Source organism: Erythranthe guttata, chromosome 9, assembly GCF_056151865.1.
Source record: "Erythranthe guttata isolate IM_541 chromosome 9, IM_541, whole genome shotgun sequence".
Lineage (NCBI taxonomy): Eukaryota > Viridiplantae > Streptophyta > Magnoliopsida > Lamiales > Phrymaceae > Erythranthe > Erythranthe guttata.
The window spans coordinates 10,138,847-10,210,935 of NC_142541.1; the positions used below are offsets into that span (position 1 = coordinate 10,138,847).

Below are 72,089 nucleotides of genomic sequence, written 5' to 3' on the forward strand. Positions count from 1 at the left end.
TTATCATTATTAGTATTATTATTAGTATTCGAATTCATATTAGTCTTGGCGTATTAGCATTAACATTAGTCTTAGCATTAGCATTAGCATTAGCATTAGTATTAGTATTAGTATTATTATTATTATTAGTATTAGTATTAGTATTAGTATTAATATTAATATTAGTATTAGTATTAGTATTAGTATTAGTATTAGTTGTTCATATTAGTATTGGCGTATTAGTTTAAACATTAAATATTCGTATTAGAATTGGCGTATTATTATTAATATTAGTGTTGATATTAATATTAGTATTAGACTATTAGTATTAATATTAGAATTAGTATTAATAATAACATTATTAGTGATTGTTTTAGTATTAATATTAGTATTGGTATTAATATTATCAATTTTAGTTTTAGTATTAGTAGTAGTAGTTGTTGTTAGTGTAATATTAGTATTAATATTAGGGTGACATAGGCAATTGTACGCCGCAATGTCCAGAGTAAAAATAGATTTGAGATAAAGATAGTTATTACCTCAGAATCGGACAATATAAATAAAATTAGATCAATGTTGTGTGCACAAAAGATTTTCAGCGAATATGAAGGTAAATCACAAACAATATATTTTGAGTCAATAAAAGATTTTTTTGGTATTATTTACATGTATGTCAATTGGTCAATGTTTTTGTTCGTTTTCTTTCATCCAATTTTTTTTTTAAATGATCCGTGCATCGCACGGGTGAATTACTAGTTCTTATACAAAACACAATTTCCAAATACTTGAAACACAAAAGTAAAAAGATTCAAGAAAATTGGAAACTGATTGGAAAATACTAATCAGAAACAATATGATCCGAATTAATGCAGTTTGTCCACAAACTTTGTAGTCTCTAATGGAAAAGGTCGGTATCCTCATTGATGGTGTAACCCGTTGACTAGGAACTTTGTTTAACAGTTAGAAACGGATCTGCTCGTGAAAACTGTAAGTTGCTAGATTAGATTTATTTCGCTTTAAACGAATCTAATCAAAGCATGTTAATAAAATTAAAACCGGCAAATCTAGAACCTCTTGCGAATTTTCATTGAATCCTGGGCTTCACATCCCAACATTAATGGTGTACAACTATATCATAGAAACCTCTACTCGATTATTGGGAACCACTTAAAGATTTCTAGAATGAGGGAGTTCAGTGTGTTGGAATAAACTTGAATAAATTCCATGGAACCGTCATGCCGAATCATCAAGAATATTGTGCATAAACATAAATTGGAAGCCTACCTTACTCCGGTGGAATTGATATAAAACGATCATCGATCTTCCAGATCATCATGTACATCCGAAACCCGAGAACCCTTTAGACTTCTCTTCGTTTTCTGTATGTCGATGGTACATAGAGAATGGAATTCGTACATGTGACCCGGGGACCATGACCAATATATATAGATAACCTAATGGGCTATCTTGTGTAATTTTATTTTAGCCCATCACTATAATAAAATTACCCTAATATCTCTACACATTAAAGGCCCACACCCTATTAGACACATTAAAGCCCAATCTAGAAAAACTTTAGTCGATCACTTTAACGGGCTTAATCTTACGTGACAGTCTTGCAACACATAATATTTCACATATAAGTCCAACGTTGGATTAATGATCCAACAATCTCCCACTTGGACTATATGTGTAACTTTATAATTATAGGTTGCATAAATAAATTTTGAGCTCAACTTTGCTGTCATTACTGAAGTGTGTCTATAACCAATCTCGTCCATCAATCATGCTAACACTGAATCAAAGGGGCCTTCGTTCACATTAGTCGTAACGGGACCCAACAATGGTCACAATATCAACAGAATTGAATGACATAGATTATGATGTGGATGTGTAGCATGGAAATGCAATGTTTTGAAAACCGGACCGGACCGGGCGGTCCGACCGGTTCAACCGCGAACCGCCTCCGTGTCCGGTCCGGTTAGATGTAAAAACCCAAAAAGCTCAAAAACCCGGGTCAATTATCAAAAATCCGGTTCGACCGGTAAGAACCGGGAAACCCGGAAACCAATTCGAGAACCGGGTTTCGCTCGAAATGGCCGGATCTGCACAGTTGGTCGTCTGAAGTGACTGAATCTTGTCGGAGAAGGCTGGGATTGAACGGATCTGGGTCACATGTGACCCAATCCAAGTGTTGGTTGCCATATAAAGAAGAAAGAATAAACCGACGAAGAAGAAAGAAGGAAGAAGAAAATAAAAAAAAAGAAGAAAAGAAGTAAGGAAGAGGAGGAGATGGGATGCTCTGTGAGCTCTGTGAAAACCGACGAGGAAGTAGTAGCAGAAGGAAGAAGGAGAGAGGGGAGAGGAGAGAGAGAGGGGGATTGATTTTTTTTCTTCTTTTTTTCTAGAAAAACGTGAATTGAGTCAAGTAGATTGGGAAAGAAAATAAAAAAATATATATTATATTTTAGATATTAAATTAATAAAATAATTATATTAAAAAAAAAAGTAAAAACGCGGTTGGACCTCGGTTGAACCGGTCCAACCATGACCCAGTTACGTGTCCGGTTCGATGTCCGGTCCGGTTTTCAAAACATTGTGGAAATGTCATGCAATGTGACCTTAACATACCTATTTCCAATTGGTCCTCCTTAACGAGATCAAACCTTAACAAATCAGAGTGTGAATAAACCAAAACCTTATTTCTGCAGAAATTATCCTAAGAGTATCCTTAATCCGAATTAACCCAAAAAATTGTGTCTACGCCAAAATAACACATTTATTATAAACTCCCACTAAAACCGAATATCCTTAAATAATATGACACCCATACGAGCAATATGCTCATGAGACCTTTTGGGTGACATCCTTAGTGTGTACACATAATGGAGTTTATATCGACGTATTTTATAGACACCTATCCACTCTGTATATTACAAAATAAGATGCTTTTATAAACTGGTTACCGTAGTTAAAAGAGTTTTGGTGTTGGCTAAACACTCTTACTTAAATTCTCTTTTAAATAGGTATACATTAAATGGATCTATAATTTACAAGCATCATACAAACTCGAAATCAAAAAATCAAATGATCTCCCAAATGAACTGATTTCGATAAATGAGCATAAATGACCTTATATTCTCTATAATTATTGTATAACCCTTTTGTTCCTTTTCAAAGATCCACTTTAAAGAGTTATTAAATATCTGTCAAACTTTATGTACGATTTAGCCGAATGCGTACATACCGAAGTATGCATATAATTTCCCAAAGCTGACGCCATAGGGAACCTTTTGCATTCTTCTTTACCGTAAGATCTTTATTGGGCATTGAGTGAGATGTGCATCATTATCTCCCACATATCACATGGTATATACAAACATTAACTTTATTTACCTCACAAATATGAGATAATCATTATGAGTTGTAACACCTTTTAGGGAATCCTAAAACTCTAAAATAGAGTCCGTATTGAGTGAAACTCTAGGTGATTAGACTTTGTTTATAACTTTTTTCAACATTGTCTATTAAAATCAAACGGTCTCAAACATACATTTGTGACCAAATGATTTCACACTTTTGACAATTGATAAGATCTTAAATGTCATTACCATCTTAAGTTTAACTCAATTTAATACTGTATTCTCTTAAGGTTGTTGAGTTTATCTTTAAGGAGCAATTTCCTTTATGTGGGACAAGAAATTATTTTTATTATTGTCTATAGCAACAAAATGAGAAAAATAAAATCTCTCTTTCATAAACAATGAGTATAACCCTTTTCCCCCCTTAAACTCAATATCCTTAAGAGATCTTATACATCCCGTCTTTAAAACCATATGTTGCAGTCTTTAGTGCTTCTCTTAAGATTAGAAGCAAAACCTTACTTGTCATTTGACATACTTTGGAGACTCATATCTTTAAATAACAGATAAAGCGGACATGATTCTGTTACTTTTGGAAAATCTATTATGATGTCTCTACTGCAACAATGTGTCATTCTATGAGATAGTAGTTAACTGCGTACTTTTAGTCTTTTCTCGTCTATGTCATTTTATTCCTACACATAGTCAAACATGAGCTGACAAAGAATTCAGTTATCCTTTAGGTTTTGAAACAAACCTTATGTTGACTATAGATATAGAAAGAAAAATCAAACCATATGCACTTTAAAGTTAATAAATCGTAACTTTAGTGCTTAAGCCGAAAGTGAGATTAGACTAATACTGAATGTACTCCTTTATATTTCTTTTCTTTTATTAATAATGAAACAAGATTAGTCAAAACTATACTTGATTCAAACTTCTCATTTTAATAATAAAACGTATCAAAAAAGTGCCTTAAGAAATATTCTAGTGCTTGCCCTATCAATCTTGATGCCGCTAAAGATTTCTTAAATAGTGCACCAAATGATCTTAATACTTATAATTAGAACGATCATATTCTTTAAGTCCCTTTTATCTTAACCTTAAGGAAACTTTAATTCCGAAAAAACTAGTTGTTCGTTCTATTTAAAAGGTAAAATCAAGATCTGTGCACCCTAAATAATAAGTAAATTGTGCTATAACGCACAAGAACCAAAATTAACTTTGACAGATAATACAGAAGCGGAAGCATGAACTAAATAGAGAACATATTCAAGAAGACATGCTCACAACTACTATTATGTCATAAAAATATCAAATTGAATCTATGTATGTATGACATAATTAAACGGAATTGGGTTCATTTATCATAAAATACCTAGCCCAATGTTAACTTGACGTTGTGGACGACTCGTTAACTTTTAAGCGGGAACTTTTTATAAATAAATATTGACGGTAAACTATCGTGTCAAACAATAAATCTACCTTAGGGCCAATTTACAGTTCACATGAAATTCTAATAACCGTCACATATTTATTATATATCAACCACAAATTCAAATAAAGGTATATTCCATCTCAAGATATCGGGCACTCCATTAATAACTTATCTTTGGACAATGATATTAACTTGTAAGTGATATCTTGGTGTAGTAATCAAACACTGACAATAAGAGCACATCAAATAATAATTCTACCTTAGGGCCAAACTATTATTCACATGCAAAACACCAAATAATCGCCACGTGTTTACCACCACAATATGCACATGCAATTCAGCAAAGTATTGGCCTTCCTTAAGGCCGACACAATACCCACATTATTACATGCACAAAACCTTTTGTATTTTAAAATAAATTAAGTTTCACAGGAGAGCTCACTTAGGCGAGATGCTGCTTCTCTTAATTCAAATCAAAATACATAAACCAAACCAATATTTGAATTTTAACTGAATTTAAGCCTTTAGACTTTCTCAAAAAAAACAAATTTAGTCAGAGGCCTAATTAAATTACCTTATGAACCCAAATCCCACGTTATTTAGATTTAAAGTCAAAATAAAGTCAACTAGAAATCTTCACTTTATAACCCAAAGATGAACCTAAATCATAAATCGTAACATTCATATTTGTTTGAATTTGAGATTAAAATAAAATGAGCTCATAAATTCAACCTTATTAGATTTAAAGCCAACAACAAATTTCGGACAAATAAATCCATATACTTATGAATTTTCACAAAACAATAAAGACTCAAAGTTACAATAAAGTCACGAGTCTACGTGCCAAATATCGATTGGGTCAAAGCTTATTGAGTTATACATGATAACCCATACATATATTGACAAACAACCATTACTTTAATGAGTCAAAACCTATTGAATTATAATAATTCATATCCATAATTTGACTAATTAATCCAAATTTCAATCCAAGAAGACCCGAACTTTAGAAATCTGAAATTCCCCAAAATAAAATGCCTCAGGAAACTAAAATTGAAATTCAAACTGAATCTCACTTTATTGACCAAACAAGTTCTTAAAGAGAATTAAAAATAATTCACTTATTCGTTTGATTCTTCATAAAACATAAATTTCAAGTGGCCCCAAAAAACCTTAAATTAACTTTTTATTCCTTAAAAAATTGCCCTTGCCCAAAACCAGAAAATCTTTCAACTTAAAGGACTGAATTGAAATTTTGAAAGAAAGCCTTTGAGTGAAAAGGGATCTAATATTCAGAAATACTTAATTTGGGGGTTAAAAAATATATTTTCTGAATGTTTATCACAGTTTTGAGAGAAACTTTAAAGCTGGGGACTGAAATGCACTTTTCGAAAGCTTTGAGGGCTGTAATACAGATTTTACATTATTTAAAATCGACCCCGGCTCAAAATCAGGAATAACCAAAATATGGGCCAAATTGAAATAATGCTAAATATCTCAAACTTAAACTAGGGGACCAAATTTGAAATTACAGAAACCCTAAATCTGGGGTTAAATTGTAATTTCCCAAAATTCCATTCTACCCAATTTTCTTTCTTCAGACCCGCCGCCACCACCATGACTGTAACCTAAGCAACACCACCGCCGAAAACACACAACTCACAGTTTCTCTCCGTCGGCCACTAAAGATCCCTTATTAGCGAATCCCCGCCGCCAAGAATTGCGAAGGACAATGACTTGCGTTCGCTATATAAATCTTGCGACCGTGAATCACAGCCGAATGGCCGCCGGCTGAACTGTATTTTAGAGGACCTAAATTTTGCTGTGGTGGTGGTGGAACCATAGGGTGCCGAAGGATGGCTTGGCCGGAAAACCAAATCAGCCGCCATTGATTTACCATTGCGAATTGGAATTTCAGATTTTGCCGTAAAACTTAATTCTTCAATCTTAATTCAATTCATGAGAATTGACTGAACCATAAAAACTTATATCCAAAACGGAATCAATCAATTTCAAATAATTGAATTGTATATCAGATTCGATTCGCATAAAGAGACAGAGACTAAAATCAGATATGCAATCCAGAAATTAAAACGCATTTAAGATTCAATACTAGCCTAATTTCAGATTCAATGTCCGACCAAAATTCTTACATCTTAATTCAGGATTACATAACACAATTATGGATTCAGATATCGATAACAATTTACATAATCAAATCCATAAAATCATATCTCATATAACACCTAAATCCCCGATGATTCAAACATGGTCGGCTCTGATACCACTTGTTGGAATAAACTTGAATAAATTCCATGGAACCGTCATGCCGAATCATCAAGAATATTGTGCATAAACATAAATTGGAAGCCTACCTTACTCCGGTGGAATTGATATAAAACGATCATCGATCTTCCAGATCATAGATCATCATGTACATCCGAAACCCGAGAACCCTTTAGACTTCTCTTCGTTTTCTGTATGTCGATGGTACATAGAGAATGGAATTCGTACATGTGACCCGGGGACCATGACCAATATATATAGATAACCTAATGGGCTATCTTGTGTAATTTTATTTTAGCCCATCACTATAATAAAATTACCCTAATGTCTCTACACATTAAAGGCCCACACCCTATTAGACACATTAAAGCCCAATCTAGAAAAACTTTAGTCGATCACTTTAACGGGCTTAATCTTACGTGACAGTCTTGCAACACATAATATTTCACATATAAGTCCAACGTTGGATTAATGATCCAACACAGTGAACTCATCTCTATGAGCACCCACTGAAGTATGCCGATGTCACAACACCGATTACTGATGAGACGTAGTATACATACGTTGAGTGATAGTCTCTAATGGAAAAGGTCGGTATCCTCATTGATGGTGTAACCCGTTGACTAGGAACTTTGATTAACAGTTATATTACTTAACTAAATATATCATGATCAACGAGATCAATTATAAGTAATTTAGACATATCAACCTATCTCTCGACATTTTCTTCGGTTTTCGCCAGTTCTTCGCGGGAAGCTTCGACTCGGGTTTTGACTCGGGTTTTTCATAACATGAAAAAAATATAATATAAGCATCCATTAATTCATGTATGTCCGGACTAGTGAACTGCATAATTGAATCAAGGCACAAATAATAAACATGAAAAAAAGAACATATCTCCAGAAGTCTCCAGCGGAGGAGAAGGTGTACATAGGTCGAATTGAGCTTCCCCATGCCGCATGTTTCTACAGGAAGGATTGTGAAAGTAAATTTCCATGAATGCTCCAGCGGTAGCCTTGGTGGCGGCGTTGCCATCACTTTCGCGTCATTATTCAGATCACCACCAACGATCTCCCCTTCCTTCGCCTTTGGGGAAGGAAATAGACGATAGAATGGGATAATAGGGTTTGATGGTTTAAATTAAGGAAATCATACTGGAATTACATTATTTAAGTTTGATTAAAATGTTTTGACTTTATCTTAAAAAGAGAAAATAATATGGACCCATACTAACTGTACAATGCATACGAGGAGGTTTGTCAAATTATCCTTTTATAAAATTGTAATAAAAGAAATATATAAAACAAGTTCAAACATGTAGGAAGGAATGGGGCGAATATCACTATATTAAATGATTAGGATATTTAAGATCATAAATTTAAGGACAAAAAAAAAAAAACATGTATTAGAAAAGAAGACCTGTAATATTTCTCTCCTCCATTCTCAAAACTCTAGTTGCTAAACCCTAACCACACCGCCCATGGATTCGCCGCCACCTCCGGTGAATATTCCGCCAGAGGTAATTGTGGAACAGTCAGGCAGGGAGGCATGGACTGATTGACACCGGTGATCAATGACCATACTCCATACACCTCAACATGTTTGCAGAACTTTTGCTTCGGTTATTTCTCCTCCAACTCATAACTCTAGAAATTAAATACACCTACAAAACTATAACTGATATGGTTAACAAATATATTGTTGCAGTGTATTTGCATATCATGCGGGGATAGCTCAGTTGGGAGAGCGTCAGACTGAAGATCTGAAGGTCGCGTGTTCGATCCACGCTCACCGCAAATTTATTAGTTTTTCTAATTTAAATTCAGAATTCTTTTGCCATTTTATAATATTATATAGCTTATTTGATTTTTTTTTAATTCATTTTGCAGTAAATATGTGATCTTATAAATGATTTTTTTTTAAATCAAGGATTGAAACTTATTATTTTATAATTTATATTGTAATATTTATGTATTCATAATAGGCGGCGACTATATGCAATCACAAAAAATACTTAGTGGAAGACCAAATCTAATTTTTCACCAAATGAATTACTAAAAGATTATTAGAGCAACTCCAATGGGGAGATATTAAAATGGAACATTAAATATTCATTTGATACTTGATATAATACTTTGATACTTCTTGAAAAAAAATTCACTCCAACCACGAGTATCAAATAGATTATCAAATTTTAAATATATGAATAATTATTTTTTTAAATGCCACGTGTCAAATTGTGATAGGTTAATATCGAAGACACGAGCCCAATGGGCCTACAAATTATTTACCTACTGGGCCACGAGCCCAATATCGAAGACACTATCACCGAAGCCCAATCACCTTCAAGTAAGGTTTGGGCCCGACAATCTCAACTAAGCTATAAATAAACGTTTGAACTCATTCCTCAAGGTACGTCCTATTAACTGAGCAATACTATTAACTGTATTCTCTGGACTATTTCCTCTATCAGCACGTCTGACTTGAGCGTCGGAGGGGTTTCCGCCGGATCAACCCCCGGCCTAATTTACGTGTTCTATGATCGCAGGTACCTCAGGATCATCAAGTTGTCAAGCTACTGATCCGTTTTGCTCTCCCAGTTCATTTTCTACACTACCCCAGGTGATCTAAGTAATTAACATCATCAATAATAGATTTATATCGCCCGCGTTTGGAATTACATAAGTACTCTTATTTACTCGTTTTTGTCTTATTAAATTATTTCTAGGGATGATTTGTTAAACATCTGTGATCGTTAATTTTCTTTCAATTTAGGACAAACCAACTTTTGTAATTTGCTAAAAGTCATTTATTATTTATACCCACCTACACCGCTACACTCCGTCAAATCTGCTCCATCCCCGCTCTATTCCGCTACCATCATCGAAGCTTCGCCACACAACCACACACATGTACATACACATAATCACCACCACACACGCACGCACATACAAATTTGGTTACATTTATTCATCTCCTTTGTAACCTAAGAACCATGGAAACCAAAACGGAAAAATATGTAGAATTGTTTGGTGATGGTAATGGTAATGGTAATGTTGGTGGTAATGTACACACGGGAGCTTAAAGTTTTTTCTTCAGCTTATATTAACTAAGTTGTTGAACTAAGCTATCTAAATAAACTTTCTAAGCTGTCTAACTTCAAAGTAAACTTTACATGAAAAACACGTAATTTAACAATATTTGCATTAGTTAGTACTGTTGTTCCCGATACATAAAACGGGTAGTGATTTAGTAAAATGATCAAATAAATTAGTCGAAATACGAAAAGATTAGCCGAGACGAGAAAACTCTTTCCTTAAGACAATATTGCCTCGCTACGGTGCTTACGGTTATTTGGCAAGCGTCTTCCAAGATAAAACGGCTAACTCGGCATATGAGCACTCAAAATCCCGAGTACAACGAATGTTACTTTGTGTCTCAAACTCTCGAATCGAATACGGACGAAAATAATCTACGAAGAATATTTCCGGACTAAAGAAGGAAGAAGTCCATAGAACAAAGTTATGGGATTGAATTAATTTTTATGTTAAATCAAACATGTGGAGTTTCTATTTATAAGTTTCCAATGGTTGTGATTAATGAACACAACCTTTAGGAAATTAAATAAGTGAAGAGGTGTGGCCACGTACACCTCTTTATATTGTCACACTTATTTGATCAAATAGGTGCCTAAATTTTTTATTTTTTTTATTTTCATTCAAAAAATAATTTTATTTTATTAAATAAAATTCCCAACACGTACAAGTGTACATGCATTGGTTAGGGCTTTAGAAAGGATGGCGGTAAGAGAAGAAATATTGGGTGAAGTGCTTAAAGTGGTATTTGGTAATTCACAAGATTTGCTTTGGTACAAGGAAATGGATTTTGATCTTTAATTTATTTTTATTAAATATTTAAACATCTTGATAGAACTTAAAAGTGAATTTTAGATGGAAAAATATAAGATATTAAAATGGATGAACATATAAGATATGCCATAATTGAGGTAGTTAATAAAATTATTTTCTTTAAATCCAGGAATTTAGGTCTTGAGAACTCATGAAAATGAGTAGTCAAAAATACTTTAATAGAAGATGAATTAGCATAAATAAGCTTACATAAATTTGCATTAAAATCGTGTTAATTTGCAAACCTGAATATCCCGGGCAGTAGTAAGCTTGTGGTCAGAAGGGGTTTTACCCTCCATTTTTATTATTATTATTATTATTATTATTATTATTTCTTTTTTAATTAGGGTGCTAGGATTTTCATTTCAATTAATTTATACCGGCCGGATTCAACAGAAATGGCAAATTAATTTGGTTCTATATGTATGTGCGTGTGAGAGATAAAGAGAGAATGATAAAACATGGGGCCCATAATTTTTTAGAGTTGAAAAGACCAAAAAATTCTTACATTAAGAATGAGCATTGCGCGTACGCCGAAAAGTGAGAAGATTCGTTAGAATATTATCCTTAGGTGGCTATGTGCGTCAAGAAAACGGGTTTGGGTGTGCCCGTGCAACATTTTTTTAGTTAAGGTGGCAAAATGCAAAAACGGGTCACATGCTATTAACCCTAAGAATTAACTATAATTATATCATACCAATTTACTTAAACAACATGCGGGGATAGCTCAGTTGGGAGAGCGTCAGACTGAAGATCTGAAGGTCGCGTGTTCGATCCACGCTCACCGCATTTGTTTTGTAAAATAAATGTCCTTCATTTTTTTTGAGAACAAATAAATGTTCTTAATTAATTGAATAATAAAGGATAATTCATTTTTTCTTAATTTTTTTTGGGGTGCAAAAAAAAAAAAAATTTAATTGTTATTTTCTTGAACATCCAACCTAATTTCGAACGCACAAAGTAAAAAAAAAAATCACACTTGGTAATTGAATTTTTTTATATTTTCTTACAAAATCAAATCAAATAAACTTTTATCACTAAATTATTCGATTGATAGATCTTTGATTGTAATTGGTGGAAATATTAGATAGAAATATTTGGAAGAAAATATGATTTTCAGATAACTTGATAACGAAAGAGCTGAAATGTTTTCTTTTTCATAAAATATATTTTGTGATAAAAAATATAATTTTTAAATATTTGGAAGCAAATATGATTTTCAGATAACTTGATAACGAAAGAGCTGAAATGTTTTCTTTTTCATAAAATATATTTTGTGATAAAAAATATAATTTTTAAATACCACTAAAAATATTAAATTACCTTTATTAGCTTTAAAAACTTATATGAAAGTGCATTATGCATAATATGTTGTGTTTTGAGGGTGCAAAATGCTATTAATTTGGTTCAAGAATACAAAATGTCAAAATGATATATTTCAAGAGTGCAAAGTGAGATTAAGTGGTAGAAAATTTGTGTGTCCTAATTTTAAGACCATCAGTGGAGGTTTCCTTCTTTTATCCTTTTTTTCCTTTTTTTTTTTTAATAAAATTTAAGTATTGGATTACATTCAACTAAGAGGGCGTTTTGGCTAAGCTTATTTTAAACAGCTGATAAGCTCTTACGTCTGATAAGATGTTTTAAGAGCTGATAAGCTGTTACATCTTATTCTTATGATTAGTTTTTAGAGTGTTTGGATAATCAACTTATTTCCTATTTTTACTCAATATAAGATCTTAAATAAAAAGGTGGGGTAGAGGTATTTTTTTTAAAAGATCTTATTTGCTCTCCAACAGCTTATTTTAAAAAAATAAGATCTTTTTTAAAAAAATTACCAAACACTTTGGAAGAGCTTATAAGCTCTAAAACATCTTATAAGCTCCTTTTAACATCTTATAAGCTCCTTTTAACATCTTCTTTTATCAAAATATTGGGTGGATAATGTGACTTATTTTTAATAAATATTTATCGCCGGAGTTTGGAAATGTTTGAGTACTCTTGAATTACTCGTTAGAGCAACACTAATGAAATTATTAAATGAGTTATCAAATCTCTTAACTATCACTTAATTTTTAATTTTTTTAAAAGTTTTGTTCTCCAAAGGGATTATTCAAATGGGTTTGTATTTTGATATTTCAGCTTTTTTAATCTAAAAATACTTCATGCGGATTGAGTTACCAAATAAAATAACTACCTAACCAACCATTCACAAATTGACATGTGGCAATCAGGGCCGGTCCGGCGTATCTTGGGGCCCTGGGCAAAACAAAAAATTGTGCCCCTAAATAGGGGTTCGATACCTAAAAATATATAATAATAAAAGGTTCGGCACAACATCCCCAATTTTTTTGAAAAATATATATGTATATATAAACATATTTAATAATAAAAGTATAAAATTGGAACGATACAGAGAATATTAGCATGGCACCAGCGGAAGGATGACACCCATTAATCGAGATATGGTTCAAATTTTATAGTAATCAAGTATTTTAATGAAGCTCCATCATGAAATATTGTTTCTTGTAGCCAACAAAAATGAATAAAATTATATTAGAAAACGCGTGGCTCCAAGTCGCGGCTCATTTCTCATCCTCGAGTCGCGCGGCTTGGTCTACTGGCTCCTCAGCCAAATCTCCAGCTAACCCTAATCACGTGCCAACGGAACGCGCGATTTCTTCCTCCGGTGCAATTTTTGTACTGGAACTCGACCCAATCACCTTCCCTACGGTTCCAAACGTCATCTCGTTCCCTCCAATCAACTTTCGTAATATAATTTTCAACTGTTTCACCTTCCCTGCTTCGATCATATAAATTATTTTATCTGACGACCCTCTCAGCCAGATAATATATTCTTTTCTACAACCGAGTATATGAAGAAAAATAAATAAAGTACGGGGATAAAAAATTGATTACTCACCCATATTTATTCCACGCGAATCTTGAAGCTTCTCCCTATTGACTTCAAAATAAATAGGGGTCTTAAGAGATAGGTCTCTGGTGACAAAACTAAATAGAACTAAATGACAACCCCAACTAAACATTTACTTCACATCCTTTATTAAATTCATTCCAAAAATGCCCTTTCACTCATTTTTATTTTATTGTTTTTTACTTTATCATTTTTTACATTATTATAAACAAATTATTTTTTTCCGTTTTTTTGATTTGAAAATTATGATTTTTTTTCATTTTTATTAAAAAATAAAGCAGATTTTAATAACTACTATGGTGTACTATGATATACTATGGTACACTGTTGTATTATAGATTAAAGTATTATTAAAAAAAATCATTTCTTCTTCATAATATTGAAAAATACAAAAACAACGTGTTTTTCGTTTTTTTAAATTCAAATTACATTTTTTTTAATTTTTTTAATTTAATCTATCTTTTTCCAATATTGTAGTAGACTATAGTATACTGCGGTGTACTATGATCTACTACGGTGTACTACAAAACCCTAGCAGCCAACAACACAAATCTCACCAACCCTAGCCGTCAAACCCTTGCCGCCTACCTTCGCAGGCGTCGCAACCATAGTCAACTACAGACATTGAGAAAACTTAGATTTACCATTTTTAACCCAATCAAACAAAATCTCTTGAAGATCAAGAAAATCAGAGGCAATTAGTAAAGAATATACTTTCAATTAAATTTCCACCATAACCACATCCTCACTGCTTCATCGACCTCCACAGCCCCCACCACGGCCGCCACAACCACCATAGCGGGACAGCCCCCATCGCCATCGACCTCCTCCACAGCCCCAACCACGGCCGCTACAACCACCATAGCGGGACAGCCCCGTCCCCGCCTCAACCACTATGGCGGGACAGTCCCCGGCTCGCATCGACTATCAAAGCCCCCTGCCGCCACCTCCACCACCACGACCCCCCGCTGCCGCCTCGTGCACCACAGCCCTTTGCCTTGTGCTACAACTGGAGAAGAAAGCAAGAGAGATATAGAGATGGATAGGTGATAGAGAAAAAAACGAGAGAGAACGTCTGAGAGGGAGAGGGAACGTGTGAGAGAGAGAACGGAGAGAATACCGAAAGAATAAAATAAATCTGAATAAAAGAAACGTGAATATATATAGGTTAGAAGATTTAGGGTATAAGGGCAAGATTGGGATATAAAAGAAATTAGGGATGTGGCTCATATATTATTTCAAATTAATGATTTAATTAAAAGAATGAATTTGGACTTGTCATTTAGTTCAAATTAGGTTTAGTTTGAGGGACTCCTAGCATATTACCCCAAATAAATAACTTACTCCAAAAAAATTATATTTAAGCACCTTAAATGTAAATCCACCTACCAGTCCAGACTGCAAAATAATAATAAAATTTTATTATTATCTCTTCGTCCATGACACAAACATGAAAATCAGAATACAAGTCTACTCTCGACACGATCCGGCACCTCTCTCAACTTCGCTCCCACATCAATTCGAAAGTGGGGGCTTAATGATATGCCTATTGACCCAGCCCAATAGACCCATATTTACTGGGCCACAAGCCCAGTTCAAAGCTATTTCTACAGAGGCTCAATCACATTCAAATAAGGTCGGGTCTGATAAATTGATCTTGACCCAATCAATGAAGTATAAATAGAAATTAAATTCATTTAAGTAAGGTAAGTTTTGATTATTCAATTATAGTATTTAAACAAGTATTATAATTTTAAAATTGTCAAATTAGATATATTTCATTTTCATCCCTAAGGTTTTGAAGGGCAATGTGGGCATTAAGTAAAATATATTTGATTTTGGCATTGAAATTGAATTTGAAGGATGACATTGAAGCAAATTAGAGCCTGAGGGAAAAATTTAATTTTGACTGTAAACATCAAGGAGGAAACTAAATTTTACCCCAGTTACATAAAGGTTTCCTACTATGGGCTTTGAAGCAAGGCCTTCTTATCAAAATCTTGGGCCATATATTAGGGAATCAAGCGGAGTGAGAAATGCTCATGAACATTTTGATCTTCATAACGACACTCGTCATTATGATATTAATGATGACGAGGATCTTTTCGGAGATGCACATTGGCCAAATGTTCGGAGTAACTCCGAACCATCCGACCATGAAGACGATGATGAGAGTGATGAAGAGAACAATGATGAGAATATCGAAGTCGTTGATGGCGTTGTACATACATTATCGTATACTAGGGCAGAAATTCCGTCAACTCCCTAAGTTCATGTCAACATTCCATCATTCGCAGAACCTCTTATCAGTTTTATGGTCACATTCGTTCTACTATATGTGATTTCCTGAAATCAGGGCCGATTCCCTTGATGTTCCGTCGGGTATGTGGTCAGCAAAAGTATTCTTGAAAAAGGGATGTTTTTTTTTATAGTAAAGCACGTGTCATTTCAATCGTAAGAGGCCACTCCATTCGATTTGGCAAAAGAGAGTTTAGAGTTAATAAAAGTACGAAAAGAACTTGAAAAGTTATCTGCAAACATGACATTGAAGATAAACCTTGCATGTGGAAGCTAAGAGCATCGTGAATTGGGGATAAAGGACAATTAAAATTGGGATCTACGATGGCGACCATAGTTACGGTATGCAAGGAATGAGTCTTTTCCGTTGATGTTATTGAAACATTTAGAGGATCTTGATGTTGTTAGTACCTATTGTTGGGGTAGTTGTAATATATCAATCATCTACCACGAGTTATGCAAAACATCTAAGCCAGGTGCAAAAGAAATTAGTGGTCCTCTTCAATTATTACATATAACATATAAATTATTTATATAATGTATTTCATTAACCCATTTATTTGCAATTAATATTCTAAGAATTGTCTACTTTTGTATTTTTTAACAGATATGGGCATGGACGCAGATTCCTCCATCAAGGCACATACCATCTTTGGAAAATTGGTGCACGATACTTGAGTATGCTGGTTATGAGTTTCCCATATCGTCTTACGGTGCATGGTAATAGTTTCAAGTTTTATTACAAAATTTATGATAAAGTTCTTGTGCATTATCTTCATTGTTGTGTTTAGTCTGATATATAATAATACATCGCAGGTGGACCAACCATGTCAGCTTCACATGTTCTTCATATTTTTAGGATGATGTTGGATCAAAGTCTCCCAGATCAGTTCATATGGATGCCATATTCTATGGATGATCACGAGTATCAGTTTGCTGGTGAACTGACGAGCTGCTGTTATGGTATATGGAGATCGAGAGACCCCCTTGTTATGCTACACAGTTGTTGAGATGCATCGATGATATAGAGTAGTACGTCAGTTCGGGATGGTACAACCCATACCTAAACCTCCTAAAAATTCCGCCAGATTTCCAGAGGCATATTCATGTTAACCGTACATGTGCTACCAACCGAAGTTGGAGTCTTACAATATGTTATTGTTTGGGATAATAAAGTGAATTACATTATTGATTATCCATATTACAGTGGCCGTCCTGCTACCGAAGAGGGTTATTTTGAGTGGTATGAACTGCACACGCATCATTTCATATTACTGGTTACCCGAGCTGACTGTTCATGATTTCAAGTTGGAGGTCAGATTTCAATGGATACAGTGGTACGTATTCAAATTTATTTATTATATAATTTTTTTTATTGTATAATTTTTATTTATTATATCTTGTCAAAATAAAATATTTCCTATTACTTATTTTAGATTCAGCATCTTCGATCTTTGATTATTTATGTCGATGGGGGAGACATTCCACATGATGGTTATCGTTCACATCTACCGACGCTCAAAACCTGTCTTAACGGCTTGAAGTGTCGATACGGGCCTTCAGATATGCCTCAGACTCAGACTCAAATACCACTGTCTCAGATACCTTAGTCATAGACTCAAATACCTCCATGTTTACGGAAATGCACGACTGGGAGGCAGGAACTCCTTCTCATATCCGGCATTCGATGATTACACACATCCTAGATCTTACGAACATCCAGCTGGTATGTTTAGTCTCTTTGATTTTATTTTTAATACTATCTACAACTGTGAGTATAAGTGTTATACTTCCGATGCCGATCATACACCCCATACCCCTACTATAATCCGAATTATGAATCCGGAAGACCTAGTTTATTTGGGGTCTTCGCATTAGTTTACGTCTGCATCGCAAATAGTAAATCATTACATGACACCTACTTCTTATTTTCAGTCCATACATTCATTGAGTGATAACGAAAATGATGAGGATGAATAAGTTGATAAAGGGACATGATTAGAAGGCCTCCGAGATGTGGCACCGGAGGTCACCGTTATTGGTGATATTATTATTGTATATTATGTTGTTTAATTATTAAAAAAATTTAGTATTTTAGTTATTCAATCAAAACAATGTAAATAAACAAAAACGATTTAGAGAAAACAAATTCCTAAGAATTAGACATATATTATTTTTATTTATTAAATATCAATTTTACAAAAGTAATATAAATAAGAAAATAATTATTTATTTATACCCTTTCCAAGGAAATATTAATTATTTTTTATGTTAATTAATTAAATTTTGTATTATTTTATACTTATTTATTAAACAAATTACATAAATAAATGAGGGACAAAATATAAATTACAACACATATTTTACTAAAACTAGTACTTCACCCGTGCGTTGCACAAGATATTCATCATAAAAATAAATATTTGATTGAAAACAAGATCCTCGAAATAGTAAGATCAATGATATGCAATACAAATTAGTAGAAAAGTAAAAGAAAATAAAAAATATATTCTAATTTGTGTAAGTAACGAATATCAGTATCAGTACCAGTACCAGTACCAGTACCAGTACCAGTACCAGTACCAATATGAATACAAATACTAATATCATTACCGTTACCATTACCATCACCAATATTAATACCATTACCATGACCATTACCATTGTTGTTACCGTCACCAATACCATTACCATTGCCATTATCATTATCAATACCAATCATTACCATTACTATTACTAATGCTAATACTAATACTAATATGATAATAATAATTAATACTATTAATATCAGTGTTAGTAATCCCAATGTTATTGCTAATCATAATCATGGTATTAACTCTAATCTTAATTCTAATACTAATCTCAATCATTGTTCTAATCCAAATTGTAATTCTAATGGTAATGCTAATCTTAATCTCAATATTAATTCTAATCATAATCTTAATCCTAATAATAATATGAATCATAATTTCAATCCCTATAGAAATGCAAATATGCTAATGCTAATGGTAATCTTAATACCAGTCTTTATATACTAATGCTAATGGTAATGCAAATCCTAATTCTAATTATAATTCTAATCATAATGCTGATATTAATACTAATTCTAATTATAATGCTAATCTGAATACTAATATTTAATATCAATTCTAATATGCTAATACTAATTTTAATCTTAATCATAATCATAATACTAATACTAATACTAATACTAATACTAATACTAATACTAATACTAATACTAATACTAATACTAATACTAATACTAAGTAATACTAATACTAATACTAATACTAATATGCTAATGCTAATGCTAATACTAATCCTAATATACTAATACTATTACTAATATTAATTCTCTAATGTTAATATTAATATACACATGCTAATACCATTACTAATACTAAGATACTAATACTAATACTAATGTACTAATACTAATATACTAATAATACGAATCATAATTCTAATCATTATAGAAATGGAGATATGCTAATGCTAACACTAATTTTAATACTATTCCTAATATGCTAATGCTAAGGGCAATGCTAATGCTAATGTTAATGCTAATTTTCAATAATAATTCTAATCATAATGCTAATACTAATATGCATCATAATCATAATGCTAATATTCATACTAATATTAAATGTACTATGCTAACGGCAATACTAATGCTAATCATAACCTTAATCCTAATGCTAATACAAATATTAATATTAATAATAATACTAAACTAATACTTATATACTAATGCTAATGCAAATACTAATGGTAATCCTAATATACTAATGCTAACCCTAATATACTAATGATAATGTTAATCCTAATATACTAATTCTAATCTTAATATACCAATGCTAATTATAATTCTAATTCTACTGCTGCTGCAATGCTAATGCTACTACTAATACTGATGCAACTCAAATAATAATACTAATATAATTATGACCGAAAATGAAGGGTAAATAAAAAGTAATTATATGGAAATTATTAAACAAAAAATATTACAAACACAATAATAAACCATCTACCAATTATTACCAATAATAGAATTTTCTACCCCTTTAGATTTTGGAATAGTCTAAGAAACTATACAAAAATATAGTTGAAAACATTATTGATTTAGTTTGATGTGAGTAATTTGATTATGAGGAGTAATTAAAATTAGGGCATAAAGCTATCAAAAAATTTAGTAATTAATTTCATATATAAAAATGAATTGCATAAAATTAGGGGATATATATCCAACTAATAAAAATCTATAGCAATGAAACATACGTAGTGCCGAAAGTTGAAAAATGCGTACTAAAAAAAGTTTTACTTGATGTTTTAATATTGGGGCGTGCTAAATCCCACACTAAAATTTACTAAATCCTACACATAAATTAAAAATAAAATTCTCTCTCTTCTCATATTCTCTCTTATTTCTCTCTAAAATGATTTTATCCAACTCACTCAAAATTTATTAAATTTTTACGTAAATAATTATAAAAAATGAGTTCAATTTTATTTAATATTTATTCAATTTATTAAGCCTTTTTAATTATTCAAATTCATATCAATTCGATTTTTTCCTCAAATTCCAACTTTATTTTAGCTTGAACATGTGAAGATTTTTGTCAAATTCGAACTTGGAATGCTAGGGACGTTTTTAGTGTGTGAGTTTGTGAAAAAATAGGGGAAAAGAAGACGAGCGGAGACGGAGAAGAGAAGATTTTAGAGAGGGAATTATTTTTAGTTATGTGCATGATTTGGTAAAATTAGTGTGTGATTTAGCATTTCAGTTTAATATTTTATTTAAATTAAGCTTGAAAGGGGATCTAATTTGATAAAATATCGGATCCTACAACTATAAATCCCATTTCAATAAAAAACATTAAAATTTAAAATAAACGTGAGGAATATTAATGATATGTATTTGGATCGAGTGCGTGTTGAGGAAAATGTTTTGGAACAAAATAATGTGGATGATCGAGTGCTGAAAATTACGTATAATTATTAACACTGAAAGGCAATTACATATGATAATATGAAGTAGATCATCATATGAAGTAGTTTGATCAAGTGCTGCAAATTATATATAAATATTAAAACGGAAACATAATTGGATATGATAATATGAAATAGTTGGATCTAGTGTTGAAAATCAAATTGTTGTGGGAGATTATATAGCATTGAATATTACGTAATTATGGAAATATTTTAAAATTTTCAAAATTTGAATTTTAATATGAGCGCCAATCTAAAATTTTGAAATCACTGATTATATAATGAAATGATTTGATTTGATTTGAATTGATTTGAATTGATTTGGAAATAGTTAATCATGGCAGTTAATAAATATGTATTAAGTTAATTTGGAAATAATTAATTTTGTTTGAAAACTAATTGAGCCACCTAATCCGAGAAAAGTTAAGCCACAATAAAAGATATAATTTATCTTATTTTATGATGCATATAATATGAGAAAAAAATATAGGTAAGAAAAAATGTAAAAGTTATCATTATTTGATATATACATAATCCGGCACAAAAAGTAAAAAATAAAGTTGATTTGAATGAATCATATCTTAAAATAGAGATAATTGAATATATATATATATATATATATATATATATATATATATATATATATATATATATATATATATATATATATATATATATATATATATATATATATATATATATATATATATATATATATATATATATATATCATTGTTTTAGTTTTTTGAAAGAGAAAGAAATACTCATATGGAAATTTTTTCAATTGCAAAAAAATAATATTATATATTTTTCAGAAAAAAAAAAGAAAGAATAAATTTTATTGTACATTATTGTATTTTATTAATATATGATTATATATATTTTACGAAATGAAATAATGAAACAATAAAAATATTTATATGTTGTATTTTAAACAAATATAATTTATTGAATGCATATCCCGATATTCTATAATTATGAAAATTAAAAAAAAATTATTAAAATTAGTCGATTATTACAATGAAAAAAAATTCCTAAAATTTATTTGAATATTCATAAAAAATAGACGTTCAAACATATATATTTGAATATTCTTAATGTTAATGTAGTAATTTTTTTAAAAATATTAAGTTTGAAACATAAAATATAAAATTATAATGAATGTAAAATATGTAAACTATAAGAAAATAGAATAAAACTCCAAAACAACACCAATGAAGCAAAAGTACATAAATTGTTTGTCTTTATTATTTACAAAGAATATAAAAACATTCAAAAGATGATATATGTTAATTGTGGTGAAACTTGTACATACAACAATATTGTCCAATCCTCTTTTCAAAACCAAAGAAAAAAAAATCTTTGATTTCCAAGTTTCCACATGCAATACATGATTCAATGTCAAATTCTCTCATTTATGTTTGACAAAACAATAATCGATTTTTGGATAATGTTAAATATATAAGTCAGTTAAATTAAAAAACTAAATACAAACTTTTACAAAAAAAAAAAAAAAAATGAAATTACAAAAATTATATGCAAACCGTAACAATGTACCACATAGGACATAAGTTGGATTTGTAAACAACATCTGCAAGGATTACATAAAGAAAAAGTATTAGCATAGTTATTCAGTTAAATAAAAATATCTAATGAATTTGAACCATCTAAATTAAATTATAATACGATAAATGCATTAAATTAATCGAAAAAAAGTAACAAAAAAAACCAATAAGAGAAAACGAAAAACAAAACAACTCGAATGAAATGGGTGAAGAAGAATAGTGTAGGGTCAAATAAGTTGATGGGGGTTTATGTAGTTTTGATAAGTATATAGTAATTACGAAATATTTTGAATTCAAATTTCAAATGACATGATTATAGGTAATCATAGGTAGAAAAAAAAAGGGTAAGAAATCAAATCAATTCAATTCGAATGATTTGATTTCTAATGATTAGGAATTGATTTTAAAATATTAAACATAAATTTATTGAATATTTTCCTTAAACTAACTATATCAATTAAATATAATCATCTTAGATAGGTAAGAAATCAAATTTAATATCATAAAATATATATTCTGATTTTAGAAAATTTTAAAATAAATAAAACATACATGGTTTTTTTTTTTTGTCATTTTTTTTTGTATTTTAATAATAAAATTATAAATTCCATAATATATTATTAATATGTTAATTTGAAATCGAATTTTAATGCATTATTAAACAATACTAATATTTGTTTTTTAATAATTTTTTTATTGAATGGATATTCGGATATTCCAAAATATTGAAAATTAAAAAAAAAAAATTGTATTCTTTTATTTTAATATTTGAATATTAAAAAAATGGTTTTTTTCTTCTGAAAATTATTTGAATATTCGTAAAAAAATTGAGTATACTAAATTTTTTTAAAAAGACTCCCAATAAATATATTTTTAAATACTGGAAAAGTAAATAAGATTTTTTTATTTCGAATTTATAAAATATTAATTTTGGAAAGAATATATATATATATATATATATATATATATATATATATATATATATATATATATATATATATATATATATATATATATATATACACGTGGTAATTGTTTAAATGAGTGTACAAATGTTAAATAGGAAATAACTTAAATACATACCAAAATAAAATTGACAACTCACCAATTGAAAAATTCACCTCATTAATTGAACTCCAACTGAGCAATTTTGATAAATAATATCATCATTTGCCACATGCTCCTTTCAATTTATCAAACGGTCGAGCAATTGTTTAGCTCATAATCTTGCTAAGATTCAATGTAATGGGGTTAGGGAGAACTTTAATCTCCCATCTGCTTTAGCAGATATCGTTTAATAATATGCTTTTCTTTTCTTAAAAAAAAAAAACAAATCCTCTTTTTATATTATATATAGATTAAATTCCAGCCCAATAATAATGTTGCCACTAATAAACTTCACTTAATTATTACAATTTAACGAAAAAAATAATAATAATAATTCAGCACAATTAAACCTCACCTATCATAGTCGTTGAATTTAAAAGAAATTCCATCCTTAAATTGTGTGCCCTTGACTGACGCGTTGAATCGACATGTCAAAGATCGTCATTTGGAATGATGCCTTTTAAGAGCCATTGGATTTTGTAATTCGAACCTGGCCGTTCAATTGGATTGACAAAAATGAATAGAAGGACGTGTTAATAAGACGATATGTTATTTAATACAATATTTAATATATTATTTAAGTATTGTTTTAGTTAATAGTTTGTTATTAATTACTCCCTTCTTCCATTAATATTTGTCACTTTTACCATTTTTTTATATTTCAAATTATTTGTCATTTTACTATTCCAATGAATTATTAATTGCAATCTTTCAATTTTGCCCTTCCTCACTCATAATTAATTGAAATATAATTATTTAAAAATCAATTAATGGCATGGGCATTTTAGTGATTTACTATACTTTTTGCTACTATCTATGCATATTTATTGAGTTTCTTAATATGTGTGCAATTAACAAAATTGACAAATATTGAGGGAAGGAGGGAGTAATTAGATAGTATATTTAAGTTTATATATTACGTGTGTTTAGAGTTAGGATAGATATTAAGTATTTTATTAGTATAGACACCCGTGCAATTCTAGTTTAGTACGGAATAAAAATATGGTCGCGGCTATATGCAATACTAATTTCAATTGTGCAAGATCAAATTAATTTTTTTTCAATGTATAAATACTATAATACCCTTGCTTGTTAAAAAATTATAAAAATCCAAATGTGCAATACCAAAAACTCAAAATCACAAAAAACCCTATCACACTTTGAGCGGAGGTCGTTGTCATAACATTCTTATGTTTATTATAAAATAGTAATAATGATACATGCCTTATAAGATTGAGTAATAATGATATATGAACAACAGATTTAGAGACAAATGAATGCCTTGAAAACAATGGTGGGTGTTGGAAGGATTCAACATCATCATCAAATATTGTTGCATGCAAGGTATTATTTATTGCCAACCAAGATTTGCACATTTATATATATGCATATAGTTTGCAATATCGAGTCTGATGTGATGTATGTTTGCTTAATAATTAATTGAAGGACACGTTCAGAGGAAGAGTTTGTGAGTGCCCCATGGTCAGTGGTGTTCAGTATGAAGGAGATGGATATACGTCATGTGAAGGTGCTTGCAATACATAAATATATATTGTCTGTTATAACTTATATGGATTCCAAACATAGTAACCTGCATATTAGTTAGTAATGTAATGGGGGAATTCTCTATTTGGAATTGCAGCTGTTGGACCAGGAAGATGTTCGGTGGACAATGGAGGCTGTTGGATGGATACAAGAGATGGAAATAAGTTTTCAGCATGCTTAGTTCAATGAAACTATACTTGGGGGTTTTCATTATATACTTTTCTTTGAAAAAACAACAAACTAACTAACTAACATGTGTGGTTGTTCGTATGTCAGGAATCGAATTTAACGGGGTGCCATTGCCCGCTTGGTTTCCGTGGGGGTGGTCACCAATGTGAAGGTGCGTGCTTGATTGGTTTCACCTATTTCTATTTTTATTTGAAGAAAACATGGCTAGTAATGTTGATGAATGAATGCAGATGTGGATGAATGCAAGGAAGGTATTGGTTGCCAATGTGAAGGGTGCAGCTGTAAGAACAAATGGGGTGGGTTTGACTACTACTGTAATAGAGGTAAACTCTACATTAAGGAGCAGGACACCTGTATCGGTAAGTTTTCATATTCTTGATTCATGTGTTGGAATAAATTGAATTAATGTGAATTCAATATTGGAATTAGTGGCAATTCAATATTGGAAGAAGTGGGCATTCATGTTAGAAGAAGTGGGCATTCATGTTGGAAGAAATGGAGGATTGAATAAATGTGAATTTGAAGCACTATTGTCTAGATGTATAGACAATTGTCTTTTGATTTTCCTAAGTATTAAATTAGAATTAAAAGAGTTGTTAGTGTATGAGTTATTTTGTAATTTATTAGTAGATTAATGTACTCCTCACTATAAATATGGAGTGTTAGAGATCATTGTAAGCAAGACAAGAAAAACAAAAAGAGAAGTAATTTTTCCATCCACAAAACACTTGTATTTTACTTTCTCTACTCAAAAATATTATTTTTTCAAGTCTTCACAAAATCACTAAAATCCAAATTCGGGATTAATCATTTTTATCCTATCCTGGTGCCTACAAATTGGTATCAGAGCCATTTTAAAAATGTCCACCAACCTTGCTTCTCTAATACCTCGTTTCAATGGAGAAAAATTCGATTATTGGAGTAATCTTATGAAGCTTTGTCTTGAATCTCAAGACATTTGGAGCGTTGTTGAAGACGGTGTTCAAACTCCCGAAAATGAGGATCAATTGACGAATGCACAAAGGCAAACTTTGAGAACTGAAAGGCAAAAAGATTGAAAAGCTCTTTTCCAAATATATCAAGCCATCGAAATTCCCGTCTATGAAAGACTAACCAAGGCGAGTAGTTCCATGGAGGCATGGGAAATTCTACAAACAACCTATGCCGGGAAAAATGAAGTAAAGAAGGTTCGTTTGCAATCTTTGAGGGCTGAATTCGAAAAATTGGAGATGAAAGAAAACGAAAAAATTGTTGAATATTTTACAAGAATCACCTCTCTTGTAAATCAAATGGCGACAAATGGTGAAGTCATGGAAACCCAAAGGGTTGTCGAAAAAATTATGCGAAGCTTGCCGGTGAAATTTGATCATGTTGTTGTGGCTATCGAAGAGTCACAAGATCTCTCATCAATGGCGTTGGAGAGTCTACAAGGACGATTGGAGGCACACGAAGCAAGGATCCTTCAAAGAAATCCTCAAATTTCTTCTCCGGATCAAGCATTAAAATCCCGAGTTACATTCACGGGAGGCCGTGACTCGTTCCGTGGTCGTGGCCGAGGTCGTGGCCAAATAAGAGGAGGAAGAAACTCTTACAACAATTACCGTGGACAAGCCAAATCAAATGAAGAGGCGAAAGAGGAGGAGAAATATTTTCCGAACAATTTTCAAAGAGGAAGAGGCCGAGGACGAGGATCATATAAATGTACAAGGCCTTACGTTAGTGTCATTATTGTCATAAACCGGGACACAAAATCAATGATTGTTGGGAAAAATATCCAGAAAAAAGGCAAGAAGTTGGTTATTTGCATGAAAATAAAGTCGAAAATATGGAGACTTTATTGATTGCATCTAACGGTAGCTTTGAAAATACTTGGTATTTGGATAGTGGTGCGAGCAAGCACATGACGGGGAATAAAAAATTATTCTCAAATCTCGTCGAAGCTAGCCATGGGACAGTTATGCTTGGAGATGGATACACCTACGCATTAGAAGGTGTTGGAGAAATTGTCTTCAAAACAAAATCCGGAAAAGTCGAAACAATGTCCGAGGTTTACTATGTACCTAACTTGGCAAGTAATTTGCTAAGTGTTGGTCACTTGATGAGGAAAGGTTTCAATATGTTTTTCGACGACTTCACTTGCGTTTTGAAAAAGAAGGATCAACACATTGCAAATATCGGTATGACCGGAAATAATATTTTTCCGATCAAACTTGATAATTTTGAAGCCTCTTGCCATTTAACCGTGAAGGACGATGTTTCAAAGTTGTGGCATGACCGGTTCGGGCATCTTAATTTCCAAAGTTTGAAGGAGTTATCAAACAAGCAAATTGTTCAAGGATTGCCGAACATTAAAGCCATGGACAAAATTTGTGAAGAATGCCAATTGGGGAAGCAACACCGAGAGCCATTTCCTTCCAAATCAAATTGGAAATCACAATCACCATTGGAGCTCATTCATAGTGACCTTTGTGGACCATTTCAAGTTCCCTCTCTCGGTGGTAATCGGTATTTCTTGTTATTTATTGATGATTTTACAAGAAAAGTTTGGGCTTATTTTGTGAAAGAAAAATCCGAAACTCTTTCATGCTTCAAAGATTTTAAAATCCAAGTTGAGAAATTTTCCGGTTTCAAAATAAAAAATTTGAGGAGTGATCGTGGTGGAGAATATTTATCTTCTTTATTTGAAGAATTTTGTCGAATCCATGGGATTAGACATGAATTGACGGCCCGGTATACACCGCAACAAAATGGCGTGGCGGAGCGAAAGAATCGAACAATCATGGATATGGTTCGGTGTATGTTGAAAAAGAAGAATATTCCATCGGAGTTTTGGGCTGAAGCGGTCGCTTGTGCCGTTTATTTGATCAACCGATCACCGACGAAGAGCTTGGAGAATTCTACTCCAAATGAGGTGTGGTATGGTAAGAAGCCAAATGTTAGTCATCTTAAAACATTTGGTTGTCATGCATATTCACATATTCCAAATGCTATGAGGACCAAACTCGACGATAAAGCCGAAAAATGCATTTTCATTGGGTATAGTGAGAGGTCAAAAGCTTACAAGCTTTACAACGAAAAAAATTGTGATAAGTCGGGATGTTCGTTTTGATGAAAAATCCTCTTATGATTTTTCAAAAAATTCAGAGTCATTAACTTGGCCGACCCTTGGAGACGAAGAAGGCTATTCTCAAGCAATGCAAATGATGGTGAAAATGAATCTCCACAAAATTCACCATCACCCCCGCCAAGAAAAATGAGGAGTTTGAGAGAACTCTATGATGAAACGGAGGAGGTGAATGCAACAAATCCTATTTTCTTTGCATTCTTTGCCGGGGAGGATCCAATCTCTTTTGAAGAAGCCTCAAAAGAAGAAAAGTGGAATCAAGCAATGAAAGAAGAAATCAAGGCGATTGAAAAAAATGAAACTTGGGAGCTCACACCTTTACCTTCACACAAATCTTTTATTGGTGTGAAATGGGTGTTCAAAACAAAAACCAATCTTGATGGTTCCATCAACAAATACAAGGCGAGGCTTGTTGCAAAAGGATACAAACAAAAAGAAGGAGAAGACTTCAATGAGGTATTTGCTCCCGTTTCAAGACTTGATACAATTCGTTTAATTATCTCTCTTGCGGAAATTTTCATGAAGCCACTTGGAGGTCCCGTTTTTCGAAAAATGTGGAAGGTTTGGGAGTCAAAAGCAAATTCAATTTACGGGAGGCAATGTTGGAATAAATTGAATTAATGTGAATTCAATATTGGAATTAGTGGCAATTCAATATTGGAAGAAGTGGGCATTCATGTTAGAAGAAGTGGGCATTCATGTTGGAAGAAGTGGAGGATTGAATAAATGTGAATTTGAAGCACTATTGTCTAGATGTATAGACAATTGTCTTTTGATTTTCCTAAGTATTAAATTAGAATTAAAAGAGTTGTTAGTGTATGAGTTATTTTGTAATTTATTAGTAGATTAATGTACTCCTCACTATAAATATGGAGTGCTAGAGATCATTGTAAGCAAGACAAGAAAAACAAAAAGATAAGTAATTTTTCCATCCACAAAACACTTGTATTTTACTTTCTCTACTAAAAAATATTATTTTTTCAAGTCTTCACAAAATCACTAAAATCCAAATTCGGGATTAATCATTTTTATCCTATCCTGGTGCCTACATCATGATCAACTCTCATCTTCTCCATCTTCCAAAACCAGAAAACCTTTCTCCTTCCTCCATAAACTCACAAAATCTAAACATTCAAAATCATCAAAACTCAACAAATCTTACAATGATGGCAAGTATGGAGTCAGAAGACATCAAAATAAAAGATTCTACGGTAGAAGAACCCAAGAAGGTATGCATTTATGTGCTTTTTAGCTAGAATACCGTTTTTCCAAAAAAATCATGCACAGACGCGGTCGACATGTACATGTCGAATTTGATACGTACAAATCGACACTGAGATGTCGATTTTGTAGTACCAAATTCGACATTTCACAATGTCGACTTTTCTGCTATAAACTCGACATCTCAGTGTCGATTTTTACCAAACAAATTTTACATACTCTTGATGTCAAATTTTTTTGGTCTTTTTTTGGATGCTTAAGTGTCGATTTCTAGCATAGTTTTTCAACACTTTGGTGTCGATTTTTACCAGTTTCAAATTTAATTTTTTCCCCTTCTTTTAAGGTTGAACAAAATGAGAAATTACCATTTTTGAGGCGTTGTTGGGCGGATTTAGGTCGCTCATGGTTGCGAGCGGGGGGGCTGGCGGCGGCGGTCAACGTGGAGCTTGCGGCGGCGGAGCTTGGGCGGTGCAGGTGTGGCAACGTTAAGGGTTTCACAGGGGGGTCGGTTTCCTTTTCTTTTTTTATTTTACGTATTCTTTTAAATTTTTGTTTTGCATTATTTTTTATTTGGTCTTGCATGAGCAAATAAAAACAAATTTAATTTATGGGTATATTTGTCATTTCATTTTAATAAAATAGAAACTTTTGGAATCCTTCTTTAATAAAATAGAAACTTTTGCAATCTTTCTTTAATTTGCTCTTGCAGAATTGAAATTAGTATTGCATATAGCCGCGACCAATAAAATAATACATAATAATGAAATTTAAATTTTCTTTTGATGTAGGGATAATTTAAAATATATACATAAATTATATGATAATAAAAAGTGGTCTTAGGATATAAGTCCCTGGTGACAAACTGTATTAGAACTAAGTGACAAGTCTAATTAAAATTTGTTTCACATCCTTTATTAAATTTATTCCAAAAATGCCCCTCTACTCACAAATTCAATGTTACAGCAGATTATAAATATACTATGATGAACTATGGTATTATTTAACATTTTTAAGTTTGCATCTACCATTTTTTTTTTTCGTGGAACACTTTTTTTTTTCCAGAATTTTTCATTATATAAAAATCTATTTTCCCCTTTTCTACATAAAATAAAAAATTATGGTTTCTTTTTTATTTTTTCTGTTTTTTTTTCTTTTTTTTTCTTTTCTTTTTTCATTTTTCGTATTTTTCATTATATAAAATCTATTTTTTCCCCTTCTTTTCTAGATAAATTGAAGATTAATTATGATTTTTTTAATTTTTTTTTTGCCGTAGACATCTACAGAAACCCGTAGAAACCGTAATAATCTGTAGTAACCCATAGACATCTTGAAACCCTAACTCCTTTCAACCCTAGCCGTCAGACACCATAGACACCCATAGACACTCATAGACATCTGTAGACATCTAAGGTGGTGTTTGCAAATGCTTTTTGAAAGTGATTATGTGGTTTTTTTTGTTCATAATCTGTTTTTAGGTGTTTGCAAAATCAACTTTTGCTTTTGCTTCTCTTAAAATAATCTACTTTAAGCTATTTTTTTAAAAGCACCCCTAACCCTGCTTTTTCAATTTTAGTTCATTTTCCGAAATATTTGCAAACACTCCCAACTTTTAGAAATAAGCACTTAAAACTAACTTAAATCACAATCACTAAGTTCTGCTTTTATATAATCATTTGCAAACACCACCTAAATCGAAAAATCTTAAATTTTTCCCAACAAACCCTAAATTCGATCCGCTGCCACCACCACCACCGCCACTACTCCCCCTCTCCATCACAGAGCCTCCCGATGCAACTCCTACACCGAGCGTTGCCATAGCCGTCGTCGCCTACTATAACCGACGCCATCATAGCCGCCGCCATCTACCATAACCGCCATCATAGCCTTCATCCTTTCACTATAATTGAAAAGAAAAAAGAAAAGGGGGAAGGGAGGGGGGGGGGGGGACGTGTGTCAGAGAGAGAGATCAGAAGAGAGAGAAAGAGATAGAGAAGAGAGAGATAGAGAGAGAGAGAGAGAGAGAGAGAGAGAGAGAAAGAACTAACCAGAACATGTGGAGCGGCGTGAGAAAGAGAGGGGGAAGAGAGAGAAAGAAATAAGAAGAAAAAAAGACACGTGACTTTTATTAGGTATTGTAAGGGTATTTTTGGGTTAAATAAAAATCAAAGGATGTGTATCAATTTTTATTTTAAAATAGGGATGTAGTTAAAATATTTTATTTGATTTTGTCACTTATATCTAATTAAGTTTGGTTTGAGGGGTGTGAGGCATATTAACCCTAATAAAAATAAAAGAACCTCTTGTACTTTTCTAATTAAGATATAACAAAAATAAAATAATTAAAATATTTATAAAATATAAAAATTTATTAATTGCAAAATCCCATGGTATTTGTATGAATAATTAGCCAAATGTGCTATATAAATAATTTCATACTGGTTTTTTGCTAATTTATTTGTCATAAGGGGGTTTGTTGCTATTTGGTAATTATACGGGATACTTTCGGCAATTTACTCCATAATTAATTAACAAGTTTTGTGAATCTAATCATAACCTTAGTAACAGAGTTTAATAGAAACACAGGCAATAAAATGGCAAGTTTTCATATGAATTATTGGCAGTTGATTTATGTACCATTTGATAAGTGTAACAGCTCACCCTTCTGAACTATCAAAAGGTTCGTTAATTCGTGTTGGTTCTCTTGTATCGGACTCGGCAGTGATGTATTTTGTTTACCAAGCTCATGAAGCACGGGCTATAAGCAAATAATCCAATTTTAGATTTAATCTAAAGACAAAAATGCCGACTAAAACATACAGTCATACAAAAGCTACCTGCAGAATTTGCGGATTTGCTTGAACCATCGAGCGCAATGCTCGAAACTGGGAGGGCTCAATCAGAAATTTTATTAAAATAATTCTCATAATCAAGAATTGATATAAATGAACACATTATGTACTCATGTCACATACATGAGAGAGAGAGAGAGAGAGAGAGAGAGAGAGAGAGAGAGAGAGAGAGAGAGAGAGAGAGAGAGAGAGAGAGAGAGAGAGAGAGAGCATTCAAATGCTTGCAGTGAAACGGTTATTCACATTATAACTTTGAGTTATTTGCACAGAACCCCCTGTGCAATCTGTAATAGCTAAAAAAGCCCGTCATGTTAAAAAAAATTAACAATTAACCCCCTATGTTGCATTTTATTTACTTCATTGCCCCCTAGCAGAAATAAACATGTTGACTTTAAGGAAGTGACTATACTACACTCATTAAAATACATTATAAAACAAAATAAAAAACAAAACATCAATAAAAATTAAAAAAAGGGTCATCAACAAGATTTTTCTCGTTCATCTCCGCTACCATCTAGATCTCTCCTCCGCCATCCGCCATGGCCATCTCCGTATCATACACCACACTCGCAATGAAGGCACCAAAGGCGAAGAGGCAGCAGCCACGGAAGCCTCTAAGGCTATAACGGTGGGCTACTATCGAGCGTCGCTGCAGAAGAAGCCATAAAAATGAAAAAAATAGTTTTTCACTGTTTTTTGTTTTCTCTTGATCTAGAGAGTTGAGACTCAGATTTGGGGTTTTTTTTTTAAGAAAACGTGGTGCTCAGAAATTAGAGAGAAGAATGAGTTTAAATGTGCTCTACAATCCAATAATCTGAATCCTCAGTTTTGCATTTCGTAGTGAAGGAGCCACGATCGAAGCTAAAGGGCCGCCGAAGTTTTGCCTTTCCTCTTTAGTCGGCCTTGTGCATGAATAAGAAATTGCAATTCAGTTCCCTGACTTGGGAGAAAAGGGCTTTTCTAAAACTTCAAGGGACTGAATTGGAAATATTGGAAACTTTATATAGGGCTTATTTTTAAAATTTATATTTTAAAGGGAATTTGGGCATTTTCACAACAGACTATCGAACTCCAATCGCATATTTGTCGAGTGTATCACACGACCAACTCGCAGGCATGCTTGGGTTTTGATGCAGACTTGAAAATGTGAATCTCACTATCTGATTTTTTTGATATTAGAATTTTTAGTCAGGGTCTTTTTCGTAATTAAACAAATATCATCTCCTTGTACAACCCCTTGCCAAAATGAGTGGACCAAAATCAAACCTTCTTGCCATTATATAATTTATTTAGTGTTTATAAAAAAGTATTCTTGAAAAACGAATTTGATTTAGAGAGAGAGAGTGCAAGTTAGAGATGGCGGCCTATGCAGCTCTACTTTCTCTCAAGTATACCATCGAACAGATTCAGCTTCATCCTCGCCCTCCAATTTCTCTTCACCAAAACCAGGTTGATTCTCTCACCGACAACCTCAATTTCCTGCAAGATTTTCTTGAAGTTTATTCATGCGGCGGCTGCAGCAGCAGAGAAGCAGCAGATGTCCTGGAAAGCCGCATTGCAGATGCAGCTCATGCAGCGGAAGATATAATCGAAACCCGAATTGTTGATCAAATTCATGGCGAAAAAATGAGCTCCGATGAGTTGTATCAATATCTAGAGAAGGTGATCCAAGACATGGGTTTTATCAAGAAAGATGTGATGGAGATTAAGGAGAAGAATATTGGAATAATCGAAGATCGTCTGCACATAAATTCGCCGACGCATGGTGGTTCATCAAGTTCTCCTTTAACAACGAAGCAGATCGCCGTGGTTGGTCTTAATGATCAATTAATTGAAGTAATGGATAAGCTCACCGGACAACAATCTAATCTCCGCATAGTCCCGATTGTTGGCATGGGCGGCATCGGTAAGACTACTCTTGCTAGAAATGCATACACGAATCAACTTATCAAGGAACAATTTGATATCCGGGCTTGGGTTACAATATCTCAAACTTACAATGTGCGAGAAATTCTTGTAGAAGTTCTTCTTTGTGCAAGCAAAGACGAGAGCCGGGAAAGCTTGAGTGGGAGGAGTGAAGGTGAATTAGGTGAGAGAGTACACAAGAGTTTATATGGAAGGAGATATTTGATTGTAATGGATGATATTTGGAGTGTTGAGGTGTGGGATAAAGTACAAATCTTCTTTCCGGACAATGGTCAAGGAAGTAGAGTAATGATAACCACTAGACTATCGAACATTGTTCTTGAGTTGATTGGCTCTCATGGCTCGTGATGGATCTCTTAGATGATGATAAAAGTTGGGATCTACTGTGCGGAAGTATATTTGGAAAAGAAGAAGATTGCCCTGTTGAATTGGAGGAAATAGGAAACAAGATTGCCAAAAAATGCAAGGGGCTTCCTTTGTCGATCGTTGTGATTGGAGGACTTCTAGCGAAGTCGAACCCCACAAGACAAAACTGGGAATATATTTCAGAAAACTTGAACTCAATTGTAAACATGGAAGACAACGAGCGTTGTTTAAAAGTATTGCTTTTGAGTTATCACCATTTGCCGGTACATCTGAAGCCATGCTTTCTGTATATGGGAGTTTTTCCTGAAGACAGTAACATCCGTGTCTCCAGGCTCGTAAAACTATGGATTTCTGAAGGATTTTTGAAACCAATTACCGGCAAGAGCTTGGAAGTGGTTTCGAGAGAATATTTAGATGAGCTTTGTGACAGAAATCTCATTAGAGTTCATCAAAGGAGTTCTAATGGGGGGATAAAATTTTGCAAGATCCATGATCTGGTGAGGGAACTCTGCTTAAGAGAAGCTAAGAAAGAGAAGTTCCTTTATGTCACAATACCGCATGACCTCAACATTATAAATACCCAACGCCGCATCAGTATTCATGAAAGCACAACGCAGAAGGATTATCTCCCTCAAGCTTATCATGCATTGCAATCTGTGCCCCTTGCCCGTTCTTTGTTATTCAAATTTAAAGGAGTTCTACCATCACTTCATCATTGTAGATTGTTGAGGGTGCTGAGAGCAGTTGATACATATTCACATCCTTATGGAAAGATCACACATTGTATGTATACCCTAGAAGATGTTTTTCAGCTAGTTAACTTGCGGTACCTTGTTGTTGAAAATTTTGGGTATGAAAATCCCTGCAGGTTTCCACCTTCAATGTATCTCCTTTGGAATCTACAGACTCTAATTGTAAAGAGTATCTCTGGCTTTGTTGTTGCGCCCTCTGAAATATGGAAGATGACTCAACTTAGGCATGTTCAGTTCTTTGGTGGACTTAAAATGCCCGATCCTCCTCTTGGCGGGCAAGATGGCGAGTTTGTGTTGGGGAACCTACAGACGCTCTCGTTAATAATAAATTTTAAATGTGGAGAAGAGGTTGTTAAGAGAATCCCCAATATCACTAAATTACAAATATGTTATGAAGGTGAGGAAATTGAGGGATATCTTTCAAGTTACTATTGTCTCAACAATCTTGGCCGTCTAGGGAAACTCGAATCCTTTGACTGCTACTTTGATAGCTTGAATAAGCCAAACCGGAATGATATGCTCCAGAATTCCATCATCCCCAATTCCCTTAAGAAGTTGACTTTGGGTTGGACCTATCTCAAATGGGAAGACATGAAGACGAAGAAAGGTTGGTTACCTAATCTTGAAGTCCTCAACCTGAATTGCAAATCCGTTGTGAGAGCGGAGTGGGAAACAGTTGAAGGGCAATTCTGCAACCTTAGATTCTTGCAAATCTACATGTGCAGCGATCTGGAATGGTGGACGACAGACAGCAACCACTTTCCAAGCCTTGAGCAACTTGTTCTTGAATACATGGATAAGTTGAAAGAGATCCCTTTATGTATTGGAGAAATACCAACGCTTGGATCGATTGAGTTGAACTATTGTAGCAAGTCAGCAGTCATTTCTGCTAAAGAAATACTAGATGAACAAGAGGATCTTGGCAATGTAGGTCTTCGAGTTCGAGTTCGAGTTTTCCCAAAGGATAAACAACACTTTGAGAGCCTGGCTAGTCCCAACTTTCAAGTTGAAACTTGAATCTTGTTTCAGAGTCCAGATAAATTTAAGAAATTGGGGAAAAAAATGTTTTGGGCCGTTTCCGCAAATACGAAACAGTTTCAGGGCCGTATCTGTAATTTGATATGTAGCCCGCCAGAGGAGTTTGAAGTTTCTTCAAATGTTCATGTTATTTATTATATGGAAACAAATTCTTATATTTTTAGCATTAAATCCTTGGGGACAAATTTGCAAACTTCTTTTTATATATATGACTATGCATATTTATTTTTGTTTCTACTTTTTGTTTTTGTATTTAGGTTTTGGTTTGAAATCTTTAACATGGTACCACCTTAGAGGGATACATAAGTAACATAAAATTCGAGAACGGAGGTCCGGGAGCCGATTACCGATTTAGTATGTCGTATTTACAATTTTTATTGGAACCATTTGTGTGAGCTTATTAATTAATGATTTCTACTTGCTTTTATTTCATGTAGTTTCATTTTGTTCCGCGAGACAATTTTGGAGCTCCTTCAAAACTTTATGTTATTATATGTAAATAAATTGAGTCGAGGCGAGTATTTCAATATTTTGCTTTTATTTTAATCTTTAAACAAGTGTGAAGTTAAGCTTCAGTTTAATGCATTTAGTTGAGACTCAATTGCTCGATTCTACAAATCTTGACAACGCAGGCTGTTGGGGCTAAATACCTAACACGCAAGTGCACGTATCGCAAACAAGTAGTAAAAGTGGACTCGTGAGAGTCGGATGTCGATCCCACAGGGAATACTCAAATTATCTAATCCTAAGTACCAAATTCTAATAACTATGATTTTTATCCAGCCTACGCAAGGTTGTCAAATTAAATCAATTAAACAATTAACTAATTAAGAAAGCAAATAATCACGAGAAAATATCAATATAAAAACGGATCTAGGATTTTATCTTCCCCTATGCGATAATTCTTCACCCAATTAATCTTCTATCATGCAAGTTACGATTCCCGATTATTAACCCAAGACACAGAATTACTCATAACCCGCTGTCGCGTGTATTATAAGTCTATTATTTATAAACGATTCACTATATGTCTATGCAAACCTAGTATGAATAAAGCATTAAATAACAAGCCTCGTAAACGACTACCTAAGGTATTATCTGTATGTCTACGATAATACATGCAATTAACACACTCATCCGGTGAAAACTACTCGAAGGCTCTTCTATCCCTGTTCTAATTATTAAAACGATCTGTCGATTCAATTCTAACAATAACACATAGCAACATAAATTAGCTACGTTCATGCGCTAAATAAGATCAAAATAGAAGAAATAATCGAAGAATTTAAACTTGCATAATAGTAGAAAAATAGGTTCGAATTACCACATAGGGTTCCAAAAAAATCCTAGATTTAAAAACTTAGCTACTCATATTCTCTACGAAAAACATAATAAAAATACGAGAAATCATAAAAATTGTTGAATAAAAGTAAAAAAGGAGAACTATGATGAAGATTCGTCAAGTCTTCGTCTTCGTTGCTCCGTTCTCTTGCTCCTAGATTGCGTGTAAAAAGATAGATTCCTAATTGTGTGCGTTTTGGCCTTTCAATAGGGTTCAAAAATATAAGAGGGCGGTTTCCTTGTGTAATTAAACTTCCTTCACTGCGCCACTTCGTGAACTCGGACGCCCGTGCGAGAATTCACACTGAAATTCAGACGGCCGTGCGGTCGTTAATTCTTCAAAGTTTTGATTTTTTTCACTTTTGGCCCACTTTTTCTCCAAAATTGCAGTTTTTACCCCATAAGTTTCCAATCCTTTAATTTGTACCTAAAATACAAATAATCAACATTTTAAGCACCAATTATCGTTAAAATACACCAAAAGCTCCAATTAAAAGGTACAATTAAGTGTAAAAATATACACTTAACACAGGCCTTCGAGTTCGAGTTGTCACACGGAATAAAAAACACTTTGAGAGCTTGGCTAGTCCCAACTTTCAAATTCAAAGTTTTGACATTCAAATTCCTGGACAACACTGCAGTTTCGCCCCCAAGTATCGGACATGCGCGAGTGAGTATTTTGGCATAAAAGTTAATCTTCATTGATTCACATCAGTCTGCTTTTAGGGACAAGAGTTTCGGAGTTTCGGAGTCCAGATAAATTTAAGAAACCGGAAAAAAAAAAAAAAAAAAAAAAAATTGGGCCGTTTCCGCAAATGCCTAACAGTTTCAGGGCCGTATCTGTAATTTGATATGTAGCCCTTCTTTCGTGTTATCACATTGCATCCATCGGTGAGTAACTAAATGCTTCTTCTTTTTAAGGAATTTAAATGTCTAGTTACAAATGATGGTGTCTGCAATAGCTTTCCTTTCTATAGCAAGTAAGATTTATAGAGGAAAGTTTAGATAAAAGTACATTTTGCTGCTAGTGGTGGAAGGGTCAAATATGAAATATGGTTATATTTGAAATTTGAAATTTGAAATTTGAAATTTGATGATCTGGTCTCATACACCCGGTATATTCAAGGAAATAAACTTTATTCCAAAATTGATATCTTTCATATAGTGTGTGTGGACGAATTTTATTTGTGGTTAACATCTTTGGTTTATAATATTGTAACTTGTAGAAGTGAGTAAATATCGGTTCAGGAAAGCCGTTGCTGCCATTGGACAAGGCTGACGAGCACCACGAAGAGGAAGAGAAATCAAAGTCGAGGGCAGTTTGGTTTGCTTAATGTTATTGAAGGATTCCGTGTCGACTTTTGCTTTTCTATGTTGCCCGTAAATAAAATGTAAGTTTGGTTTGCTATAACTTCTTCATGTGTCATTTTAATATTTTGGGTAAATTACAACCACCCCTGAGGTATGGTCAATTTACAAAAATACCCCTCTTGTTTGGATAATTATATCTACCCCTCCACTATGACTTTTTCTTACACCTCCACCCTTATGCTGTCAAATTCAACATAATCATCTAGATTTCGGGGAATGTACTCTAGTTGTACTCGTTTTGTGTGAAAATACAGTTTCTGATGCACCACAATCTTATATATATACAAGCCAAAAAACACATATTATGCTTCAAAATGTGGCCCTAGAATGGGATGAAACGGTTACAAAAGAGATAATAATCCATATAATCTTGAAAATTCCACTATATTTGAAACAGCAAGATTGGACGTGTAAAAAGATTTATAGTTGAGAGGTGGTTGTAATTACCCAAACATGAGGGGGGTGTTCGTAATTTGACCATACCTCAGGGGTTGGTTGTAATATAACCTAATATTTTTGTATTTCAGGGGATTACTTCATTATGTGCCTCTAGAAAAACCAAACCACTGGGTTCAGAAAAATGAATATGAGATACTGAATAGTTCATACTAAACTGCAAATGGGGACCGATTATATGGTGAAGCTGTCGGAATTCGGGACTTGAAAGTCGGTTGAAGTGGATCAGAGACTCGCCTAAAGACAAATGGGAATGGGAGCTTTTGCATCTCGTTTTTTTGTCGTTAATGCACAAAAATAATTTTGACTTGATTCTTGATCCCCAACTTGCTTCGACTAATTCAAAAGATAATAAAAAGTTCCGTATCATTTTTTGTCGTTAATGGACGAAAATAATCTTGACTCGATTCTTGATGCCCATAATTGCTTCGACTAATTCGGAAGATCATAAAAGTTTCGTATCTCGTTTTTTGTCGTTAATGGACAAAAATAATGAGGACTCGATTCTTGATGCCCATAATTGCTTCGACTACTTGGGAAGATCATAAAAGTTCCGTATCTCGTTTTTTTTCGTTAATGGACGAAAATAATCTTGACTCGATTCTTGATGCCCATAATTGCTTCGACTAATTCGGAAGATCATAAAAGTTCCATATCTCGTTTTTTGTTGTTAATGGACGAAAATAACATGGACTCGATTCGTGATGCCCATTATTGCCTCGACTAATTCAGAAGATCATAAAAGTTTCGTATCTTGTTTTTTGTCGTTAATGGACGGAGATAATCTCGACTCGGTTCTTCATAATCAAGTGTCGGTTCAAGTCGAAACGGGAGGTGTTCTTGCAATTGCAAAAATGAGAGTGGTTTTGGTTTGCTGAGAATGAGAGAAGGGAGGGTTTTATAAGATGAGATGTATGGCTGAGATTAGATTTAATCATCTAATGGTCATAACAAAACCTGAACTCAAGATGGTGGTGGGCTGACTCCATTTGAGAGTGGACTGCCATGAGAAGTGGGTCTGGGCTGGTTTTAATTGAACCATCTGGGCTCAAACATCAACACATACCTATGCTCTAGCGATCAACTGGCAGATAGTTTTACGAAACCACTTGGAGGTGCAACTTATCGACGAATAATACGCAAGTTGAGTGTTTTTGACATATCAATACCACTTCCAACTTGTCGATGGTGTTTGAGAAATATAAATTAATTTACATTTTTGATTTAGTTAAGCATTAATTATGTGATTTGATTAGATTCAATTAAAGTCTTAATTAGTGATTTGAGATGTAATTATTTTATTCCTTTTATTGCTCCTCTTTTGTGTGTATATAAATTTACAAGCACTCATTGATGAAAGTACAAGACAATAATTCATCTTCTTCATTCATGTGTTTCATCAATTAATTTACATTACTTTTGAACAGTGTTTTAAATATCGGTTGTGGTGGCCGATATATCGGCCACTATATGGGTGGCGGGCATAAACCTTCACGATATGTGTGTGGCAGTTTTGAAAATCGGTTTTTTGACGGTGAGGCGGTCCAAGGCGGTCTGTGGCGGGTCAAACCGATATATCGGGTCAAACTTCGAGCGATATATCGAAAAAAAAAAAAAATTTAATTTATTTATTTATTTTTTATTACAGGAAAAATAGGGTGCTTATTTTTATTTATTTTTTATTTTTTTCAATTCCAACCTATTATCTCTTTCAATCGAACCCAAACTCACCGACCCCGTAAAAATAACTTGGCCTAAAAATAAAAACATTTAGAACGATGAGGAGATAATCAAATTCTAAATGTTAAACTTTAGTTATGTGATTACATTACATAAACAATGAGGAGAGAATCAAGTTCAATTTTTATTATACGTTTTAAGTATTAACAAATATATTTAGAAATATATTACACTAAATTTAAAAATCGATTTATTTCCAATATATCTCCGATTAATCTCCGCCGCATCGATTTATCGTGTGGCGGTCCCTAACCGCCTCGAACCCGAGAACCGATATTTAAAACCTTGCTTTTGAATAAGAATAACCTACTATTGGATGAAAATATGTGGTGAAGCTGTCGGAATTCGGGACTTGAAAGTCGGTTGAAGTGGATCAGAGACTCGCCTAACGACGAATGGGAATGGGAGCTTTTGCATCTCGTTTTTTGTCGTTAATGCACAAAAATAATTTGGACTCAATTCTTGATTCCCAACTTGCTTCGACTAATTCAAAAGATAATAAAAAGTTCCGTATCTCGTTTTTTGTCGTTAATGGACTAAAATAATCTCGTCTCGATTTGATTCTTGATGCCCATAATTGCTTCGACTAATTCGGAAGATCATAAAAGTTCCGTATCTTGTTTTTTGTCGTTAATGGACGGAGATAATCTCGACTCGATTATTGATATAATCAAGTGTCGGTTCAAGTCGAAAGGAGAGGTGTTCTTGCAGTTGCAAAAATTTCAGGACAGTCCAAAAAATTCAATACTTTTACCTAATTGAGGGATCAAAATTAATCACACCAAAAAATATTAAAGGCTACCTACTTTTTCCGGCATTATTGTAATTCTTGGCAATAAAAAAAGAAGTAGCTATGCACTTATGCTCCAGGCAACAAAAGCCCTTCAATTATTTCACACGGACCACCTTATTAATAACATATATAAATATCCCACCAACAACATTAACACATTGCTTCAGCCGGAAAAAAAATTAAATTTTGTGTAGTAGAAATAACCTTGTTAATGTGTACCTAATTAATGTTAATCGTAGCATGGTAAATTATATGTTACACCTGATTATTTACACTAGGTGGATTTAAAACGTAAATTTACACATAATCACACACACCCATGTGCAGGGGCGGACCCAGGAGTATTGGGTGGGGGGCTAGAATTTTTTTTTGGATTAAAATGATACTAAATTTGAACTTTGGGGGCTAAATGGTATAAATTAATAGATAAATAACATAAAATATTAAAAATTTAATGAAAGAAAGGTAAAAAAAAAAATCTGCAGGGGCGGAGGCGGGCATACCTTGGGTCCGCCCCTGCCCATGTGTATCTATATTTAGTGGGTAATTATTTAATCAAATTTACGATTCAAATCCATCTGATGTAAATAACCAGATCCGATGTAAATAACCACATGTAACTCCGGGTATTTCATTATAATTGTACCTAATTAGAAGGGGCAGAAGATAAATTGACAAAACGGTCTTTCATAATATAATTACTGGAGAAGAAGAGGACCCGTTTTACATATAGTGAAATTTGTTAGTATCTAGCATTTATTTGGGCTGAAACCAATATTTCTATTTGCCAGGTCATAAGTGACACGTGTCCCCTGCTGCTGCAAGTTACCGATGATGTTGAGTGGGCCCGACGTGCCGGCGAAAGCAAAGCAGAATTTCCCCTTCTCGTCAACCGGTATCAGGAAGTTGCTCGGCCGCACCGGCAGCGTCTTCCCGCCGGCGAACTGAAACGAAATCATCGGAACCTTCACCGTCGTCTCACGGGAGAAGTCGTAGCACGTGTCGAATAGCGAGAATCTCCCGGCGGATCTCAAGTACGGCGACATGCTCTTGAAGGTGTCCCTCACCAAGGTGTACACCTCCGTCCGCAGCCGCGTCACCGCCGTGCCGGAGTCCACGATCACCCCGCCCTTCCCGTCGGCGCCGATGTCGAACATGCTCGCCGGGATCTTCAGCGCACGGCCCCCGACGCTGATTCCGGTGAGGCCCACGTAGAAGTAGGTGCTGGTGAGTGAGTTCTTCAGCATGGGCGCCACCACCGAGTCGCCGGGTGGGGCCGAGTTGAACTCGAGAGTCGAGAACGAGCGCGAGTCCTTATCCACCAAGCAGTAGGAAAACGACGTCGCTTTGATCTGAGAAGGGAGGGACAACCTCCCCCCGCCCAAGCCCAGCAACCCAGCCGAGCCGGAGAACAAGCCGACGTTGTCGTGGCCGCAGCCGAACGCCACGGCGGGGACGGAGCCGTACTGGCCGAAGGAGATGGTCTCGGTGGCGAAGTTTCCGACGGTGTAGGAACCGTCGCCGTAGGAGACCTGGTAGAGACAGGTGTTGGTGCGGCAGGCGGAGACCTCGAGGAAAGCGCACTGCAGGGTGTTGCAGCCGAGCGGCTTGTAGGTGGAGGAGGAGGAGGGTTTGTAGATCGGGTCGGTTTGCTGGTAGCAGTCGGAGCACGGGTCGCACTGGAGCCAGCTGACGTCACTACCAGTGTCGATGGCCATGTAGTACTGGTTGGCGGGTTGACCCACTCCGATCCGGGCGAAGTACTCGCCGCTGCCCTGGCTGGTGCCGGAGGAAACTGGGGACTGCAGTTGTTCGGGGCGGCGAACGGTGGTTGCCGCCGGGTGGTTGAGGAGGAGTGAACGCACGCGCGCTTTGTCGCGTGAGAGGCGGGAGAGCGTAAGTGTGGTGTAGTTTTTGGAGTAGTCGGTGAGAAGCAAAGAAGAGCGAGAATGTAAAGAAATAGAGAGAGAAAAATTGGGTGGTGAAGAATTAGTAGTGAGAAGGTGGTCGACGGTGGTGGGTTGGTGAAGTTGTTGAGAGAAAACTCCATTGGCTTGCTGTAGAGAAGCAGAAACGTCTAGAAATTGGTAGCCTCGTGAAAGGCCATTTGAGGACGAAGAAAAACTGATGAGAAGAAATAAAATGAAAACTAAACGAGAAGCAGAAAGAGCATCGATTTGGGTTTCGTCGGCCATTTTTTTTTTTTAATTAAATTATTTGTTGTGGGGAGATGAGAAGAAATTGGATGAGAGAGAGAGAGAGATAAATAAATGGAGGATGGGTAAGGTGTGAGGTGTTGAGACTGCATTCAAAGCTGCCTTAATGTTAGTGCACGTATACGTACTACTCTATCTAAAGCGATGAGAGAAATTTGTGCCACCCTTCTCTATTTTTCTTTTTCTTCTCTTTAAGTAAGTTCATTGTATTCCTTTTTTTTTCTTTTTTTTCCATATATTCTTTAACTTCTTTGGAATCTACTAGAATCAACTGCAATTTTTAGGTGTATGTACTTCACTTTATATCCTCTACTTTGTTTTCTATTGCAAAATGTAACACATTAAACGTGAATACAAGATTCTAGAGTACCAACGTCACAAAAGCAAGAAATATGAATACAATTTGTATGAATAACACCACTCTATTTAGACGAGAAAACGTATTTAGCAAGATTATGCGCGTAAGTTGCCATTTCTTCGGCCGTAGGTGTCAGTACTTTCAAATCTATTCAATGATTAATTTCGAAGATCAATCAATGACAGAGTTATGATCGTTATTGCTTTAAGAGAATCGACTTCAAAGATCGCGTGTTGATTCTTGCCTTGTTAATGAATCGCCATGCATCATGAATCGGATAATGATTCAACAACAAGCTAGCACATCAAGGCAATGATGAACATTTAATTTGGTTGGACATTTGAACCGTTGTTATTACGGACAAATAACGTCGTGGATGCAATACTATCAATGAAGGAGCATCATACTCTTATTGACCTTGAACCAGTTCATCGGAGGTTTAAACCAGTTGTGAGTGAGTCTTTCAAACTTTGAGAGCAAGATCAAGCCGGTTTGGACCAATGAGCAACGCTGAAAGAGACTTTGGAAAGAGTAGTCTATAGTGAGACTGAAGAAGTTCCGAGTAAGAGAAGAATATGACTAAACCAGATAGCATGAAAAATAGTAGCAACATAAATCATGAATCTTCTCGCGGAGGTTCAGAGTTAAGAAGCACATGTAATAGATTCACCTTCATAATTACAAACAGTGTACATGGAGTTTCCAATGGTGAAGATGAAGCTCAATTTGGTTTAGTAGGAAGAATATCATGGTTTCGTAACCTCCGCCACTCCTAGACTTATATGAGATTGTGCGTTCACTACATGCATGCACATGTGCCCTTTGAGTTGAGGCGTGTGTCGACATCTGAGCCGATATGGAGGCTTTAAATTACCTATTGGACATCATTCATTTGGACGTGCAATATCTCCAATTGGATGAGTCGGTGGTTGAAGAGGCACCTGCAAATGGCGAGACACGTCTACGATTATAAATTGCTTGTAAATGTATGTATGTATGTATATGTATGTATGTATGTATGTATGTATGTATGTATGTATGTATGTATGTATGTATGTATGCATGTATGTATGCCGTTGAGTAATTGTGTTTCCATTTTTTGCAAAAATCATAAATTTATGTGAGTTATGATCGTCTATGTCGACGATCGTTGCTTCATTTATGATTTTTTCAAGAGCAAAAATTTAGAAAGGGCAAGGTCTCTATTTCACTTGAGAGAATGTTTAAATTTGTATAGCGAATTTATTCTGCAAATACAATTAGGGGTTGAACGAGGAGGATACCATTTTTTACAAAATAATACGACAATCGGTATATTAAAGCTTTTGTGACTCATGAGCATCACCCCCAATTCTTTTAGAGGAATTCATGAAAAATGCAAGTAAATATTTACGCACTATATTTAATAGGGGAAACTACAATTTGCACCCCTGAACTATGGGGTCTGTCACAAACACCTCCCGTAAACTACAAAATGTAACAAAATGGCCCCTCCGTTTTTTGGTCAGATGTTAGAAAATTAACACCGTTAATTTAAGAGTGTAATTAATTATATACCCTTGTGACACTAACATGATTTGTATTGTGTACAGACTTCTCATTCCTCTCACTTAGACAAAAAAAGGTCTCTCCTTCACTCTAAGAACGTAAGATCGAATTTTTCCAAAAATCTGATTTCTTCGCTGAAATTCTTCCATGGTTTGAATCATCTGAAAGCTTTGATGTCTGAAGAAATTTGGAGGCAAAAAATCAAGAAATATGAAGAGAGACAAAGGTTAGTGTTGCTTTAGGGCTTTCAAATGCAAATCGCGACTTGATCAATTCCCCCTCTTTTTTTTCGTAGTTATGTCAGGGGTTTTTTTAGAAACAAATTTATTGTGTTTATGATGTTTATTTTGTCCATTTCGATGGTAAATTAGGGTTTTCACAGAATTAATGCACGATTTTGAGAAAATTAGGGTTTTGCAGAAATCTTTTTCGAATTTTTGGGGAATTAATTTGATTTGGTCTTAAGATTTATTTTTTGGATTTTGTTGGTAATTTAGTATTTTTCAGAACAATTTCCATAAATATTGTGACTTTTTATGGGGATTTCTTTATTTTGATATTAAGATTTAATTTTGGGGTTTTCTTTTTTCTGCATCTTATGTGCATTTGATTAATTGATTTTTTTTCTTTTTTTTTTTTGTACGAAATATATTGGGTGATCAGTTGTATACACGGGGAAGTTTTGGTGGTGAATGGGGTAGGTATATCAGTCGCAAGGTACACATTGTTATAGATGTTGACCCAGATTTGATGTCATATTTTGAGATAATTGACTTAGTTAAACAAATGGGATACCCTGCCACTACTGTTGTTTGGTTTATAATGCATGTTGAAGTTGAATTGAAGCTACTTGATAGTGATATTGTTGTGATGAAAATGTTTAGATTGTATGTTTCTGCATGTGTGCATGAGATTGATTTATTTCTAGACACCGTAGAAATTGATCCAGAAATCACATTGTTAACTCTTGAGAATGACATGAACTTGGAGGTTGATAATGAGGATAACTCAGAGAGAGATGATCTTGAGAGTGAAACTGATCTTGATTATGATGCAAGTACTAATAGTGAAAGAGATGATGGTTAGTCTGACTTTGAGTTCTTTGCTTTGAGTTCTTTGTTGAGGGTGACACATTGAGTGATAGTTGTGATCTTATAGGAGACCATGATGTTGAAACAAATATTTCACATTCAGTATTAAATGCTGAAGTTGAAAAAACATTTTTTGCCGGAGAAAAAGATATTCAAAGTGATCCTTTAATCCTTTCATAACCTAGTGACTCCGATTATGAGAACACAGGCCTAAAATTTCCAGATTTTGATGAGGGGTCTAAAGTGAAAAATCTATAACTTGCAGTGGGCCTTAGTTTGCTAATTCTTCTATATTTAGGAAAGCCTTGAGGCAATTTTTAATTGTGAGAGGATTTGAACTGAAATTTGAAAAAAATGTGAGAAAAATGGTGACTGCATCTTGTAAGAATAAATGTGGCTGGAGGATACATGCTAGCGTACAGGGTAAGTCCACAGCATTTCAGGTGAAGACCACACTAAAGGTGAACCTCATAGGTGTCCTAGAGCATTTAGGAACAAGAGTGCCAACTCCACTTACCTTGCAGAGCATTACTTAGAACATTTTCTTGAAGACCCCTCTATGTCTATTAAATCATTCAGAAAGCTGGTGAGAAAGGAAGTGAATGTGTACGCACATAGGAAAAAACTATACTGAGCCAAACAAAAAGCCATTGAGAAAGTGCATGGTAATGTGTATGAGCAATAGTCTAGAGTGAAGCACTATTGCCATGAAATTCTAAAAACCAATCCTAGTTCTACTGCAGTAGTTAAGGACCAGGGTACTCCAATATACAAAGATCCTAGATTTCCTAGGATTTTTGTGTTTTTTGATGCAATGAAGAGAGTTTTTATAGAGGGTTGTAGACCAATTATAGGATTGGATGCTTGCTTCCTCAAGAGTCCTTATGGTGGGCAGTTGATGGCTGCTATAGGTAGAGATGGGAATAATCAGATGTTCTCTTTAGCTATTGCAGTAGTTGAAAGAGTGTAGAGAGAGCTGGACTTGGTTTTTGAATATGTTGATTCACTTTGTAACTGGTTTTGATTTAACTTCATGCACCTTTATTTCTGATAAACAGAAGGGATTAGTTGAGACATTTCAATCAATTATGCCAAACACAGATCACATATTTTGTTTAAGGCACTTGTATACAAACTTCAAGCTGAAATTTAAGGATAAGGCATTGAAAGATCTGATGTGGAGTGCAACAAGGGCTTATTTGGAGGAAAAATTCAATAAGAAAATGGATGAGATCAAAGCCTTAATTATCAAATGAGGCTTATGTTTGGTTAAAGATAATCCCAACCAACTTGTGGTGCAAACATGCTATCTCAGCAAGGCCAAAGTGTGATCTGCTGAGCAACAACTTGTGTGAATCCTTTAACAACTATATCAATGAAGCTAAAGAAATGCCCATTCTTATAATGATGGAGGCTTTGAGGAGACAATTTATGTATAAAATTCTGACTAAAAGACAGTGGATAGAGAAATGCACTACCAAAATTTGTCCTAGGATACAAGATAAATTGAACAGTATCAAAGACAAGGCACTTGAGTTTGTGAATGTCAAATGGCAAATGAGGGGATTTGGAAAGTGACATTAGGAAATAAGGGTTGGGTTGTGGACTTTAGAAAAAAATCATGCAGTTGTAAGGAATGGGACATGACAGGAATACCATGTGCACATGCCACTTGTGCACTTATGTCTGAGTACAAAGATGTAGAGAATTATGTAAGCCCTTATTTCTCTGTTGACAATTACAGGAAGGCTTACAGTTACACTTTGAATCCTCTGGCAGACCATTCACAATGGCCAATTCCATCAACACATGTTGAATCACTGCCAATCTTGCCTCCTCCATTCAAGAAACAAACTGGCTGACTAAGAAAAATGAGAAAGAAAGGATATGATGAAATCAGTGTTGGAGGCCAAGGGACAAGACAAGGAACTGTGTAAACATGCTCAAACTGTGGTGATATCACTCACTATAAAAGAAGGTGCAAGAAGCCTCCTTCACAAAAATCAAGAAGTGCAGAAAGACCAAATAATGTAGAAAGGCCAAGAAAAAGAACTAAGGTTATGTGTTTATATTACTATTGATTAATTCATTTAGTACATTTGATGTAGTTAACTAAAGTTAATAATTTTGCAATTGCAGGCACCTTCATCTTCTGTTGGTGCAACCACTTCAACCCCAAATCAGAATACAGAAACAAATGTTGCAGGACAATCCTCTACACCAATACAATCCTCTACACCGACTGGTCCTTCTACACAATCCTCTACACCAACTGGTCCTTCTACACAGCCTGTTTGAGGACAAAGTAGCAAAAGACATGGACAAAAAGCAAGAAACCTGGCAAAAAAGGTGGTTCCCATGCTGGAATTGCAATTGTTATGGGGTGGGAATGTTCAATCAATTCAGAACTCATATGCATGTATTTCTCTCATCATAAATAATCCGTCTTTTCAATTTCAATAAAAAAATACTCATTTAAATGCTATGGTGGCAAAATGGTGCAAATAATGGGTCTCAAGTTCAAGTAAATAAATTTTCAGATGGGGGGAATATACATGTAACTAATTTATTAAAATGTGATTGATCTTTTCTTATACAATGAATTAATGGTTCATTTTTTCTCATATAGTGTTCAATAAATGTAGATGCAAGTGCACAATACTAGATTTGGGAATGTGCTTTTCTCCAGCCAGTCAAGATCAAACATATTTGATGTCATTACTTATAATGGAGAAACCTAAAATTCAGTGGTATTTTCTGTTATTTCTTAAGATATTGTGTTAATTGAACAAGTTATTTCTTATGTTAGGTTGTTATTTTGATTTTTGGAAGCCTGCAAACTAGTATTTTGATATTTTGGCATGGCTGTGTCATTAGCATTTACATTTTGGTGGCTGTGAAGCCTTTACATTTTGGGGTTTGCTGTTTAGAACATACATTGTACTTATATTTTGGTATGGTTGTTTAGCCTGTCTATTCAAGTATGAAATAACATTTATTATCTTGCTAATTTCATTGGAAATAGTATTACTGTAGATACAATAAGTTTCCCTTGTGATATTCTAAGTTCTTTGCAATCAATTTACATAGGAATATAAAGATGCTAAACATTGCAAATATCTTCACATATCTCCATATCTTATTTTTCTTGGAAATTGCACATTCTAGTGTTTGGACTTTTTATTCCAAGTGCTTGTTTGCTTTTGTCTGGTTTAGAATTATTTCATGAAGATCCTATTGTACAATTTCAACTTTTCATTAGCATCCTCCATTGACTTTATATTTTCATTCTTCTCATCCAAAAATTTCAACAAGTCTTGCCCAATTTCCAGCCCCTTTGGACAAATCTCAGGCTCGAACCACTGAAAGTACTAGCAACCACTTGATTTTTGTTAAGAAATTAATAAGTATATTTATATAGTTACAAATACTATTTGTAAATGATGATTCCAATGAATATGAAATATAACCTTACATCACAGTTTGACAGCCCGCAAATCTTCTTCCTGGATTGAGTAGAGTCCAAGTTGTTCGTGTTACAACAGTTTTATGGCACTTGCATGTTGTGCCTAAAAAAATAGACAAATAGTGTCGTGATTTGTAACATGAATGACAATTATCTTGTGAATTTGAGCTATTACTCGAAATTTTTCAATATTTACCACCAAAAAAGGGATATCAACATGCTTTATAAGAAGGAAAAAATAAGGGAAAAAAATGGAAAATGAAGAAATTTAGAGAAAAAATGATGAAGAAAAAAGTTGTTGAAAATCTCTTTAACCCACACAAACATATATATACTAGTTTGGAGGATAAAAGGGTCAAAAAAGGTTCCAACGGGTATAAAAACGGCTAGAAACATTAAAGATAATGCGCCATGTCATCATCCACTAACATATTCGAAACGGAGGGGCCATTTTGTTATTGTAGTTCAGGGGGTGTTTGTGACAGACCCTATAGTTCAGGGGTGCAAACTGTAGTCCCCCTATTTAATATACTGTAAGTTTTAACCATAACATTTTATAATATAAAGATAAATATGAAACTGTTGTAAATAATGTGAAAGTTCTCCTAACTTAATCGCTATGAGGTTTGTCAATCTCCAACTAGTGTTAATCTCAAACTTCTTAATCACATTATGTGTGTAGGAGATAACTTCATTGTAACTCCTACATGTAACTTTTCTTTGTAACTTTCGGTTGTTACCACCTATACAAATGAAAAAAACTCCCTCCTCATTTAACACTCACAAGTATATCTCTATGTTTTGTTGTTTGCTTATTCTATATTTCTATATTTTTATCTTGTTGTATACTTTATACTCTACTAAATTATTCCACTATCACCAAACAAAAATCTTGAGTAATTGGCTATTTTATAACATGTTATCAGCATAAGGTGCTCGTCGTGCTCGTGGAAAAGTAATCGTTCGAGGAAAACACTTGGAAAACTTGTGATTTGGGTTTTTACGTGATACCGTGATCTAGGAGAACGTGTCATATTCTTCATTATACTTGAACTTAAGAGTTTCAATTAAGCCTTAATCCTGTGCAATTTCGATTTTGGTAAGAAATGAGTGCTATATAAATTTGATGGCATGAAATGTATGAAGTATATATTTATCTTGAAATAATTACTTAATTTTATGTGACGATCTTCGTAATATGACATATGTTGGGGTTATAATCTCCATTATGTAATTAGTGCTATAAAAATGCCTTAATATTTCTTATAGAAATTAGAATTACTATGGACATGTCTACATGTTACAGGGACTCACATATATATTTTTTTCTTCTTATTTGGCTAAAAAAAAGTGGATATGCGAATGACAATTTACAATTTCGTAGAAAAATGCATATGTCAATACGTTTGGCTTTTATATTTCCTTAATAATTCATGGAATTTGCTTTCCTTGGTTGGATTTATATTGTATGAATTTGCTAAAAAAATATTATGTAACATGGGCATTTTGTTTGAAGATGATCTAATACTTTACGAAACATGCTATTTACACCCTTATATTGTCTTATTTCACCACCAAATTAAATATATTTTCTAATTTACCCATTTCTTCCGTTTTTAGCTATATTTTTTACTAATTTATACACCGCCAACCACTAAACTAATTAAAATATTTATTAAAAAAAAAAACCATACCATTTTCACTGGATTTTCTATCTCAAAATCTCAACCTCTCCACCTTAAGTGAATAATACTTTCGTCAGAGAAAAACATTTGTGAAGGTCAAAGAGAGCAGTAATTCACGTTCTTGGAGATATAAATTAAGAGTGTTTGTATGGAAGGTCCTGAACTTCCTGCAGAATGGTCAGTTTGACTTAATATAATTAAATTTTCTAAAAAACATTACATAATATGTAGGTCATCTGATATGAATTTTAAATATCTTGTGATAAATATTTCATTGCAAAAAAAAAAATTAAAAATTTAAAAATTTAAAAATTTAAATATTTAAATATTAAAATAAAATAGAAATAACTTAGAACACGTGAGCAGAAGGGTGGAGGATTATTAATTTGAGGGGTATTTATGACATTTCATATATCTTTGGTGGTGAATTGAGACACTTTGGAGGCGAAAATATCACCACTCTACTTTATTGACCTGTTATTATATGTCGTTTTGGGTCGTTACGCGTATATTAAGATACTCAATAAATATGCATAAATTATACCAAAAATAACATAGTAATATTAAAATACCCTTGTGTTAATTATTTTTTAATTAATTAATTAAGAGCGATAAGGGACAAAATTGAAAAAAAATGTAATTAATGCTTTATTGGAACTCTAAAATGAGAAAAAAAAATTGAGAGAAAAAAAAACACCCAAAAAATATATATAATATGGCACAGATGGTTAGTATGCATTAGATAGTGTGGTTTCATTTATCATTATTGATATATTTAGTTAATTTGTAATCTAATACTTTCAGTATATTTTTTGAAATTTATATGATTTATATATACATGTTAATTATGATTTATGTTATGGCAAGTTATATGATTTTGGTTATCTTTAGACCAATATTATTGAGCATGCTATGGCTTCGATGTTTGGTCAATTTACATAGTCTTAATTGTAGAAATACTTTGGTCTATCTTTAATTGAAAATTCTATTTGATTGACCATTGTTTATATGTTCTATGTAATTTTGTGACATGTGTGCGATAAACAAAAGGCCGCGGCTATATGCAATAGTTGTTTCAATTGTGCAAGGCCAAATTATATTTTTTCAATGTATAAATACTATAATACCCTTGCTTGTTAAAAAGAAAAAGAAAAATCCAAATGTACAATACCAAAAACTCAAACCACAAAAAAAAAAAAACCTATCACAAAACCACAATATCAACTCTCATCTTCTCCATCTTCCAAAACCCACAAAACCTTTCTCCTTCCTCCTCCATAAACAAACAAAACCAAAACATTCAAAATCACCAAAACTCGACAAATCTTACAAAGATGGCAAGTATGGAGTCAGAAGACATCAAAATAGAAGATTCTACGGTGGAAGAACCCAAGAAGGTATGCATTTATGTGTTTTTTGGCTAGAATATCGTTTTCCAAAAAACAATCCCGCACAGACGCGGTCTACATGTACATGTCGAATTTTATAGGTAAAAATCGACAATGAGATGTCAATTTTGTAGTAGCAAATTCAACATTTCACAATGTCAATTTTTCTGCTATAAATTCGACATTTAATGTCGATTTTTACCTAACAAATTCGACATACTGTTGATGTAGAATTTTTTGGGTCTTTTTTTCGACCCTTAAGTGTTGATTTCTAGCATAGTTTTCGACACCTTGGTGTCGATATTTACTAGATTCAAATTTATTTGTTTCCTCTTTTTTTGAGGTTGAACAAAATGAGGAATTAACATTTTTAAGCGTTGTTGGGCGGATTTAGGTCGCTCATAGTTGTGAGCAGCGGGGCTGGCGGCGGCGGTCGGCGAGGAGCTTGCGGCGACACAGGTGTGGCGACTGGAAGGGTTTCTCAGTGGGGTGGGTTTTCTTTATTTTATTTTATTTTATGTTTTCTTTCAATTTTTTGTTTTGCATTATTTGTTACTTGGTCTTGCATGAGCAAACAAAATCCGATTTAATTTATGGGTATATTTGTTATTTCATCTAGATAAAATAGAATTTTTGGAATCTTTCTTTAATTTGGTCTTGCACAATTGAAATTAGTATTGCATATAGTTGCGGCCTATACAAAATTTGGTTCTTCCCTATGCTTTATATGAAAGTCATAAATGTGTATAAATATGCATTATATGAACTATTGTACCGGCCGTTCTAGTAAGTAAAAAGGTTTTTTCAACTATTAATGGAGGCTACATTCCCATAAAACACTATAAATCCATCGGTATATTTAATTCGAGAGGTAACACTTGAACGACCTAGGGAAAATGAGGAGAAACCAACTCATGTTGCAAGATGTCAATGGGGATATTGTGATTGATAAAGAACATTTAGGGAATATGGTTGTTGATCCGCAAAGATTTGCAGGGCCCAATAAGGCAAGGCACAACAGAGTTGGCCCACGCCCGAAGGAGGAAATAAGAGCACATGGGATCCGAGCTTATTTGCCCATTTCACCGGACTTTGATAAATGACCCAAAACATTGAGCCCACAAGTGTAATGCCCAAAGAATGTGATACATTGACGGCAGAGACGAACTAGGACAGCTAAGAGCTCTCCGACGAGCCGCGAGTGCCGAGCGCCGAGTGACGAGCTGACGAGCCGATGATTGACGAGCTGACGAGCCAACAAGCTGACCAGTGCCGAGTTACGAGTGCATAGCACCAAGTGACGAACCGACGAGCGATGAGCGGCGAGTGCCGAGTGCCGAGTGATGAGCCAACGAGCCGACGAGCTGAAGGTGCCACCTCATAATTTAAGCACTAAGGCATTTAAATTATCTTGGTAACTTAATCACTAAGACTTGGAAAAATATCCTGGACTTGAATGAATAATTAATTGAGTTGAATAAAGTCAATGAAATCCACAAAATATCTCTATAATAAATAGAAGTTTATATCCTCTTCTTCAACAAGACACAATGACCGACAATAAAAACGAGATACAACATAATCACTGCTCTCCCTCCCTATTTATTTTGATCGAACATATTATGAATCTGAGAGGTGTTCTGACTTAAACTTCGGATTGCTAACGCCGGGAGTACCTCTCCCGGTCCTTTTACAGGTTAAACAACGAACATGTCTTAGACAGAATCAACTCGAGGATGCAGGATCTCTTGAGGTGATCGGAGAAGCTGTTATCACCTTCGACCGAGCCAAGAATTGCTGATTTAACCCGCTCGTAGCCGACATGAGTTGGGTCATTCTCTATATTGCTAGTACCTGCAATCCTAAAACAAATACAAGCTCTACAGCCTGAACCCCCAAAGAACTTCAAATAGATTTTGTAATAAAATTCAATCCGGTCGGATCAAATGGCGTCGTCTGTGGAAAATTGAGTTATAAGACGTCGATTTTCAATCATATACAATTTTTGAGTTGAGAAAATCATATCAAAAATATAAAAGAAGAAAGTTGTATATATAAATTTTCTCTTTTGCTCAAAATCATGAGCCTTAGATTGGTGTAATTTATAGCTATGCTTTGGAATAAGCTTTCATGGAATCAATTCGAAAACGGAATACTTCTTCGTTTTGGACATAAGGCCTACGAAGACCCGAACAAATCAATGTGCCGACTACGAGAAAAAAGAGGGTTTCATGATTTCTTAGGAGAATTTGAACGCTTAATGAATTGTTTACCCAATTGGGCATAAGAAGCTCTACTGGGAGCATTCATGGCATGTCTTAAGGAGGAGATTGTAAGCGATGTAAGGCTATTTAAACTCAGGGACCTTCAAAGGAAGATTGAATTAGCAGAGATAAAAGATGAATAATTACATGTTAGAAAGAAGTTTGACATAACAAGTAGTTCAACAAGGAAATATCTCCAGTTTGTCGACCCATCTAACCGGAAAACGATTAAATTTTGTATCTTCCACATGGAAAGGTGGATACTCCCATCCTGATATATCTCTTTTTGTCAAGTTATTCTTTGGTTCCTCCTTCGATTTAACAAATTCTTGCACAACCAAATGAATTTTTCCATAATTGGAAGTGTTACTAATGTATTCAACCGTATTTTGATGAGTCATGTAATGATTTCCTTCAAATGCAACCGCTAATATGCAAATCCAATCTTTTATTTTCAATTAACGATGTGGCTGATTTGGGTAGTTTCGATTTTTCAACATGCATGGTACTCAAGAATGTATGTAGCTCTGAAGCTATAAACGTATCACGTTCCTGAACTTTTCTAAGAATTTGGCACACACGAAAGTCCATGGGTAACATTAGGAACGTCAGTACAACTATCCAAAATTTATAAAGCCGGTGAATTGAGTTCGTCATCCAACATATACAATGCCTTGTGTGTGACATTGCATATCAAACATTCAAATACTTGATTGTGCTGGATTTTAAAAGTTACACCTCAATCTGATTCAGTTGAAGCTCAACTTCCGAATCAAGATGATATTGCACAGTGTTAATAGCTTTGGAGAAGAATTTAACCAATCCTTTGACACAATGTTCGCACTCTCCACCATTTCGTGTACATCAACAATTTCAATTAATAACTAAAAACATCAACAATAAATTATCAAATGTGTGGTTAAAACATGAAATACATGTTAGTCGACGTATTACCAAGATGCAATTAGTTCAGGCTTTGACGAATTTCTTCTTGTAAATTAACCACGTGTTGTTGAGGTATGTCATCAGTTTAGGGTAACAAACATACATTATAACCATTTATTTGTAATTTTCATTGTACGCTGCAACAGTTGTTGATTCCACTAGCCTTGCCTAATGTCCGCGCTGGAATAAAAGACCGTGTTTTGGTTGCCTATAAACTTTGTCACATTAGTCTCAACATTTTTGTTTATGTGAAACAAACACAACATATCGTACGATCGTGGAAATATGTTAGGTAAGGATTTTAAGAGACCCAACTCCTCATTCGTCAAAATCCCATCTGGTTCTACATCACCTAATGTACATCTCATACAATTTAAAGCCCATGCATATGTATTCGCATTTTTATTTGACATGAAAGCAATATCAATTGTGAAATTCATACCAACGTGAGAAATGTCAATTCTTTTGTAAAAGTGGCATTTGATATATACGTCCAACATTTTACACCTCAAAATCTAAATAACGGATGTAAATAAATCACAAAATTTAAATATAACGAACGTAAATAAATTACAGCCACGTTGATTTTATAAATTCAATCTATCAATATAACACATGGGAATAATCGCAGAAGCTTGATTAAATCAGGGGCGACAAACATAACATCGGTGATTGTATAGCCGACTTCATTTCGCCGATGCTAATATCATATCCACTTTGTTGAAGGTCGTGGATTATGTGTTGTATCATTGTCTTTCCCGCCATTTTCTCTTTTTTCATCCTCTCAATTTGATTGTAGATATGTTTAAGGACGTCGTTATCTCTGGATTATACTTTCTCGAACGACCCAAAATCATTTTTGTTTTCACATGGCCTTTCCTCAGTAATTTAACTACTCCATATCATTTTGCATAGGTATGTGTTTACGTGTCAATGGTGTGTGTTCGTGAATTATGTGATTAACCGTTTGCCTTATGGAGTTTGGAATGTGAGTAAGAATGGCTATATAATATTATATATTATATATTATATATATCGTATTTTCAAAGTTCGATATTTAATCGGATTTCTTACTGAGTTTTATAGCTCATATGCCTTTTAATTGCAGCTAGTAGTGTTAGTAACCCTCCATCGGGATGGATCGAGTAGCGGATTGAGGTCTTGTCCGGGATTTTTGGAAGTTGTACAAGGGCCTATGAACGATGCTAAAATATTTTGGTTTTTCTTTTGGTGATGTAATATTAAACCCAAGTATTTTCCTTTTCGTATATTTCGAAACTCAAATTCGGTATGGATCGTACTTGACTTTTATTATTAAATATTCCGTTTAGTAATTTCGCTATTTTCACGCCTCACTAGTAGTTTTCGAAATATTCACCAAAATACATTTCAAAAACTCTGATTTCTTTTCGAACCAAAAATAAAATAGATTGATAGTGTAGCACTCGAATAAAAATCCTCCTCTCGAAACTTGTTTTCAAACGAAACATTTAGTCGACTAAAATACTCATAAGAAAGTTTTCGAAAAATGCAAAGGTTTTAATTGCCCTAAAGAAGAGATTTTTAATAATTGCATTTTAGTCCCATTCCAATGTTTTAAAAATTACAAAGAGATCCTTTTGCTTCCACTATAAGAATGAATATCCGATAAATCGGTTCGATTTATCACCCGACTAGAAGGGGGTGCTACAAGCTTGACTTAAAAATTGTTGGTACTTTAAGTCAAACTGAGTTAATCAATTCAAACTTTCTAGAACCAACCGTTAAGCCACACAATGTGGGCCAAATACTCAATTAGGGATGGCCATGGGGCGGATTTTGGAAAACTGGCAGCCGCCCCGCTAAGAAATTTTTTCACTCCGTGCGGGTTTGATTTTACTAAACCCGCCCCGCCTCGTATAAAACTCGTTCTGACCTATATGTATATATATATATATATTTTTTTATATTTATAGGTTATTTAGTTAAAATGTCTCTGAAAATTAGTATTTTATAATATAAAAAATATATAAAATTAATAAACATATATAAACGAGTTGGAAACTCGGCGTGTAAGGGTGCGTATGTTCAAAATCCGTACCCTAGAGGTGAGAGTTTTAAAACCCGTACCCACCCATTAGGTAACAAAGTAGAAATTACCCGATAAATCCAGGATGGGGCGGCACGGATAGTCGATGGCGCGGATGAAATTGTCATCCCTATTGAGAAACATAAACCTCGAAGAGAAACATTACAAGTACCGATATTTGGAGTGAATAAAAAAAGATATTTTATTGTGCGATGGGCACGTCAGCAGAAGAAAAAGCAAGGCACAAATGGATACACGGGTAAAATTCGTTTTAGTCCCTGAGCTTTGCAGCCAAAATCAAATTCATCCCTGTGTTTTTAATTTTGTTTAATGTCATCCCCGAAACTCAATTCCACTGCCAAAATCAATCATTTTTCACAAAATGCCCATATTACCCCTTGAAAACCTAGGGGACTAAAATGAAATTCAGCCCTAATACTTTTTTTGCTGAACACCACAAAATAAAATTAATAACATTTCAAGATCTTAAAACTTATTTTTTCTCATTAATTCAAACAATATCTAAAATACACACAAATATTATTTTATTTTTCAAATTCTTGTTGCAAATTATTTTTTCAAATCTTTAAACATAAATTAACTACTAAAGTACAAATTATTTCTTCTTAAAATACAAATAAAAATATATTATTTAAAGATTATTCTACTAAAAAAATTTCAAAATTAAATAAAATCATAAACTTAAATATTACAAAACATTATCGCTTTAAAAAAAAACATGTTTTAGTAACACTGCATTCTGGCTGTGTGAATTACCACATTAGACTATAACAACATTAGTTTGATTCCATATGTTGTAACAATTAATTTCATAAGCATAGACGGAACCAGGATCAAAATATAGAGGGGCTAACTAAAATTTTGAGGTCCGGGCAGCGCCTCGAAAAAAATTGTATGTTCACAAGACATAGCAAACATAAGTTTATATTGATAACTTTTAATTAAAATAGCATATATATTATAGTTTTATCATATTTTAAGCATGACAAAAAAATCTTAATGTATTGCACTTAAAAATTTTGGAAATTAATGGCATCGTCTCAAATTATTTTGAAGAGACACCGATAAAAAATTCCAAAATAAGTAAATATTCATAAATATTATATAGAAAATACAAATTTTAACCATTTTGTTAAATATTTTTATATTAAATATAATATCTACAAGTATAATTTATATAGTATTGTGGAGAAGAAACAAAAAAAATTAAGGATTAAGACACATATTTACAAAAACTTTAGGGGGGCAAAAGTAATAATAAAAAATACAATGCCAAAATACCTAAAAAAACGGGGTTTGGGAAAAACAAACTTTTACACGAGAAATTTACAAAACCAAAAAATTATTATGAATTTCCAACAAAAAATATTAGCAACAAATTTGACATGAAAAGAAATTGAGTTAATTTCGTAACATACATCTATACATAATTATTTGTTGATTTGTTTCCATAAGTTTTAGTAAATATTATTAAATAGAATTTTAGTTCAATATATTTTGTAGAGTAAAAAGTGGCATTTGGGCTGAGTTTCATTTTAGTGCCCAGGTTTTAAAAGGGTAATATGGGTATTTTGGGAGAAAAAATGAATTTTAGCTGTAAAATTATATTCCAGGGATGATATTGAACCCAATTAAAATCACAGGGATGAATTTGATTTTGCCTGCAAATGTCAGGGACTAAAATGAATTTTACCCATGGATACACTTGATATTCATTTATTTCATACAAATATAATATAAATAAATATTGTAGCGACCCGATTCCAAAAGCAACCGAGTAACCGACCTCTGCCTTAACCCGGACGACAAGAATCGACGTCGCAGCACAAAAACTCCATCGATTGATTATTTGTCTTCTTTCCCAATTTTTCAATTCCCTATTATCCTTCCTTCCTTCCTTCTCCTCCAAAAATTATCGTTTATTATTTCTAGAAAATATAAGTCAAAAACTGATCTGCAGCTATTTTTGGGTTCAATAGAAACAAATTATTATTATATGTAGAAAACGAGGGAAAAAGAATACAGCGAGAGCGATGCAAAGGGCTGTTGACAATGTTCTGGCTGTCACCAAAGAGTGAGTCGTCTTCCTTCTTTTTTTTTCTCGAATTATTTATTAATTTTTTTTTTAATTTATAATGTGAAATGTTAGGTTTGCTGATGATCGTTATGTTTTTGAGCAGTTGCCTGTTTAGTTTACCAATCCCTAATTGAGGAAATAGTTGTTTCCCTTTTCCTTGGATGATAATTAGCTTATTTTGTTTGGAGTGATTTTACTGTTTTTAATTTCTCAAGGATTATTTGAAATTGTGTTATTCCCATGTGTCGAATTTATTTTTTTCGCCGAAGATATCTTAAGAACGAAGACACTAATTCTTACAATGACTTTTCGTTCTTATTTTCTTGACAAATTGTCAATAATGTTGGTGTTTATCGAAACACTGATACATTTTTCAAGAATTTCACATCCGAAAGTTCCTAATTTCTAAACAAAGCTCGTGCAGTTAAAAAAAAAGACACGAGGAATATGTATTTTTAGAAGTTCCTAAATTGGATAAACTCCCCATTGATCGCCCTAGTTCGACGAATTAAGCAAGACAGACAGTGCACGGAAGAACAACTGGCAAATTTCTATTTTGATAGATTTATCGAATCTTGAATTCAATTCACTTCCTTCAAGCCCTTGCAGTTAGAAACAAATATAAGGAGTAATATTTTATTTTCCTAATAAAGTAGGATGTCGTGCCCTTGTCGACGAGGAAGTGATATGATTGGGCATTTAGTCTTACTTCTCAAAATGATTGACCCATAGATACAGACAAGCCCCAATTTGTAAGGCCTACCGAATTTTTTGTCAACCAATGTCACTTTCCTTTTCTCTCTTTTTTCTTTTTGTCATGCTTCTTTCGTAACTCAAAATACCGGCAATGATATTTTCTTGCAACCAATCGCCATCCTTCCTCGATGTGTGAAGATATTCGCACCAATTCATAAACCACTCTAAATTTATTTCCTATTGGGTGAGGGTTTCTATAATGGCACCGATCACACACACACAAACACACACACACACACACACACAATATTATATATAAACTTTAAATTCTATTGTATTGTGACACTTAATCGTGACTTCCGTGCTAGGGAAATCAAAGGAAGAGATGTTGAGAGAATGCATTTTGGTTTTTGTTTTGCATATAGTTGCACATGGACCACTCTCTTTTATACTTCCATTTGCATTACGTTATTAATTTCGACAAGAATAAATGGGCAAACTTTGTGCATTTTGTACATACTCTTTGTCCATTTCTTTACTGCTCTTCTTTACTCCATGTCGGGATGCAATGTTCTCTTTGTGAGCATATTTATGCGCTACTCACAAAGATATCTACTTCTTTTGATGTGATATATGAAGATTGGTTTAGGGTTAAAAAAATGTTTTGCTTGAAAGGTTTAAGAAATGTTTTCCTTTTGAAGATGTATTATCTGTGTTTAAGAAAGGTTTTATAATACACCAACAATTATTAATATCTTTTATTCTTTTCCCTGTTGATATAACTTGGCAGGTCGGTAAAGACGTTCACTTATGAATCGCTGAATAATATTGTAAGATTAATAAATGGAATATCAGCAATGTTATTGGCTATCTTGCCTGGAAAGGCATCAATTCTTGAAGGCATTCATGGTTGGGAGCTTAGGCCTACTTTGCGTGGACCTCGACTTCCACGCTGGATGGAGAAGTAAGTTTGCTTATCTTAGTCTTAAGTTACTCATCTTAATATTTATGTACCGAAATTTTATTGGAAATATGATCGTTATATTTGGTACTAGATCATACAGGTTTTACTTCATTATACTGTTAACTTCTACAGTATTAATATATGAGTAGGGCTTATATTTGGAACTAGTTAAATAGCTGGTTTGGATTTGTAGACTCTTAGGAACTAGTGACTTTTAGTTGGAATATTGCAACCACGGGACGAGAACTTCTGAAATATACCAATTTGGGGGTAAATATTTTGCTTTTTCGCCTTGTTGTAACGTCATTGGGTCCTCAATTTTCAAGCATTTACACATGCATGCTTGCTTATGTAGTGTTAGTTCCTGGCAGAGTATGTATATATGTAGATTAATGTTCACTTTTTGATTTTAACCTTTCTTGATTTTTTTAAACAAGTTTCCGTTATTTCGGACAAGAATATGTATATATGTAGATTAATGTAAAAAGTAAGAGAAATTATGTTCGTTTGAAGTGGTTGTCATCGACGATGCATTGTGTGGGAATGGTTGAAATGTTTGTGCACTCCAAGAAATGCTCGTAACTGTGCTGTTTGGGGTTGTGAATAATATTACCCAACCTGTAGGAAGAGATCAATGTGAAGTTTCATGTACCGATATAATAAGAGGATAAATAAGGCTTTGTTTAGTCGAGTTGATTTTGCCATTCTTTATGCAGAACGTACCTTTAACGTAGTCTGACATAATCAGGTGAAAGGCTAAGTGTGTTTCTTCTTTTCTCTGACGTAGATATGGGCCATATGGCAATCCATTCAACATCTGTGGTTTGCTTCAGTGAATGTTTTACTCACGTAACTTGATTGCTGCTGTTAGCGGATTACTTTCATAGCTCCATTAGAATCTGATCATCAATACAATTTCGTTTGTTAGTTACATGTGTATACAGTGACGTGAAAATGCCCAATAGATTTTATCAGCTACCAACTCATGTTTATTTATCTTCACACATCTTTCGTTAGTTATCCAGTGTATGCTAAAGTTTTGGCAGAGTTTGCAACACTTGGAACGTATCGCAGCTTATTTCTCTGTTAAGAACTTGTCACTGACCCTGCTTGACATGTTAAGTATATAATATTTTCTTCTTTATGATTGCAGTGGCGTATCATCTTTCAATCAGTTCATTCACGAACTCTCAGTTGATTCCGATACATCCTCAAGTGTAGATTATTCATCTGATGGAGAAGATAGTGATAATTATCCTGGAACTCCTTTATCACAAAGTTCCCGATTCTCGAGAGAGAGCAGTTTTACGAAGCTCAACAGGAGCTGGATATATTGGATTGGATGTATTATTTCGTGGATTTTGTTTCCAGTGAAGTTCCTTTTTGGGATTCCACTTTATCTCTTTACTTCAGTTTCTCATACAGCTTCCAAAGCCTTTGCAAGGCCAGGGAACCGCCATCCAACTGCACATTCTCCTAGAAGACGGCAAACCCTTAAAGACCATTTTGTTCAACGGGCTACTGATCGCAGACGTGGTGTTGTTGAGGTCTGTTTCCGTATCCATTTCCATCCTCTCATATCTAGATGCATGTTTTTTAGATGCACTTCATTTGATGTCATATTTGCATGAATTAACGATTCATTGACAAACAAATCGAAGCCGAAATCAGATCTGTCATAACCTCCAACAGATTGATGAATAAGCAAACTATGTGATGAGAAATCAATTATTGGTTCTCTTTCAAGATCACATCGATGTATCCATGTTTTTTGGTATTCTTGATTTGGTTATAGACTTATTTTTCTCTCTTTTTTTGTTTCATCACATGTGTAATTCACCTATAGAAGTATGCACTCGTTGTAATATCACATTAAGAGAGAATTATGTAGGCCAAATGGCTCGACCACATCATCTTGTCCTTTTTCTCTATTCAATTCTCTCTTATGATTCAAAGTTAAACAAAATATTGTGCGCAAAATAAGACATGATAAAACCAAAAACGGATACATGGAAAGTCTATAACACAGAAGCATGAATTTCACAAGGAAAACGTACATATGCCACCAAGACACTGCATTGAGTGGATTAAATATGTAAAAAGAAAACGTCGATGGAAAACTGCATGATCTGTGTGTTGCATTCACGTACATATGTGAAGGATAACATTTCTTATGTTTGTAGGATCTCCACCTAGCGACTGAGATCTCCATCGAATATGCATTTGACGTTGTTCACAAGGCGGCCTACTGTCTTCTAGCGCCGGCAGACACCATTAGAAGGCTATTCGGATGGTTTTCTTCTCCGAACAATAGTCAAGAGGATATTCCTTCCGAGGGTTTTGTCACCTCCGTCTCCACATCTGTTCTGTCGGATAATGATCCAACTCCTTTGGAAAGGAGAACGACTTTCCACAATTCCCTCAATACAGATGCTCGGACATGTCAAGATGTGATAACAGAACTGGGGTATGAAAACTTCAATTATATTTTATGTCTGCTGAGCTAATTTCGCCTTTTGGTTTCATGGGACAGTGGAAAAGTTTAGATTCTTCAATTATTTCAGTCAATTGTAGTCGATTGCAGTAAAACGGTTGCTTTGAGATGCTTGAACAGTCATTGTAGTTGTTTAATTGACTTAATGATTTGTCTTGGGGAGAAGAAGTGAAAATTCAGAATAGTGTTAAGTAGTTGCTAGGAATGGACTTGCACCACTACAATTAAGTAGTAATGGCAGCTTTGTCGTCAGTCAAGTATAATCACAAATTTAAATTTTGAAAACAAGAGTTCTTCTGTTTTGGATTTTCCTTGAATTCTTCTGCATAAGAAATCTTGGGTCTAGCCATGCTTGGAGTACTTCATTACACCATTTCTGCCATTCTTGATTGCACAGGATATGTAGCGCTATGTGTTGATGCTCTAGGTCTGTGAGTATACTGGAAAAAAAAATGCTTTATATAAAGTTAAAGTACTTGTTCTTTGGTTGAGGTATTGAATGCCTTTTCAAGTAAAACGTACGGAATATTGAAATCAATTTTCTCTGGATTTTCATGACTACTCTTGGCTGGTAAACCTTTTCAAACTTCAGATATATATTAGGAACTTAAATTTTTGCAGGCCCACCTCTTCGCCACCAAAATAAATAAGATTTTGGTGTAAATGTACGATGTGAGATCTTTTTTCATACTACGTCAAGCTATGAATCAAATTCCTCCTCTCTCTTTTTGTATTATCTCACACTCTATCAATCTGCTTGTTCAAGTAGGTTTCTAATTGATCCTTTTGTTTTAGGTATCCTTATGAAGCTATCCATGTGGTTACAGCCGATGGTTATGTACTTCTGCTGGAAAGGATCCCAAGGTATGTGCTCATTAAAACCATCAGTTGTCTGGTTCTCTTTTTAAGTAAATCGACGTTGAAGTTTTGCTTCGTAGCAAATTGTAAATCGACATTCTATCAATTGAACGAACGTTGATGCAGGAGAGATTCTCGGAAAGTTGTCTATCTGCAGCATGGAATATTAGATTCATCTATGGGGTGAGTCCTTTCTTTCATCACTTGTAGTGTAAAGTCGGTGCAAAAATGAATCTTGTTTTCAGTTGTTTTACTTATTTATCATCTAGTTGATGCCCAATAATGGATGGGAATCTTGGTTAATGAAATTTTAAAGTGGGCACTGGGCGGTATTATTTAAATAAAAAAATCCATTTGGTTTCTATCTTGTTAGAGGAAGGACGTCTTGCAACTTTTGGTAAATGTATTTTATTTCTGGTCCACTCATAATTTGTTGCGATACTCTTTCAAAAGTTCCAATCTAAATCTTATTATGGCTGTCATCAGTACATTATAAGATCAGTTCAGCTATAAATTCGAGGATGCATTTTTAGGAATGATTATGCCATCTTTTGGGAAGTGCATTGGGGGAAATACAGTATGCCATTTATTTGTATATTATTGTTCGGACATAGTTCTGAGGATTATTTTAACTGTCAGAAGTTGTTCCCCTTCGAACAAATTTGACCTTGATGACATGTTAAATCACATCGGACATGTTATGGCATGGTTCTTGAAGTTTTCTAGTAAGAGTTGGCACTGACATAGAAGTTTTCATGCTACCGCCTTTACTTGAGATTCATTAAACGGGATACATGTAGTAGTTAAATCAAGATTCCATTTATGTCTGGAACAGTGAAATAGTTGCCTGTGGGAATTCTCGATTTGTCAATGTAATAGTTCTCTCTCTGAACTGATATATAACACGGGAGCATATTTCTGCCTGTTAGTTTATCCAGTAGGTCTTGTTGTCCAATCTTATTCTCGCTCTTAAGGTTAGAAACTGGGAGAAAGAAAACCCGAGTCTCGTTTCAAATCAATTGTCTATATCTCCAACTTGTATCCTGATTTCGGAATAGCTTGATAATCAGTCATGTAAAGGATAGAGGTCACTGATCTAAATTGATGATGATTAAAGTTATGTCTCGAGACTAGAAAGAATTTTAGGTGTTATCGGAAACAAAACAACCTGTAATTGCATTAGTATCTGAGGTGGGTCGAATCATGATGTATTAAGCTTTGAGATTTCATAAGTTGATCTTTATTACCAATTAGTTTTCTAAAATGGAGTCTCGAACGAGCATCTCGTATTTGTACTTGCATTGACCACTGACTGCATTTTGCAATTAGCAATTAACAACTGATGATCCTGTTCCCATCTTCTGATTCTTGAATTTTTTGAATGTTTGTATTGCATGGCAATCATATTTTTTTTTGTTTTATAACACTAGTAGCTGATTTTACAGTTGGGTGTCCAATGGAGTTGTTGGTTCTCCGGCTTTTGCAGCCTTTGATCAAGGTTAGTACCGGATGCTTTTTTTACTGTCTGTAGTGTACGTATAGTGCATCAACTTTTGAGAGTCGAACTTGTTGATTCTGTAAGTAATTTTTTTTCCTTCAATTTCTAGGATACGATGTTTTTCTTGGGAATTTCCGTGGCTTGGTTTCGAGAGAACATGTCGACAAAAATATCTCATCACGGCAGTAAGTAGCTAATTTCATAATCTTTAATAAGATGCTTGACATGATTCCTTTTTTCGCATTGAATACTTGGCCGAAAAGTTCAATTGAGTTGTTTTTATGGCAACCAATAACATATTAACAACAAAGTCACATGCATGAATGAAATGACCACGTCACGTATAATAAATTTTCCGTTCAAGTTCTGTAAGTATCTAAACAGCCAAGTGCATTTAAGTGTCGCGTAGCAAAAAAGATTTGTATTTGACTTCTTTTCTCTTGGACATATTGCGCCTCAAAGAATCGTTCAATTTAAAAAGGAGACTTAATGGGTTACCATTGATAAGTTAATAGAATTTTACAATTGTGGACATTATAATCGGCCTCATACGGGGTCAATTGATATGGCTTAACTTTCCATTCTTTAACATCCCGTATATTCCATTTTTGTTATATTTAAGTTTCTTTACTACACCGACCCGCTGCAGATATTGGAATTACTCAATCAACGAGCATGGAACTGAAGATATACCAGCTATGATAGAAAAGATACACGAAATTAAAGTTTCTGAATTGAAGTCCAACCAAACCGATCCAGAGGAAGAAATCACCACCGAACAACCGTACAAAATCTGCGCAATTTGCCACAGCCTGGGCGGAGCTGGCATACTAATGTACGTCATAACACGTCGAATAGCCGAAAAGCCCCACAGGCTATCAAGAATGATCCTCCTATCGCCAGCTGGCTTCCACCACGATTCCAGCTTCATGTTCACTTCGGTCGAGTACTTGTTTCTCTTTCTAGCTCCTGCCTTAGCACCGTTCGTGCCAGCTTTCTACATACCCACAAGGTTTTTCCGCATGCTGCTAAATAAGTTGGCTCGTGACTTCCACAACTTACCCGCAGTTGGTGGATTGGTACAGACGCTCATGAGTTACGTTGTCGGGGGTGACAGTTCGAACTGGGTCGGGGTGTTGGGTTTGCCCCACTACAACATGAACGACATGCCAGGTGTCGCATTCCGAGTGGCCCTCCACCTGGCGCAGATGAAGCGCGCGAAGAAGTTTATCATGTTCGATTACGGAAGCGCGGCGTCGAACATGGAAGCTTATGGTTGCCCCGAGGCGTTCGATCTGGGGGAGTACTATGGATTTATTGATGTGCCCGTCGATCTTGTTGCTGGTATAAAGGATAAGGTGATAAAGCCGTCGATGGTGAGGAAGCACTACAAGGTGATGAAAGATGGTGGGGTGGACGTTTCGTACAGTGAGTTCGAGTATGCGCACTTGGACTTCACTTTCTCGAATCGAGAAGAACTTTTGTCCTATGTTATGTCGCGTTTACTATTAGTGGGGGCCCCACCGAAGCAGGCTGTGGTTAGACCGAAATCTCTCAAGTTGAAAAGGAAAGATACACAAGTAGAGAAAAGCTAAATGAATGATGAAGAGCATCATATATACCTGAGACTTGGCTTTTATAAGTTTTTTTCTGCTTGTTTGTACTAATATGTAATACAAACAATACTACTGCATATACGAATTAGTGTCGGCAGTCCTTACTGTAATTATCGATAGATAGCGCCTTTTATCGGTTTATGTCCATTTTTTTCACCTGGAATTAGAACTGATTCGGCCTTTGTGGAGCTAATAGCAAGAAATCGGTGTTGTGTACCGATAATATGTTGTCTGTAAAGTTAAATATCGGACTATTGATGAAACTAGTCTATTTTATGCTACAATCACTGAAATTCACCATTTAATATAATCATGCGTAGGGATGGCAATGGGTACGGGTTGGGCGGGTCTTGGACCCGGAATCGACCCGTTTGGGGCGGGTATGGGTCAGCTAAATGGTTCTGGGTCAGGTAATGGGTTTAAGTTTCTAGAACCGGATGGTTCTGGGTCGGGTTACGGGTCTTATTGGAACCGACCCGTATATATATATATATATATATATATATATATATATATATATATATATAATTTTGGATTTCATTTATCAAACTATCAATTTTCATCTTATCTATTCTCATTTACCTATTTTCACTCTTTTATTTTTCAAATCTCATTTTCGTGAGTAATATTTATCACTTGTCACCACCGTTAATTGTCTTGCATTTTGAATTTTACTTATTATGGAAGTTAAATATAATTCATTGTAATTTTATTGTTCACGTTATATCACTTGTAGAGATTTTTTAAAATATTGTATTTTAGTATTAAGATTATTTCGTAAAACTATACAAGCAAAATGTTATGAAAGTTAAAAAATATTAAACTTTTTGTATGTTAATGGGTCTAGCGGGTCTGACGGGTCAGAACCGTTTAGTTAGGGTCTGAGTTGGGGCGAGTTTGGGTTTAAGCTAAAACGGGTTGGGGCGGGTCTTGGGTTTATATATTTTTCGAGGGTCGGGTCTTGGGTTTAGGCAAACCCGGTCCAGAACCGACCCGTTGCCATCCCTGATCTTGCGCTTGTTGTCTAAGTGAACTGAATCCAAAATTTTAGATACGTGTGTTCCGAATTTTAGTGATTCATCAATGGCGTGGTAGAACCAAGAAATGATAATATATTTTGGGCTCAAGGATGGTAGGGTTTTAGGAGTGGCGCCCCGAATGTGTTTTTAAGAGTGTTCAAGAACATATAAAGTAAATATTGTATATTTTCTTATGGGTTAATTAGGGAGAAACTGTCAAAATACCATCAATATTGCACGTCCAATTCTTTTTTTTTTTTGCATTTTGGCAATCCCCTCGTATTATATTATGAATTGACATACCTCCATTAGTTAATTATATTTTACCCTTTTTAATTTATTTAACCGTAGAAATACTATGTTTATTTTCCAGCCGTTTTTTCACTTTCTCTCCTTCGTTGGTACTTCTTTCTCCCCTTTGGTACTTCTCTCTCCCCTTTCTCTCGTCTATCTTCCACCACCGCCACCACTCTCTTCCACCGTTGCATTGCTCTCTTCCACCGCAACCATCGCTCATGCCTCTCCAATTCGTCGTCTCGAGTTCGTATCTACATTGAGTTGTTGCTAAAATTTGTAGTTGGATTGAGGTGTTTTTATAGTTGTTTTGTTATAAATTGTAGTCGTATTGAAATGTGTAGTAGATTATTGCAATGTGTAGTTGTTTATGTTGTGGTAAATTTGCCCGGAAAAAAAAGGACGAATTTATTAAATAAATGAATTAATTAGAAGTTAATTTATTAAAAATTAAATTTATTAAAAAGAATAGAAAATAGAAGGATATATATGTAGTGGGTAAGAAGGGGGGGATTGGAATAATGTAAGGGTAAAAATGGGTTAGGAGAAGTTAGTGGGGTCTCTCAAATACAAATAACAAAGTGGGTCGAGTACTATTAGAAAAAATAATGAGGAGGTCTCGCAAATAGACCCATTATTATAATGGGGTTATATGACAAACACCCCTTGTTCAATTTTGACTTCTTGATAAATCCATTTTTTTAAATTGATATTAGTTATAAATCCAAATGTGTTGAATTATCCAAAATGCCCCTAGTTAATATTACTAAAAATTACCATATTATATTATTTTAAAAAATCAATTTTTTTTTTTTAGTTATGCAAATCCCCCTATTTTCTCCCCACACAATCCCCCAATTATCTCCTCATTTCGGTATAAGGATTTTTTTTTTTTAAATACTAAAAATTACCATATTATATTATTTTAAAAAATCCATGATTATT

At 34.1% G+C, this 72,089-nt stretch overlaps 4 protein-coding genes, 2 non-coding genes and 1 pseudogene across 11 annotated transcripts; 6 read left to right on the forward strand and 1 right to left on the reverse strand.

Moving 5' to 3' along the window:
* Positions 1 to 8,788: 8,788 nt before the first annotated feature.
* TRNAF-GAA (transfer RNA phenylalanine (anticodon GAA)) lies at positions 8,789 to 8,861 on the forward strand. Its single transcript has one exon. It is a non-coding gene; the product is annotated as a tRNA-Phe (tRNA).
* Positions 8,862 to 11,689: 2,828 nt separating this feature from the next.
* TRNAF-GAA (transfer RNA phenylalanine (anticodon GAA)) lies at positions 11,690 to 11,762 on the forward strand. The gene has a single exon. It is a non-coding gene; the product is annotated as a tRNA-Phe (tRNA).
* Positions 11,763 to 13,341: 1,579 nt separating this feature from the next.
* LOC148768051 (U6 spliceosomal RNA) lies at positions 13,342 to 13,450 on the forward strand (annotated as a pseudogene).
* An 11,817-nt stretch (positions 13,451 to 25,267) lies between these two features.
* LOC148768052 (vacuolar-sorting receptor 6-like) lies at positions 25,268 to 26,395 on the forward strand. Its single transcript, XM_088823521.1, has 4 exons — positions 25,268 to 25,395; positions 25,510 to 25,592; positions 25,689 to 25,752; positions 25,832 to 26,395. Exons 1-4 carry the CDS (start codon positions 25,347 to 25,349, stop codon positions 25,978 to 25,980), a joined length of 345 nt encoding a protein of 114 aa, XP_088679647.1. The 5' UTR covers positions 25,268 to 25,346; the 3' UTR covers positions 25,981 to 26,395.
* Positions 26,396 to 33,295: 6,900 nt separating this feature from the next.
* Positions 33,296 to 40,659, forward strand: LOC105948980 (putative late blight resistance protein homolog R1B-16). Of its 6 annotated transcripts, none has more exons than XM_088822842.1 (5): positions 33,296 to 37,509; positions 38,751 to 39,109; positions 39,467 to 39,609; positions 40,117 to 40,374; positions 40,500 to 40,659. In XM_088822842.1, exon 1 carries the CDS (start codon positions 35,069 to 35,071, stop codon positions 36,854 to 36,856), a length of 1,788 nt encoding a protein of 595 aa, XP_088678968.1. In that variant the 5' UTR covers positions 33,296 to 35,068; the 3' UTR covers positions 36,857 to 37,509; positions 38,751 to 39,109; positions 39,467 to 39,609; positions 40,117 to 40,374; positions 40,500 to 40,659. The 6 variants fall into 6 exon arrangements, with proteins under 6 accessions (XP_088678968.1, XP_088678967.1, XP_088678969.1 ...); XM_088822841.1 differs by having other exon boundaries at positions 33,296 to 37,231; XM_088822844.1 differs by having other exon boundaries at positions 34,073 to 35,870; positions 35,956 to 37,231; positions 40,117 to 40,502.
* A 2,590-nt stretch (positions 40,660 to 43,249) lies between these two features.
* On the reverse strand, positions 43,250 to 45,105 carry LOC105948979 (protein ASPARTIC PROTEASE IN GUARD CELL 1). The gene is made up of 2 exons (XM_088822845.1): positions 44,959 to 45,105; positions 43,250 to 44,921 (listed from the first exon to the last, which is right to left on the reverse strand). The coding sequence occupies exon 2, from the start codon at positions 44,771 to 44,773 to the stop codon at positions 43,328 to 43,330; it is 1,446 nt and encodes a 481-aa protein (XP_088678971.1). The 5' UTR covers positions 44,774 to 44,921; positions 44,959 to 45,105; the 3' UTR covers positions 43,250 to 43,327.
* Positions 45,106 to 61,335: 16,230 nt separating this feature from the next.
* LOC105948971 (alpha/beta-Hydrolases superfamily protein) lies at positions 61,336 to 70,141 on the forward strand. The gene is made up of 9 exons (XM_012972234.2): positions 61,336 to 61,702; positions 63,192 to 63,365; positions 64,519 to 64,912; positions 65,549 to 65,832; positions 66,655 to 66,723; positions 66,844 to 66,900; positions 68,163 to 68,215; positions 68,325 to 68,400; positions 68,865 to 70,141. Exons 1-9 carry the CDS (start codon positions 61,662 to 61,664, stop codon positions 69,808 to 69,810), a joined length of 2,094 nt encoding a protein of 697 aa, XP_012827688.2. The 5' UTR covers positions 61,336 to 61,661; the 3' UTR covers positions 69,811 to 70,141.
* Positions 70,142 to 72,089: the final 1,948 nt, after the last annotated feature.

Excerpts from the sequence above, each read along its gene's own strand:
- LOC148768052 (XM_088823521.1), top strand. The coding sequence starts at position 25,347 with ATGGTCAGTGGTGTTCAGTATGAAGGAGATGGATATACGTCATGTGAA. Across the intron at positions 25,396-25,509 it reads TGGATATACGTCATGTGAAG|CTGTTGGACCAGGAAGATGT; the intron begins GTGCTTGCAATA and ends TTGGAATTGCAG. Across the intron at positions 25,593-25,688 it reads ATAAGTTTTCAGCATGCTTA|GAATCGAATTTAACGGGGTG; the intron begins GTTCAATGAAAC and ends TTCGTATGTCAG.
- LOC105948980 (XM_088822843.1), top strand. The coding sequence starts at position 35,069 with ATGGATCTCTTAGATGATGATAAAAGTTGGGATCTACTGTGCGGAAGT.
- LOC105948979 (XM_088822845.1), bottom strand. The coding sequence starts at position 44,773 with ATGGCCGACGAAACCCAAATCGATGCTCTTTCTGCTTCTCGTTTAGTT.
- LOC105948971 (XM_012972234.2), top strand. The coding sequence starts at position 61,662 with ATGCAAAGGGCTGTTGACAATGTTCTGGCTGTCACCAAAGA. Across the intron at positions 64,913-65,548 it reads GCAGACGTGGTGTTGTTGAG|GATCTCCACCTAGCGACTGA; the intron begins GTCTGTTTCCGT and ends TTATGTTTGTAG. Across the intron at positions 68,216-68,324 it reads TTTTGCAGCCTTTGATCAAG|GATACGATGTTTTTCTTGGG; the intron begins GTTAGTACCGGA and ends TTCAATTTCTAG.